The sequence below is a fragment of the Balaenoptera borealis genome (genome assembly GCF_965194805.1).
Source record: "Balaenoptera borealis genome assembly, chromosome: 9".
NCBI lineage: Eukaryota > Metazoa > Chordata > Mammalia > Artiodactyla > Balaenopteridae > Balaenoptera > Balaenoptera borealis.
The window spans coordinates 15,797,486-15,869,574 of record NC_138873.1 but is presented as its reverse complement, the minus strand read 5'-3'; the positions used below and the strand labels follow the sequence as shown (position 1 = coordinate 15,869,574).

The 72,089-nt window shown below is 42.6% G+C and overlaps 1 protein-coding gene across 1 annotated transcript; it reads left to right on the top strand.

The window, feature by feature from the left end:
* The first annotated feature begins 26,263 nt into the window (after positions 1–26,263).
* Positions 26,264–50,369, top strand: IYD (iodotyrosine deiodinase). The gene is made up of 5 exons (XM_082405567.1): positions 26,264–26,739; positions 38,549–38,740; positions 41,138–41,297; positions 46,403–46,559; positions 48,348–50,369. Exons 1-5 carry the CDS (start codon positions 26,562–26,564, stop codon positions 48,528–48,530), a joined length of 870 nt encoding a protein of 289 aa, XP_082261693.1. The 5' UTR covers positions 26,264–26,561; the 3' UTR covers positions 48,531–50,369.
* The last annotated feature ends 21,720 nt before the right edge of the window (positions 50,370–72,089 follow it).

Below are 72,089 nucleotides of genomic sequence, written 5' to 3'. Positions count from 1 at the left end.
GTTGCTTATACTGAATACAAATAATACTTTAAGAATACAAAGGTATAAACTTCTGTAATTTAAAAAAGAAAGTCTGTATCCAATCCTTTTTGAGGTATAGAAAGTTGTAATTTCTCTTATTTATCAAGTCACTTTTTTGGTAAATGTTTAAGACACTGTTTCTTTCTATGTGTTATATTTTGTATCCTTAACAGCATCAAGTCCATCTCTATATATATACTGAGAGTAAATAATTCAAACAGTAAGAGAAGATGTTGCACTGAATACAAAGTGTGTGCTTGTGTTATAGCTCGTGCACCTGGGAGCGTTCGCCTCCGCGTCCTCAGCCACTTGCACACACAGGGCTTCGTGACTGGTGACAGTGTTGGGGTTCAGTCCTGAACCTATGGCTGCAGAGGGCTCCTGGGTTAAGCAAACACCCTGAAGACTTCAAGTCCCCTGGCCAGCAACGTGACATTCAGTGCTTCCTATTTACAGGTCCCTTTCAAAAACTCCTTTTCAACCCAAGCCCTTGGGGTACATTCGTATCATTTAAAATATAAATGTAAATTAAAAAAAAAAAGTAGCTGACACAGAAGGCAATGGAACTTTCATTGCTCTTTTTTCACTTTGAACTGAGGGAATCAGCCAAAGTGACACAGGCCATTGACACACAGGCCCTTCTGCCAGGCTTACTGGTCACGTCTGCCATGGGGACACCCTCCTGTGTAGGAACCTCTCTGGACAGGACTGAGAAGGGGAAGAAATTTGCCTTTCCGTTTCTCCACAGGTTTCCCGCTTTCTGTCTCCTGAGGATGTTCGCTCTGCTTCCTCCGGCCTCAGGTCCATCGGGTGGGCAGGCAGGGACCTGTTAACTTGCTCCTGTTTCTCAGGCAATCTAGACTTTAGTGCTAATCCCTTATTTCATTAAACACCCATTAATTGGTGCAGCTGTGGGTCAGGCATCATGTCAGAGACACACAGATCAAAGACACACAGTTCTGGCCAGCTGGAAACTTCCAAGACCCCCAGGGAAGGTGGATAAATGGACAGACAATCTAATAACAGTAAGACATGAAGGCTGGTGCTGGTTATGTGTGTTACAGGACAAGCCTCGTAGATTTCGGTTCCGGTCAAGCCAGCTGAGAAGGAAAAAGCGAAAGAGCTGTGCACTCTGAGGGAGCAGCTTCCTCCAAGCTGTCCTTTGAACAAGAATCAAAGCTGGCAAATGAGACCTCCTGCTGAGGAGCTCTGGGACAAGTGGCAGCTCCTTCACTTGTCCCCCCTTTCCTGACCCTGCAGCAGCTGGGGGGACCAGAGATGATGGGTGATTCCTCTACCAAACCTCCTGGGCTTCTTCCTCCCTTCCTTCCTCCCTCCCTTCCTTCCTCCCTTCCTTCCTCCCTTCCTTCCTTCCTTTTTTTCTTTCTTTCCTTCCCTCTTTCTTTCTTCTTTCTTTCTTTCCTTCCTTCCTTCTTTCTTTCTTTCTTTCTTCTTTCTTTCTTTTTTTCTTTCTCTCTCTCTCTCCCTCCGTCCCTCTTTCTTTCCTTCCTTTCTTCCTTCCTTCCTTTCTTTCCTTCTTCCTTCCCTCCTTTCTTTCTTCCTCCTTTCTTTCTTTCTTCCTTCCTTCCTTTCTTTCTTTCTTTCTTTCTTTCTTTCTTTCTTTCTTTCTCTCTCTCTCTCTTTCTTTCTTTCCTTCTTTCCTTCCTGTATTTTTATTTACTAAATCTGGCAATACTATTTACAAACTATTATTTTATTTTATTTATTTATTTTTAATGTTTTTATTGAAGTATAATTGGTTTAGAATGCTGTGTTAGTTTCTGCTGTACAGAAAAGTGATTTGCTTATACATACACATATATTCTTTTCCATTATGTTTTATCCCAGGATATTGAATACAGTTCCCTGTGCTATACAGTAGGACCTTGTTTTTTATCCATTCTGTATACAATAGTTCGCATCTGCTAATCCCAAATTCCCAACCCAACCCTCCCCCCTGCCCTTGGCAACTGCAAGTCTGTTCTCTATGTCTGTGAGTCTGTTTCTGTTTCATAGAATAGTTCATTTGTGTCGTATTTTAGATTCCACATATAAACGATATCATATGCTATTTGTCTTTCTCTTTCTGACTTACTTCGCTTAGTATGATCATCTCTAGACCCATCCATGCTGTTGCAAATGGCATTATTTCATTCTCTTTTTATGGCTGAGTAATATTTTATCCATTCATCTGTCAATGGGCATTTAGGTTGTTTCCATGTCTTGGCGATTGTAAATAATGCTGCTATGAACATAGGGGTGCATGTATCTTTTCAAATTATAATTTTGTGTGGATATATGCCCAGGAGTGGGATTGCTGGGTCATATGGTAGCTCTATTTTTAGTTTTTTGAGGAACTTCCATATTGTTCTCCATAGTGACTGCACCAATTTACATTCCCACCATCAGTGTATCTCCCAGGTTTTTCTATTGCATTTGCCATCTCCTTGATCAAAGACCAGGAGATGTGGCAGCGGAGGCAGAAGACCAGCGCGGCCCCAGCACTGCCGCTGCGTCGAAGAGGAGGCCTGGCAGAGGTCCCACGCTGAGGCCTCAGAGGTCACCACCCTCTTCGTGTGACTGAATGAGGGGGCTTCTTTCTGTACTGTCTGGGTCGTCCCCAGGTTTATCAGGGTGCATTTCACACTGCAGATTTGACTCTGTTCTTAAAAATGTTTTCTTAATTGTATTTTAAAAATAAATTAATTTTTCTATTTATTTGTTTATTTTTGGCTGCATTGGGTCTTTGTTGCTGTGCGCAGGCTTTCTCTAGTTGTGGCCAGCAGGGGCTACTCTTTGCTGCAGTGCAAGGGCTTCTCATTGCAGTGGCTTCTCTTATTGCGGAGCATGGGCTCTAGGAGTGCGGGTTCCAGTAGCTGTGGCTCGCGGGCTCTAGAGCACAGACTCAGCAGTTGTGGTGCACGGGCTTAGTCACTCCGTGGCATGTGGGATCTTCCCGGACCAGGGCTCGAACCCGTGTTCCCTGCATTGGCAGGCGGATTCCTAACCACTGTGCCACCAGGGAAATCCCCTCTTAATTTCATTTTAAGAATTAGTAAAATAGTACCTATTTGTATTCCTCCCTCCCCCTGAGAGGAAACTATTGGTAAAAGAGTGTAAGTTCCTTCCCATCATCACTCCTGCTCTGTCTTCACCCTGTCTGTGATCCTGTTGAAGATGAAAATATCATTATTTGAAACAAATCCATTCCGCGTCTGGAGCTGCCTCTTCTCCATTTCAGGTCACTGACATTGCGGATCTCCCCAGGAGCTGCTCAGGACCTGCTGTATGTTTATCTTCCTTCAAGCCTTTCAGAAGGACCAGAAGATGCCTGGCTCTGAGGAAGAACCGAGAACGTGGAGGTGACTGACCCAGGGATCCAGGTGACCCGTGGATCTGCCCCAGGGCCTGGCACTGCTTCTCGACTTCTCTAAGCTGCAGTTTCCTCACCTGTGAAATGGGGGTGATGAAAGTGCCCACCTCACGGGGTTATTGACCTCACACACACAGCACTAAGCCCAGAGTCTGGCATGTGAAATCTCCTTAAATATAATGATACAAAGATAATGATTAATCAACTCATTGATCTCAAACACGGACAAAGCAGAAAGCGGAGACTAAGAAACGCTAGTATATTAGCCGATGTAATGCTTTCTATGATTGCCTCTAAGCCTAAACCCAGCCACCAGCACAGAACAGCAGAGCAGGTGGCCTCCCCAGGCTGCCGTCAGCCAGGTTCCCTCTCACAGTGGACCTGAGCTTTCGTAGGCTCTAGGGTTCTGCTGATGCTTTGTTATGTGCCGTCCTGAGGTCTTGGGTATAATCGTCCCTTTGCATCATCTCCAAACCTTGGCTGTCTCTGGCCAGGGCTGCATGGCGGAGAACCAGGCTGAATACAGTCAGCTCCACAATAGATCTCCAGCCAATGAATGACTAACAGTGAGAGTGGACCAGTCTCTTCCATACCTTGGCTTCCTTCAAATGGGTCTCCTTTTACCCAGCCATGGGGACCCTCTGAATGTAAATGGGGAGCAAGGCTGCTCGGTGATGTTCCTAACAGTGTGTAAGTTGTGTTCCCACGGGGAGCCATCTATATGGTACAATCACGACACTCAAAACAAAAGGATCAGAGACAGATCGGAGGAAAGCACGCTGGCTGGTGAAAGGCGCGGGACAAAATGAGGAAGAGAGGAGCAGACAGGCCGAGAGCCCCCCAGAGCCACACCGAACCCCCCAATCCGCCTGCTTCAGCTGCGGGCACAGCCTCTGCCCAGGCCCCGTGGCCTCACGATGGCGGATCCTCTGAGAGGACAAGCCAATGACGAGATGAAGGCCACGCTCAGACTTTCCCACTAGAACCTGCATGATGCTTTGTTTGTTGGCCTTTCTCTGAGATTGCAGAGACTGGAAACACCCTGCCTTGCCCAGCCTCTGTTTTAAGGACACCCTCACTGCTAAATTATTTCTTTTCACATTTTAAGTGTCCAGAGGATCAGAGCGCTGCAGCCCCCTTTAACACACCTAACTTACTGCACATCATAGCTTAGCCGCGTCCACCTTAAATGTGCTCAGAACACTTACATTAGCCTACAGTCGGGCAAAACCGTCTAACACAAAGCCTACTTCATAGTAAAGTGTTGATTACCTCATGTAATTTACTAAATACTCTATCAAAAGTGAAAAACAAAATGGTGTGTGGGTACAGGATGGATCTAAGCGGATTGGTTGTTGACCCTCGTGATGGCCTGGCTGACAGCTGTGGGTGTCACTGCCCAGCATCACGAGAGAGGATCACTAGCCGGGGAAGAGGCCCAAATGCAAAACTCAAAGGACGGTTTCTACTGAATGCGTATCACATTTGCACCGTCATAAATTTGAAAAATCCTAAGTGGAAACATTGTAAGTCAGGGACCGTCTATGTAATAACTTCAGCCTGTATTTTTGCTTGGAGTCCAAGAGGAAACAAAATAAAAATCTCTGTGGCTTCCCCTGGTTTGTCTCCACCTGCCATATGTGGAATTCAGATATTCAGATGACCGCGGAAGTTATTTTCCTGGAAGCTTGGATCAGGACTTTGAACTTACGGTAACTCAGGCATCCTGACCTGGTGAGTGGCCACTGGCAGCTGATGGGAAGTAGTTACTAAGTAGTTACTGGAGAAAAGCTGCAGTTGAACCAAAAGGCTTAGTTCAGCCCTGGTCTCGCCACTCATTGATGCCATGACCTCAGACAAGTCACTTCACATTTTAGTTTTTGTAGCTGTGGAATGAGGCTAAGAGTGCAGTCAACCCTCATTACTCACGGATTCCATATTTATGAGTTTGCCTACTTGCTAAAATTTATTTGTATCCCCCAAATCATTACTTGTGGCACTTTAGCAGTCACGTAATGGCAGTGAAAATTTTGAGCCCCTTGATGCACACATTCCTGACCTTGGTCAGGCAAGGCACTCTGCCTTGCTGTTCCTGCTCTCATGCTATGAAATATTTTCACGATATCTACTTAGTGCTAAATTTTTTGAATTTTGGGAGTGTTTTGGTGATTTTGCTGTTTAAGATGGCCCCGAGCCTGGTGCTGGGTGCTGTCTGGTGTTTCTGTGGGCAAGAAGGCTGCAATGCGCCTGATGGTGAAAATATGTATCTTAGATAAGCTTCATCTGGGCATAAGTTATGGTGATGATGGACATGAGTTCAATGTTAGCAAATCAACAACATACATTAAATAAGATGTCTTTAAGCAAAAGCAAACTTAAAACACGTTTATATAATGATTGGTAGATGAAAATGATATGACCAGAGGCTCACGGGAATCTGAGCCAGTATTTCCTTTAAGAACAATAGTTCAGTATCTGCTAATTTGGTGACTTGATGGAACACAGCTCCCACAAATAACAAGAATCGACTATACTTGTTCTGCCCAACTCAGAAGATTGGTGTAAAGGTCAAGTGAGATGTTAAAAGCAAAACTGCTTTCTCAACGACAAGCACTGAATGCTGAGAGGTGGTCACACTTGTTCAGCAGCTGACATTGTACCAAGAACTTGGACGTTCACCATCTCACAACCCTGTGACACAGGGTTTGCTGTGCTTGTTGCTGTTCATGCTCCAAATATAAGGAAATAGAGCCCAGAGAAGTGAGGGTCCTATCAGCAGTGACAAAGTGCGTTAAGTGCCGTAGTATTTATCCACTATGTACGAGGCTCTGTGGGAGCCCCAATAAAATGATGAACATGTGTGTCTCCACCTGCATGCCGTCTAATGCACTGGGGGCATTAGGCCCGTGAAGCAGGGAGCTTTCCATGTGTGTCTCCTGATTTCCCCTCTCTGAGCTCTGGCCAAGGTGAAAATATTTCGGATGAGTTGGGGAGGCTGGGAAGGTCAGGTGATCTTGCCCTCTGACTCATCTGGGAGCCTGGGAGAGACTGACTTGCAGGTCACCCCTATACCTGGCAGCAGGGGGAAGCCAAAGAGAGTTAGGTGTCGTCAGGGGGATGGTGGCTCCCAGAAATAATTTTACCAAGGTGGCCTGAGGTTCTGGTGGCCTAGGCAAGATCCACAAGTAGCTGAGAGTCACCTGTAGGTCCTGCCAGAGAAGGTTCTAAAGCTGGGGCAAGGGGACCAGTGTCAGGGCTGAGGAGTGGCCACAAACAGGGCCAAGCGGGAGTCTGGCCAGGTCCTGAGCGTCTGTTGTACTGTGATGTGGGATGAGGCCTGGTAGGACAGGGCCCCCTGTGAGAGACCTCATACCTGAAGACGCCCACGGCCGGATGCCCCCAGGGCAAAGGGAGAGAGGCAGGGGAGGGGACTCCCTAAGAGACCAGCATTTTTACCTAGGAGAGGCTGAACACTGTCCCAGAAGGCCTATGTCAGTGTCTCTCAAAAGTGAATATGCTGAAGGTGTCCTGGGGATCTTATGGAATGTGGATTCTGATTCTTTAGCCCTGGGTGGGACCTGCGATTGGATAAGCTCTCAGCTGAGGCCGGTGTCCCTGGGCTCAGACCACACTCAGACCAAACTCTGAGTAGCAAGGCTCTGTGCCAATGCACCAGATTATACTTGGACTGGGCTGGAGTTTCGGTGGTTGTTTTCTTCCTCCAAGTAAATAGTGCTGGAGATCAGGAGAGCAATAGTGATGGGCTAAATACAGAAAACAGTAACATTTCCGTCTGTGTGTCTAAGTTGCGGGAGTAGATTTTCAGACTGAAAGCCAGGGAGGTACAGACACAGCCCCTGCCTCTGGCTGCACCCACGTCACATACCTGAGGAGCCCGGCGCAGGTCTTCTGACTGCCAAGTTCATAGGCTTCTCATTCCCCTAAGGCTCCCAGGGGCAGCTTCCAAGGTCTGGAGGGATCCCCCCACTCCAGTCAGTCCAGAAAGACACGGCTCCAAGGGATGGACCCAGGAGAGAAGTTGGATGGGTTGGACATAACCAAGTCAGGATTTTATGGCTACGACGTGGTTCCTCTTGACAATGAAGACCTCAACTCAACAAGCATTTACCAAGTACCTTTCAGGGCAGGCAAAGTCATTTCAGTGCCATCGATGCCACTGGGGACACAAGGATAACAAGAGGTGGTCCTGCCTCGGGATTTCCTCTCTAGCTGGGAGGATAGGAGTACAGTCACACTTCCAAGTTCATATTATACTTCATCTTGTGTAACACTTTGGGATAGGAACTGTCATTGTTTAGGCAGCATCTACTAAAACCATGTAGGGTCAACAGTCTTAATAGGAGGTTCTATAGTGGGAAATGAAAAGTGCGTTTCAGCATTTCTTGGAGGATTTGTGGCAGCCTTGACTTGGTCCTGATTAGTCCCCTCGGCCCACTTAGTGGCTATTTACCTGAATTGCAGGATCAGTGCTTCTTGCGAACTGTATCTACAAATCTAAGGCCATCGTGAAAAGTTACTAAAGGTCTCAGAGAATTATCTCTTCGCTGTCGAATGGAAAATCTTTCCCACTTTGGAACCCTGGCAACTTATCACTAGTATTGTTCCCACAGCTGTTTCAGAATCTGTGGAAAATATTACTGTTTGGCTTCAGAGGTTTTAGTGAGTTGATTTCTCAAGTGGAGAGGAGAGTCTTTTAAAAATGTTTTTCAGTCATGTTTTGGTACATCAGAATAATGGTGGAGGGAGGGAGATTAAACCTAATAAAATATGAACTGTCAAAAGATAACTATTTCTGAAAGCACAAAATCTGAAATGGCACAAAAGTAACATGTATTGCTCCAATATGCATGAAAAAAGATGCATATAGACCCCAGTTTGAAACCTTTGTATATTACTATATATTGCCACAATCAAGATATGTTTCCTGAGCGCCTTTGGCTTCTGGTGCTAGGCACTGTAGAGTGAGTTAAAGAGATTGTCTTAACTCTGAAGGTTCAAGGTAGCAATGACATTATCAAAAGTTACCGCTATTCTGGGAGGGTGGCGGGTAGCAGGACAGAAAAAAATCAGTAGTTTGTTTTCACGGATAAGTAGAGACAACAAGAAGTCAAAGCCCGTTGGTGCCAAGAGCTGGGGAATGGGGGGGGGGGGCTGTAGCCTTCCCTGTCACAATCCTCATCAACCCACTTCCCCATTGTATGATGTAGACATCTGATGTTTTCAGTGCAAAAGCAGCATCAAGCCTTGTCTTCCAACTGGATTGCTTCCCCTAACTCTCTCCTGTATAAATTTTGGGGTCACCACCTCTCCTCTAAATATCCAGCCTAACATCACTTCTAGAAGTTATCCAAAGGTCTCTTAAATTCTAGTTCATTAATGTAATTTTGGTCTCTGAGACATATTGATGTTTATGGATGAGATATCTGGTTGGAGGACTGGAGAACTTCCTGATAGGTGGCTGCAGACAAGGTCCACATCAGCTGGGTGAGTGAACTAGCTCATTGCACTAGTGTGACTCCCAGGCTCGCCAGTCATTCAACCAAGCTGGTCATTCACTGTGTTTAACCTCCGGAGCTGCAAGACTCGATGTAACAGTTAGTTTCCTTTAGCTGAAGATCGCATGCAATTCAGATTTCTCATTCCCATGACCCTTAAGACTACAGGCTAAAGCACGGTCAAAAAGTATTCAAGATTTCAGATGTGGATGCATAATTCACACTTAAAACCAAAGCTTAAGAAAAGAAAGGAAGGAAATTATTGGAAAGGGTTTGGCTAACTGTAGCACCCATGAATGAATGCAATGGTGAATCCAACATTTAGTGAGAAGCCCCCGAACATGACCACTTAAGGGTAGCTAAGATGGGAAGCTTAAAGAAATGTGATATAGAAGGTTATAATACCACTGAGTAGAAAATATGTATCTCATTGATAGATGATAAAGATAAACGCTAACTTGTATGGGTTCACAGAGAGAAGAGCAGAGACCTGAGGATAAAGGAGGCAGGATAGCTCATTCATTCATTCATTCTGCATTTATTTATTGATTTGATTTGTTGAATTCCTTCCTAAATTTACTTATTCATTCAGTTCAGCATTTATTTGAGTGCCAGATTCATTCAGTTCAGCATTTATTTGAGTGCCAGATTTGACTGTGCTAGGCAAGAGTGATACTAAAGCCAGATGGTCTCAGGGTTTATGGACCTTACAGCCTAGAGGGGGGAGTAGGTACATGACTACTAAGTATCAAGGACAATGCCTGCCAGGAGGGGTACACTGTGCCATGAAATACTTTAAAAAGGGACAAATAGGCCCAGAAGTGCTGCCCAGGAAGTGGCACTTGCACTGAAAGGGATTAGTTACTAGAGAAGAGGTTAAGAGTCTTCCAGGTAAAGTAAACAGCATGTGCAAAGGCCCTGTGGAATGAGCGGTCCAGTTAGTAGAAAGGACAGTGGAAGGACCAGTGTGGCTGCAGTGCAAGGAGGGGGCAGGCGGTGCAGGCCTGGGCAGTGGGGTAGGAGCTGGAAGACGAGGGCTCCGAAGACCATATTGAGGACGGAATGGGTAATATGCTATGCTCCCCTGCTCCCTTTCAAGTGACTAGATCTCTCCTCATCCTTCAGGAGAGGAATGTGACAGGGCAGAAAGCAAACAATAACAGGCAATATCCTAAACAAGTGTTTTTAGAAAGTTAGCTTGAGCCGATTGTTGTTACAATAACAGCATCTTTTGCAACGTTGATTAGAATTTACTGCTTTACACACTTATATTGTACATGTTTTCTTACTCTCCTGAGTCAAAGGGGAAGTTCTTGTGTCTCAAGAATTCTATTGCATTTATAATTACCTGGAAAGCCTAGTCAGTGACAGGCAGGTAAGGCAGGTAACAGTTGGGCTAGTTCTCATGGGAACTCCCTTTGACACCTTAGGTTATTGAGTGTGCCTGTAGAACGTAAGCGTTGATGGCCCAGGAGGGAGTGGACAGATGTAAGAATAATTAAACTGACTTTCCTTAAAAAAAAAAAAAAGAAAATAACAGGCAAGTCTCTTTCTGGCTTTTGTTTCCCTAAAAATGTTTGAGGAAGTCAAGGGACTTTGAGCTCAGGAAAAATGCTTCGAGAAATCTGTGACAAAGCAAGTCTCCTTCCCTCAAACTAGAGAAGAATTCCTTGGGGCCGAGGAAGGAAGAGGGAGATGAGGGAAGGGGACAGGATGATGGGTGTTGAGGGTTCTGTCTAGAGGGATCTGATCTCCCTGCAGAGCCCAGAGGTGGAGACAGGGACGATCCAGGCAGGTAGGGCCTCGGACAGTCTCGCAGCGAGGCCAGGGAGCAGTAGAAATGGCCGCGGAGGCTGCAGATTATGTCGTCCCCTGCGAATAAGATGAGGGACCGCTCAGCGGCGACCTAGGTGGACCAACAGCTGGATCTGTGGTCCAGCATCTGTCCGGACCTCTCCCTGAATGCACTGTGGGAGGCCCCCGGCCACTAGACCCAGTTCCAGGGAAGGCAGAGTGGAGTGTGTGAAATCTGCAGATTAATTGGGAATCAGTTGCTGCAAATGCTACCGAAATAAAATAGAGGAAAGGAGGTGGGGGAGGGAGGAACTTTATATCTACATGCTTATAGAATTGTAGAATGCCTCTGGGACACTGGGCAGAACTGGTTGGCTATGGTTGTCTTTGGGGAGGGGACATTCTTCACTTGACCCTTTTTCCTTTTGAATTCTGTCACATGCATCTTTCACCTATTTTCAAAAATGTGATGAATGTGTAAAACTCTTCCTCCAGATAGAAACGACTTGGTATATTCTTGTAGGCTTTTCTACTTTGTTTAGCAGTTAAGAAAACTCACAAGCCAGTATTTTTATCAAGGGGCACCAACTTGCCTCATTCTGGGAATTGCAAGTATTGAATATATATTTCTTTAAGTACAATCTGCTTCTTTTCTATGTTTAATATCTTGTTTCTCTGTACTTATGTTGTTCTGGATGTTGTCTCAAATTCTTTCAGCGGAGCGTGTGCTACAAATTTTAATGAATAGGAAGATTAATTAAACTTTTTATTTAAAAAATTCAATAAGAAAGAGTTCCTGAATCATTCCAGATAAGTGAATACATTTATATTCCTGAGGATGCCAGGGAAGTTGGAGGATTTTATTGGCTTGCATATAATTCCTACTCCAGTTACAGTGGTGTTTTCTCATTCAATGTCAGAGTTTGCCTCAACTCAGAAAGTGGTAGAGAATTCTCATTTATATTTATTCTTTCTCATTTCTGAATCAAAACCCCTATATCTATGGTATATACAATATGTTTTATTTTTATTATCACTTAATTATACAGTTTTCAAATTTTCCAGTTAAAGTAGAATTCAAGAAAGGAAACACTGATGGAATGCCACTAAACATCTGTGGCATAAAGAGCAGAATTTTGTGACATTGACCTTTAAAGAGGGTTCTGGAACTTTGGAGCCACATTCTGAGAGGGATATTTTACTTGCTCTGGAATTAGCAACTGTGATGTTGGGATGGCCCAATAGACAGTTACTGACTGACTGATGGATGACGCCTTACGATGAGGTTAGTAAGAACGACTGCCCTTGAATGGGGTCTCAGATGATTAAAAAAAAAAAATACAGTGGACCTTTATCTCAGATGTAACCTCCAGAGTTAAAATTATTTGCAAGTGATCTGGAAAGCCTATGATATGTAGCAACTTTTAGATTGACTGAGGCTAGGAATCGAGGGTGCTTTTAAAGGAACTTTAAAGTTCCTTCTGGCATGTAGGAACAAACCTCTTAGTTACTGAGTGAGCTTAGCCAACTGCCAGCATCTCCATTTCTACTGAACTTAACTCTTCTCTCTTTACCACCTCATTTGCAACAGCTGTCTGGAAGGGTCCAAAGAGATTATGTTGTTCTTTTCCATTAAATGAACATACTTTGTCAAGAAAATCATAGTCTGCAGTGGAATTTGGAATTTGGAATTCCTTTAAATGTCCAGGGTTGACTGCTGTGGCTTTGAGTGAGACATGGATAAGGGGCCCTGTAAATTCCCTTCCAGAAAAAAAGAGATTATTGCATAGCTCCTTGCAGTAAATAGCATAAGAATGTATTTCAGCTTCCTACTCAGACACAAAAAATATACAAATATTTTCATCCATATTAAGAAGCTATACCCAAGTCTCCTGGCTGCATTTGGAACCCATAGGAAAAACAGGGTTGCTTCTTGTTTAGATCAATACAGTATTGTAGCATCTTAGTAAAACTGGGCACAGGATGGGGCCCTTTCACTTTTTGGTTTTTCTGACAATCATGTCCACTAACAAGCTCAACTGAATGAAATGACTTCAAGGACTGTTAAACAGCACATAGAATTTGTGTGTAATTATGTGGTAATTATTATGAGGGAATTTAGAGTCTAATTTGATGAAAATGTCTGAAGTATAAACAAAATAATATTATTCTTTGAACAAATCCAATTGACAATTTTTCCTTAAAATTAGGCATCTCCTTATGGAGGAAAGGTCAAAATATAAGAATAAAAATGTTAATGATTCTATCAATATAAAGTTCTATAGCTGTGGTTTTCTACCTGTTCTTGAGCTCCTGGGAGGGGCCTTGGAATTTGTGCAGGGAACTGAAAGAGGCTGAATCAGCTGTGCAAGATATTGGAGTTTCAAGTAAAATTTTTTAAAATAAATGGTTTCACTACTAAATTTTTTTCTCATTGATTTTTTTAATTTAGGTATAGTTGGTGTAAAATATTAAATAAGTTATAGGTGTGTGATACAGTGATTCACAATTTTTAAAAGTTATACTCCATTTATAGTTATTATAGTTATTTATGGTTATTATAAAATATTGGCTATATTCTCCATGTTGTAAAATATATCCTTGTAGCTTATTTTATACCTAGTAGTTTGTATCTTTTACTTCCCTACCCTATATGGCCCCTCCCTCCTTCCCTCTGCCCATTGGTAACCACTAGTTTGTTCTCTATATCTGTGAGTCCACTTTTTTTATATTCACTAGTGTGTTGTATTTTTTAGATTCCACATATAAGTGATTTTATACAGTATTTGTCTTTCTCTCTCTAACTTATTTCACTTAGCATAATGCCCTCCAAGTCCATCATGTTGCTGCAAATGGCAAAATTTTATTATTTTTTATGGCTAAGTAGTATTCCATTGTATAATATAACCACATCTTTTTTATCCATGCATCTGTTGATGGGCACTTAGGTTGCTTCTGGCAATTGTAAATAATGCTGCTATGAACACTGGGGTGCATGTATCTTTTCAAGTTAGTGTTTTTGTTTCTTTTGGATATACGCCCAGCAGTGGAATTGCTGGGTCATGTGGTAGTTCCATTTTAAGTTTTTTGAGAAACCTCCATATGTTTTAGACAGTGGCTGTACTGATTTACATTTCCACCAACAGTGCAAGAGGGTCCCCTTTTCTCCACATCTTCGCCAACATTTGTTTATGTGTTCTTTTTGATGATGGCCATTCTGACAGGGGTGAGGTGATATCTCATTGTGGTTTTGATTTGCATTTCCCTGATGATTAGGGATGTTGAGCATCTTTTCATGTGCCTGTTGGCCATCTCTATTTCCTCTTTGGGAAAATGCCTATTCAGTTCTTCTGCCCATTTTTTAATTGGGTTGTTTGTTTTTTTGATGTTGAGGTGTATGAGCTGTTTACATATGTTGGATATTAACCCCTTATTGGTCATATATTTGCAAATATTTTCTCCCCTTCAGTAGGTTGTCTTTTCATTTTGTTGGTTTCCTTTGCTGTGCAAAAGCTTTTAAGTTTAATTAGGTCCCATCTGTTTATTTTGGCTTTTATTTCTTTTGCTTTAGGAGACAGATCCAAAAAAATATTCCTATGATTCATGTCAAAGAGTGTTCTGCCTGTATTTTCCGTAGAAATTTTATGGTATCTGGTCTCACATTTAGGTCTTTAATCCATTTTGAGTTTATTTTTGCTATGTAATACTAAATATTTTAAAAGTCATAAATATTATACATTCATTTATTCCTTCAATAAATATTTTTTGATTGCCTATTATGGTAGGCCTTGTGGTAGATGACCACCGCACCCCCTACCCCCCGTTTTTAAGTACATTTAATCTTGACTCAGCCATTGGAGTAAAAGACAACACAAATAATAATGCTTCCTCATTATTTCACGACATGTTTTAAAAATGGAAACTACTGTTGGAACTATTTTACAGAGAGGAAACCGAAATAGAAAGAGGTAGTTAATATCTTACAGAACTGTCCTTGCTCTTCCATTTTAGGTTAAGATGCAAGTCTGGCTAAAAGAATAAGCAATGGGAATAATGGTGCGGGAGATGCTCTTATGTGCTCCTGGTACTTTCTCTTTTACCCTTTGGTAGGTGCTGGTGAGTGGTCAGGACTGACCGGAAGAGCCCGGGGAGCTTGAAGGAAGTGGGAAAGGGGAAGTGGTGCCATGTTTCTTTTCAGGGGGTTTGACAATAAATCTGCTGGAACTTATTCTGGTGTGTCTGCTGTCCTGGCAGTCTGATATTCCTAACCCATGTCGAACTCTGCACATTAAGTATTAAAAAAAATATTAAAGGCCCAAGGTTGTGGTGTGTTTTTGTTAGCACCTTCCTGACAGGGACTCAGGAGCCCTGGGGGCTGCCATCCTGTCATTCATGTCAGCAGAAGAAGTCCCACCCATAGAGGGGAAGTCCTATAATACCTTCCCTTTGCAAATATGTCTGCCAATTAGGAGCACTTTTTTTACATATTTCACTTGAGCTTCACAACCACCTGTGAGGCAGAAAGAAAATGGTTTGTGGTTCTCATTTGATAGATAAGAAAAAGAGGATTGGAGAGGTTTAAGTGACTTGTCCAAGGTCAAACACTCTGTAAGTGGTTGAGCAGGAATTTAACTCCAGGCTGGGTGGGGAGAACATTCAGGACATCTGGTTAATGTTTGAGATCTGCAGGTAACTAGTGGTGCAACCCTTGTGAGCCAGTTGTTAACGGGAAAGCGAGAGGCTGGGGTTACCCAGGGGATCCCTGAGGTTCTGTGACCCTGGCTGGTGGGAAGTGGGGCTATCCACCTTTCCCTCCCACTGACCTCCTTGAAGGCATTCTCCGATGTGGAAATGAGGAATACAGGATAATACTTTCCAGGGAGATTTCATTTCTTTCCTATAAGTACAGATAGGCTGAAAAATCGCTGGAGAATCAGCAAAATCTCTCAGTAGCTCCAAACCTCTTTAAGCAATTTGTGCTGCCTAAATGCAAAATTAAGCTCTGGCTTAGCCGTGAGCTGCTGGCAAGCTGCCTGTCTAATTACAGTAAGGCCGGAAGCTCTGTTATATCCTGTGGAACCACGATTATTGACTCAACCTGTAATTCTGTCTTAGGAAACTTGTCATTTTAGAGTATGAGCAGTGAGAGGGTGTCACAGAGTCCGAATTCTGGATGTTGCGGTTACTTTGGATTTTATGTTACTCTCTGAAGTCATCTCCACGTTTCCTTCAGTAACTTTCCTGCCAGTATTTTTGACCCTAAAAACACACCTTTCCCTGTCAGTAATGAGATTCAGCTTTCTGGACAGTGTCTTGAGTTCTATGGTAACTATGGTAACGCACACCCCCCGCACGCCCCTCCCCCCCCCCCCACCAAGGAGAAAGGAGGAAATCAGCTCACATCCTACCAGCTCCATCTCGAGTCCATGTGAGGACATGGATTTGTTTGGGTGAGGCAGCCATCACCATCCCCCCCAGGAGCCCCTGGTACACACTTCTGCTCAGCAATGCTCTCCCCCTCCCCTGGGGCCATCACGCTTTTAGCATCACTCTGTTATTCCTTGTTTTACCGCAGAGCAGTGGTAATTGATGTCGATGCTCTATTAAACAGATGGAGGGATGAGCCGGAAGCATCCTAGTTAAAAGACAGTTTGATTCTATCAGTCTTGTTGAAACACTTTACCCTCTGATTTAATTTTATTCCACTGGGATTGAGGGTTACGGCTTCTGTTGTTCTCATTCTGTTGTCATTCACAAGGATGCACTCTCTGGAAAAGAGACAAGCCTTCTCTCCTGCCCTTCTTCCCACCCAGATTAAGGGTGTGAGGTGAAAACAGAAATAGCATCCACTGAGAGCCCTCTCTTGTGAGTTCTTTTGTGCCAACAGGCAGATGGGGTGGGCAGCTAGCTTCTTTGGCAGGCGACAAAGGAGAAGGGAAGAAATCATTACTGCCAAGTGAACCTTGAAATGGTGAGGAAGCTTGGTCTGATGCTGTGAATGCAAACCTCTGAGCTTTCTGGAGTTTTCTCTGAAATTTGATCTGAGTGCTTAACCTCTTCCTTTCTGGTCAGACTCCTGAATGTGGAATGATGTAAATGATACAGCAAATAAAGTATCCAGACAAAAAAGAAGATAAAGATTGGAATTAGAACATATTTTTCTTAGAATAGTGTCTTTTAAGTGATATTCTAGGTTACTGTGTCTCAAACTGTGGATGTCTGAGGCCTTCAGGATGCCTTGTGTACATTGTGACCCTGGAGGGGTATATTCCTTTCTGAAAGGTACTGGTGGCTTAGCATTCAAGGAGATGCCTGGTGTACTAGTTTCCTATGGCTGTTGTAACAAAGTACCACAAACTAGGTGGCTTAAGACAACGGAAATTTCTGGTCTGCAGTGAAAAGGCAAAAAATCTGAAATCAAGATGGGAGCAGAGCTGTGCTTCCTCTGAAACATATAGGGGAGAGTCCCTCCTGTGTCTTCTAGTTTCTGGTGTTTGCTCCTTGGCTTGTAGACACATCACTCTAATCTCTGCCTGCATCATCACATGGCTGTCTCCCTGTGTATCTATGTTTCTAAGTCTCCCTCCCTTTTTTTTTTTTTTTAAGTATTTATTTATTTATTTATGGCTTGTTGGGTCTTCGTTTCTGTGCGAGGGCTTTCTCTAGTTGCAGCAAGCGAGGTCCACTCTTCATCGCGGTGCGCGGGCCTCTCACTATCGCGGCCTCTCGTTGCGGAGCACAGGCTCCAGACGCACAGCCTCAGTAGTTGTGGCTCACGGGCCCAGCTGCTCCGCGGCACGTGGGATCTTCCCAGACCAGGGCTCGAACCTGTGTCCCCTGCATTGGCAGGCAGATTCTCAACCACTGCGCCACCAGGGAAGCCCCTCCCCCCCTTTCATAAGGACATCAGCCACATTGGATTTGGAGGCAACCCTACTCCAGTATGACTTCATCTGAATTTACTTAATTACATCTGCAATGATCCTATTTCAAAATCTGGTCACATCCTGAGGCACTGGGGTTAGGACTTCAGCAAACCTCTTGGGGGGACACAATTTAACTCATACGAAGAGAGGATACAAGGTTTCCCCGACTTAAGTGTCCAGAGAACGTTTTGATTGAAGAGGATACTGTGGAATTCATCACCTGGGGAACATACTTGTGAAATGACGCCCTCAGCCCCGTGGAAGCCTCGCTCGTGGAGTTCTCCAGTTTACCTTGAGTATTGCCCTCAACACGGCTCTCGTGCCTTTCAGGCTCTGACACCATCGTTCCTCCATTTCAGTTTCCCGGAGACCATGGAAACTGCTGCCCAGGAGAGGAAGTGCTCCTGCGTTTTGAGGAGGCTGCAAAGGGGGCCTAGCCCTGCCCAGCCCAGGCATTGCTCGCAGCTGAAGCTGGGACCCTCTCTCAGTGCATGCCTGCCATCTAGTGGTCGGGTCTGCCTTCCCCCCACAAGCAGGGTTTTTATCAAGTAAAACAAGAGCCTTTTGCCTCTGCTGTGATTGAAGCTGCCTCAAAGTCCAAACCCTCAGAGGCGGCCACTCCCTTAGCTGCTCTCTACCTCTGGGACCAAACTAGCCATGCTCTGGTCTTTACATGGTCTATACAGTGCTGTATGTCAGTTATATCTCAATAAAACTGGAAGGAAACATATGCCTACTCTTGGGGTTTGAGTGTGATAATTAATCACCTCTCTCTCTGCTCTTGGAGTTCAGAGATAGACTCAGGAGTTAGATAAATGGGAACAAAAATATTAGTTTTATTATTGGTAAAATTCAATTGGAGAATGTGGCACCCATGTTTTGATGATCTAGAGAGTCTATTAACATGTTTCATTCTTAATATCTTGACCAGTGTTTCCAGAACAAGAATGCTCCAGAGTGAGCTCTCTTTTTCCTTCTTTTTTTTTTTAATGTTGATTTCTGATTTTAATGATATTGCCTCTGGTGTTTATTATTAGGAATATTGTTGATTCAGTTTAAGGTGGATTATTTAGACCATGTTAAAGAAATATTTTAGGACTTCTAAAGAAGTTCCTAAAAATCAGGTTGGGTATTAAATAATATCAGATAGCTTTTGGAAATCTTTGAAGACTGTTACATAATTTTGAAATTTGACCAATTTTTGTAATAGAATATATTTAGGCATCTTCATATTTAATTATTCTGCATCACTTGGATAAATCTTATTTGACTGTATTTAGTGAAGATATATTTAAAATATATTGATTAATTTAAATTGTTAATTCTTCCTGTAAAATTTACAAGTGGGATTTATAAGTCAGATTGATTTTATTTTATTTTATTTTTTGGTCTGCTATCTTTGTTGAGCTTTTTTAGTAGGATTGTTACTACTTTTGCTCAATAAATTGAGCAGATTTTCATGCTTATGTATACTCTGAGACTTTTTATTTAGCCTGGGTAATATTGTTCTTTGAGTGTTTGAAAAGGTCACCATCTGAGGTAGGATACATCTTTTTTTAAACATAGCAGTCTTTGACAGTGTTTTTCATTTTTATCACAGTCACTGATATTTTTAGTCAGTTTTAGAATCTTGCTTGTTTTTTCCCCAGAAATTGACCATTTTCTCAAGTTTAAAAATGTGTCCACACTGAACCATATAAAGCTTGAAGTAATTTTTTTTAGCATCTTTATTGGAGTATAATTGCTTTACAATGTTGTGTTAGTTTCTGCTGTATAACAAAGTGAATCAGCTATATGTATACATATATCCCCATATCCCCTCCCTCTTGCGTCTCCCTCCCACTCTCCCTATCCCACCTCTCTACATGGTCACAAAGCACAAAGCTTGAAGTAATTTAAAATGTCCCTTTGTAATTGTTTTAGATATGACCTTAGTTCTTATTTTGTTAAATTGTGTTTTTCTTATTCACATTTGCTAGTGTACGTTGTATTCTTTTTTCTCTAAAGAATCATTGCCACTATTTATTTAATAAATCAATTTATTTGTTTTATAGAGAAACATTTAAAAATGAAAATACAAGAATTTAAGAGTAATTGTAATGCTAACTAGGGGGAGAAAAATAACAAGTTTCAGAAAAATTAGCTACTTGTATTATACAATGTTTCATTAAAAATCAGCCCCCGGGACTTCCCTGGTGGCACAGCAGTTAAGAATCTGCCTGTCAATGAAGGGAACATGGGTTCGAGCCCTGGTCCAGGAAGATCCCACATGCTGCGGAGCAACTAAGCCCGTGCGCCACAACTACTGAGCCTGCGCTCTAGAGCCCGCGAGCCACAACTACTGAGCCCACTTGCCACAGCTACTGAAGCCCGTGCGCCTAGAGCCTGTGCTCTGCAGCAAGAGAAGCCACCGCAATGAGAAGCCCGCGCACTGCAACGAAGAGTAGCCCCCGCTCGCTGCAACTAGAGAAAGCCTGTGTGCAGCAACGAAGGTCCAACGCAGCCAAAAATAAATAAATAAATAAATAAAATAATAATAATTAAAAAAAAAAAGAATCAGCCCCATGCACTCTGCGCAACTTTAGAGTCAAGAGTTTTCAGTTCCTCAAACTGAACTGTACAGTTAATAGTGTTAAAAAGAACAGCATGGCACAACAATGTTCATAGCTGCCTATTCACAATAGCCGAAAGGTAGAAGCAACCCAAGTGTCCATCAACAGGTAAATGAATAAACAAAATGCAGTATATACGTATGATGGAATATTATTTAGCTTTAAAAAGGAAAGGAATTCTGACACAAGCTACAACATAGATGAACCTGAAGATATTGTGCTAAGTGAAATAAGCCAGACATAAAAGGACAGGTATTATATAATTCCACTTACATGAGGTACCTAGAGTAGTGAAATATGTAAAGACAGAAAATAGAATGGTGGTTGCCAGGGGCTCGGGGAGGAGGGAATAGGGAGTTAATGTTTAATGGGTACAGAGTTCCTGTCTGGGATGATGAAAAAAGTTCTGCAGATGGATGCCGCAACTAAAGAAAGCCCGCGCGCAACAACGAAGACCCAACGCAGCCAAAAATAAATAAATAAATTTATTTATTTATTTAAAAAAAATGTGAATGTCCTTAACGCCACTGAACTGTATGCTTCAAAATGGTTAAAATGGTAAATGTTACGTTATGTATATTTTACCACAATTTTTAAAAAGGAATATTATGCAGTTGGCTTTAGGCTTAGTTTAGATTAATTATTCATAAAACAAGAGTACTATAACTCTCTTAATCTATTAATGAGTAGAGAAACAGCCCACACTGAGGCTTAGCCTGCAGAATTAAAGAGATTTTAAATCATTATTTTGCAGAAAAGCTTTGAATATCTTTCTTTGCCTGCAGAAATATTCTTTTATGTTAATATTTCAAGAAATATTAAAATAGGGTGATTATCCTGGATTATTGGGTGGATCCAATGTAATCATTAGGAGAGATCCTGTCCTCTCTCCCCATGGTTCTCCCAGTGGAGAAAGGGGTAAAGGTGGAGGTCAGAGTAATGTGATGGGAGAAAGAGTTGACCAGCAACTGTTGATAGTTACAGTAATTAACATTACTATCTAATCAAAAAAATTTAAGGAAAATTAAAATACATAACCTTTGGACCTCTGGCCTTTCCAGAGTCCAAGGTTAGATCTAGACATACAAAAAAAAAAAAAAAGGTTCTTATCTTCCAACATTTGTATTGAGCAATCTCAGTGTCCCAGCTGGACAGGTGAGTCATTGACGAGCCTTCACCCCCAACTGGAAACTGATCACAGACGGATTGGTTGAGGGAATACCTTTGCTTTCAAGGAGAGAGAGAAATGAATGCAGTTTCTCCTGCTCTGCCCACTTTACAATCAGAAAGACTAAAAACCTGGAGACTCACTATGATTTGATTAATATTTCACAGTTAACTGGTGATTCTCACAGGAAACAGGCGAAAGTATCTTCACTTCCATTTTATCAGGTGTTATGGGTTGAACTGGGTCCCCAAAGAGGTATGTTCACGTCCACCTGGAACGTGCAAATGTGACTTTATTTGGAAATAAATAAATTTCGGGCCATTAGGGTGGGCCCGAATCTAAAATGATTGGTGTCCTTGTAAGAAGAGGAGAAACACACAGACAGAGACCCTCGGGAGAAGAGGAGGTGGAGACGCACAGAGGGAATGCCATGTGACTCCAGAGGCAGGGCTGGAGTGACGTTTCTACCGGCCGAGGAGCATTAGGGCTTGCTAGCCTCCACCAGGAGTGAAGAGAAAGGCCTAGAACAGATTCTTCCTTAGAGCCTTCAGCGGGAGCCCGGCCCTGCTGACACCTTGCTTTAGACTTCTGGCATCCAGTTTTGTTGTTTTAAGCCACCCAGTTTGTGGGACTTTGTTACAAGCAGCCCTAGAAAATGAACACACCAGGCATCCCCTTAAATGCCTTTCTTAAGAGCCACCTGGTTTTGTCAAAATTCTGCCTTGTAATTTATTCTTAGAGGAGAAATAAAATTGAGAAACCACCACTGGTTCAGATGATAATTTTTTTAAGGTGTGGAAAAGCAATAATGAATCTCTATAGGAAGCAAATACAGTATTGATAAATGCTAAATAATGTTGCACTGGAACATGGCCTTTTTCTATTAAAAATGTTTCTGACTAATATCACCACAGTGTTTTTGTCTTCTTGCCTAGAATGGATGCCATTTTGTTTGTGGCTAAGCTCATTCATAAAAAGGCATTGTTTTCCAAAGATAATATAAAACAGTGGTTGGAGAATCCCTGTAATTTTTCTTCTGTGGGCCCCAATCCATGACTGAGCAGTGCTGTTTGGATATTGCTTGGGTGAGGAAAAGAAACACTCGGGAAATCCCCCAGTCACTGAAGTCATATTTTGATAGGGGCAGAGACAGTCTCACTTGATGAGTCACATTCTGGAACAATCCCCAGCTTTGTGAGACCCGTATTTTCTTTTCAGCTTTTTTCCTGAGAGCTCTTTCTAGAAGAGTCTCTCCCTCCAGTCTCTCCACTTAAATGCTCATTGGGTTAAATAACACGAACCCCGTGAAATCCCAAACTCGTTTCCCCAGAGAAAGTAAAGAGTGAAACAAAATACAGATTGGAATATGCTTGGAGAAGGATGGATGTAATTTTTGATTCCCGCTCTATAACCCCCCATGCCTGGACCTTGTCACTTCCACCACCTCCAACCTTTATGCCACCATTTCCTCTTCCCAGTCCCACAGTTTTCCCCCCAGATGATCCCTCAGTTAGCTCTCATCTGAACGGCTGCAATGATTCTTCTTCTTCTTTTTTATAAATTGAAGTATAGTTGATTTACAATGTTGTATTAGTTTCAGGTGTACAGCAAAATGATTCATATATATCACATATACACACACATATATATATTTCTTTTTCAGATTCTTTTTCCATATAGGTTATTACAAAATATTGAGTACAGTTCCCTGTGCTATGCAGTAGGTCCTTGTTGGTTATCTATTTTATATGTAGTAGTGTGTATATGTTACTCCCAAATTTCTAACTTATCCCACACTATCTTTCCCCTTTGTTAACCATAAGTTGGTTTTCTATGTCTGTGAGTCTGTTTTTGTTTTATAAATAAGTTCATTTGTATCCTTTTTTTAGATTCCACATTTAAGTGATATCATATGCTATTTGTCTTTTTCTGTCTGACTTATTTCACTTAGTATGATAATCTCTAGGTCCATCCATGTTGCTGCAAGTGGCATTATTTCATTCTTTTTATGGCTGAGTAATATTCCGTTCTATATATATACCATATCTTCTTTGACTGGGCTTCCTGGTCACAGCCTTTATTGACACCTGGTTTTGTGACCAGATTAATCGTCCTTAATATAGTTTTTAAAACATCACCTCCATTCTTAAAACTTTGAATTTATATTTATTGGGAGTTTATTATGTGCAGCATTCTGTGCTTTATTGAGACACCACGTAGGAAAATGTTTCAATAAGCATTTGATGTTTACAATACTGTGCTCTTTTGGATGGGGAGAGGACTCGAGCGTAGAGAATCTAAATTTGGGGTAAAGTAGGGAATGTGAGGAGAGAGCCTTTCTTGAGGCCAGTGGTTCTCAGACTTCGGCAAGCGTCAGAGTCACCTGGAGGGTTTCTTGAAACACAGAGTGCTGGGCCCACCCCCAGAGTTTCTGATTCAGTGGGTCTGGGGTAGGGCCCGAGAATCTGTATTTCTAACAAATCACCCGGGGATGCTGATGGTGAGCATCCAGGACCACACTTTGAGGACCTTGTTCTAACTCATTCACTGTGCCTTAGCTATGGTGTATAAGCTGTTCATTTTCTTCAGGGCAGTGGAGTTTTTTTAATTAAAACATTTTTTTTTCGGTAAAATATACACAATATAAAATTTACCATCTTTGCTATTTTTAAGTGGGTTCAATAGTACTAAGTACGTTCCCACTGTTGTGCCACCATCACCACCATCCATCTCCAGAACTCTTTTCATCTTGCAAAACTAAAAGTCTGCACCCATTAGACAATAACTCTCCTTTTCCCCCTCTCCCAGCCACAGTCAACAACCGTTTTACTTTCTGTCTTTATGAATTTGACTACATTAGATACCTCATATATGTGGATTGTACAAGTTTTATCTTTTTGTGACTGGCTTTTTTCACTTAGCAAATGTCTTCAAAATTCATCTATGCTGCATCATGTGTCAGAATTTCCCTCTTTTTTTTTTTAAGGCTGAATAATATTCCAATGTCTCTATATACCATATTTTGTTTATTCATTCATCTGTCCATGGACACTTGGGTTGCTCCCCTCTCTTGGCTATGGTGAAAAATGGTGCTATGAACATAAGTGTGCGAATATCTCTTTGAGACCCTGCTTTCAATTCTTTTGTGTGTATACCCAGTAGTGGAATTGCTGGAGCGGTGGAGTTTCTTATAAAGTGCCTCGTCCTGTGGATTAAATGGGATAAAGTAGATAAGGAATCATCACAGTGCTTATACATAGTAACATAAACTTCTGCATCACACAGTCCTCTGGGCATTAGATCTATATAAAATAAATACCCTTTGACGGTGTTGATGTTATTAGTGAGTATGGATTGTGTATAGGTGAGGCCAATTAGGTTTAAAAATCTTTTGAAATTTTTCCTCCAACTTCACACTTGAACTGAGATAAGATTTTGCTGCAGACATAGGCACATCCTATTTCAAGCCTTTAGCTTGAATACTTGATATAACACTTGCTAAATGAGCACTTGAGAGAAATGCTTGATGAAGGTTGCTCGTGTGAATCATTAGAAACTGTGTTCCCTCACTCAATGCCCCAGGAAGTCTCTTTCCTGGAAAGTTCTCTTTCACCTCATTTGACTTCCCCTGCAAGTACACTTGTGGGATGTTATGAAAGCAAGAAGGACACGGGGACAGGGGTAATCAGATTCACCATCAGCAGTGCAAGTTAAAAGTCATATGTGTGTCTTGGGAAAATGTGTTTTCTAGACTAATGTTATTCACAATGTGGTCTGCAGACTGGCCAGTCCATCCACTCTTGTTAACCAGTCACAAAATGAGGCACGGAGCACACACTAGGACAGAAATTCAGGCAAAGCAACCATGTCACTGCACTACATACTGCCTAGGCCAGCTGACTTTTTAATTTGTATTTATTTATTTTTTTGGAAAGAGTTTGTCAAGGAAAGGAAGAATGCATTGATTAGATTTTGACACAAGCTGCTTGAGTAGCATTGTCCCAGGTCACACTGGGTTTGTCAAGACAGTAAAAGCTTTATGTCCTCTGTGGGGTCTTGTCCTGTCTCAGACAGAATGAGGGACCCAGAGTGCTCATCTATCATAGCACTCATTGCGCTGCATTGTAACGATCTTTTTAAAATATCACAAGGTATTTATTTAGTATCTATTTTTTAGTTATAAAAATAAATAGCCCCTGCTAAGCCATGAAAATGAAGTTCTGATACCTGTTAAAACATAGATGAACCTTGAAGACCTTCTGCTAAGTGAAACAAGCCACTCACAAAAAGACAAATACTCTATGATTGCACTTACGGGGGTTCCTAGAACAGTCAGAATCATAGCGACAGGAAGTTGGTTAGAGGTTACCAGGGCCTGTGGGAAGAGGGAGGGGGTAGTTATAGCGTAATGGTTAGAGGGTTTCTGTTTGGGATGATGAAGCAGTTTGGGAAGAGTGGTGATGGGTGTACAACATTGTGAATGTACTTAATGCCATTGAACTGGACCCTTAAAAAGGGTTAAGATGGTAAATTTTATATTGATATTATTATATTTTATCACAATAAAAAAGTAGAAAACAATAGTTCATGCTGGTTGAAAAAAATTCAAATAATGTAGATACATATAAGGCAAAATGTGAGTGAGAGGCCTGAGATAGGCAATCCTTCCCTGTCTCCAAAACCTCAGGATAAGGGAGATTTGGTAATCACTCAAAAGGGGCATGGAGACTGGTTGAGAAGGGGCCAACTCCAGGTGATTCTTAGCTTCGGGCCAGTTGAAGACACACTGCTCTCAGAGAAAATCTACAGGAGGAAGAGTAAACACTTTCCACCACTGCTGGTAAGATCTAGTGCATTAAAGTGTTTCCTCAAATCCTGGCAATTATTGTCTAAGAATATATTGATTGAGCACACAGTTTAAAAAAGTGCACACACCAGTGCATTCCCAGAGCCACAACACACCCGAGACACACGGCTGTGATCTTTTCTCCTTTGCAAAGTCCTCGGAGAGTCAGCGAGTTGACTCTGTTCCTTCCCCTGGCCCCCCTCTCCTTCCTTCACTCCGTCTCCCGGCATTCCCCACTCCTGTCCCTGTTTGTTTAAATACCGGCCTCGGCAGTATCGGCCCCATTCAGAATCAGCCTCACCACCATGTTTCTTCTGACTTCAGTCTTGGTAGGAGTTGTCTGCCTTTTGATGGTGTGGATCTTTAAAAGTGCTGATGGAGACACCCAGAGAAGGAAGGGGGAGCCTAGAGCCAGGGCCGAGGCTCGCCCCTGGGTGGATGAAGACTTGAAAGACAGCACTGAAGTCCACCAGGTGGAAGAAGGTAAAGACACTGGCCATGTTGCTTGGTTTTCAACTTCTGTATTTTTAGGATGAGGGCAAGTGGATGGTGGGGCTTATGGAGAGGAAGAAACATAGGCAGGTCAGTTTCATCATCAACCTCTGTCATGCAAACAAATCAGTGTGTGACAGAGACATCATTTCTCTCTGGTGGTCAGCTTGTCACCTGCTGGCACCAAGCTCCCTTTATTTGTGGGTCCTCAGTAAAAAGCTGTTGAGGGGGTGACATTTTCCCTGGCTCCAGTCCTCTGAGGCTGCTAAACTCTTTCTGAAGGGGCACATCACAGGCTGGGGTGGCTGCGGGTTAAGTGGTCAGGTTTTGATCAAGAACTTTGGAATAAAAAAGGGGCATCTACCTAGGGTCTCGCTACCCTTCATTGCACCAGCCCTGTGGGTCACAGATAAGAGTGGCTGCTGTCCTCCAATCTGAGTGTCCAATTCAGTAGACAAGGCAATAAACAGGCAAACGATAGAGAGTAAAACAGAGACGAACTGGGTGGAACTGATTGTAAGGTGTTTTGAGAAGGCTTGGGGGTTTGGTGGGGCAGCTAGAAAAAGGCTGAAGCAGGCCTGGGGGATTACTAGGATATGAATACAAAGGTTAGGAGGCGAAGAGGAACAGAAAGAGCCTGAGTCCGGAACCCCAGGGAAAGATGGAAGGACTGTACTGACCAGGGGAGGGGTGAAAATGAAGTGGGGTGCTGAGGGCGGGCCGGGGCATGGTTGACCTGAGAAAGAAGAGGTGATGAAGGAGGCAGGCAGGAAGGGAGACGTTCTGGAGGAGCTTTGAGTAATCTGTGTTTGAGGTTTGTCTGAGGTGGTTTTGTGGGATGGATTCGACTTGGAAGAGGCTCAGTGACTCTCAGCTGGGGTAGTAATGCCTCCACCCTCCCTCCCTCCCTCCAACAGAGGCCACCTGGACGTGTGTGTGTGTGTGTGTGTGTGTGTGTGTGTGTGTGTTCTGAGTTGTCCTAACCTCAGGATTGGGGGGTGGGGTATAGAGCTGGCACTCAGTGCTGGGAGCCAGCAGTGCTAAATGTACTGCCCAGGAGGATCCAAATCCAGGCAGCCTCCTAGCAGGGCAGCCTCTTACTCTCCCCCATCAACCCCGAATGCCAATTATGCCAGTTGAGAAGCACTTCCGTTGAATGAGCACGAGACCCACTGTGAAGCTGAGTAAGGATCTGTGCCAGTAATGATGGGCTGGGCGGTGGTGACAGTGCGATGCAGAGGAAGGGGTGAATTAGAGGGACGGTCAAGGAAGAGCAGTAGGGTCTAGTAATAAATCAGGTATCAGCAGAGGAAGAAGAGGGCACGATTTGGAGACTGGAAGAATCAGAATAACAACTGTCATAAATGGGTGAGGGAAGAGGATCCAGTCTAAAGGGGAAGCTGTTGAATGTAGTGCAGGACGTGTTAGATTTGAGAGGATAGTGACCCATTGAAGCAGAAAGGCAGGGAGGTTTCTAGGTGAGGGATCCAGGTCACAGACACTGATTGGAGAGTCACCAGCATAGGGGTGATGCTTGGAACTTGGAAAACTAATGAATTCACTGGGGGGTATTGCTAGAGAGAAGGCTGAGGTTAGAACTTGGCGGGGGGGTGGGGTGGGGGGGCACCTTCAGATAAGAGGAACTGCCAGGAGGAATGGACTCAGAAAAGAAGGTGTGGGAAAGGAGGGCCAGGGTAGTAATAACAAGCCCTCACATAGCACTTCCGGTATCCCATGTCACTTTTACATATGGTGCATCATTTAGTCTTCACAGTGAGGCAGGCACTATTATCATATCCGTATTACAGATAAGGAAACTGAGGCTCAAATCGGCTAAGTCACCTGCCCAAGCAATTAGTGATAGAGACAGGACCCAGGCAGGCTGCCTCCAGAGTCCAGGCCTACAGGCAATTTGTTAGGCTGCTTTTCCAAAAGAATGACCCAGAACAGAGGGGGCAGGAGATAGCCAGCAGGGTTAAACATTCCCTGAGAGATCAGAAGTAGTGTGTATCGAGGAAAGGCCACTGGATTTGAAAACCCAAGAGCTTGAGGGATACAGAGGGGTTGATAAGGCTGGTGGGGAACCAGGGACCTGGGGCTGGGCCTGAAGGTTGGGAACAGAGAGCAAAGCTGTATGGCCCCGTTCTGCTTCTCCACCTAATGATTCACTTTTAATCCTCTGCCTCTCCACTCTCTCTTCCTCACACAGAGAAAGGAACTGAACACATAGTGGCGGCTCGGCAGCCATGAGCAAATCTCCCCTGAGTGCAGAGTTCACAGTCTCTTGTTGGGATTTTTGTTGTTTACATAAGTGATACTTACTGAGGTCACACAGGCACACAGGTGGTAGGAAGGGATTAATGTTTAAACTCAGTCTCCTCTGCCACCCAAGTCCCTGCTCTTAACCATTGGGTGGGTGGACACAGTCTAAGAGAGGATGTATAATTGGAGGTATAATTGGAGAAGAGAAGGGATGCCATTACCAAGGAAACATGAGATGGTTTTGATAACAGCAAATAGATACCAGATTCAAACCATTTTGAAAATTAACAATCAGGGACAAAACAGTAAAATAAGTATTATGGGCCATTCTAGTGTGAGTTAAGGAATATATGGGTACTAATCTAGCCTCCGCCAGCTCTGATTCACAAAGAATTCCTATTCGACATTCATAGATCAAGGAATCAGCATGTGTGGGGGGATGGGGGTGGGGAAGGGTCGGGGGTACAGAGAAGACATGCGGATTAGAAGTCAGACACAGACTTCCTCTGGGGACCAGTCACACGTGGCATCCTGTTAACGCATTTCAGCTCCTTGTTTATCTGTAGCAGAGGTCTGAGGAGGAGAAATGACTGGTATTTAATCTCAAAGTGGAAACCTCAGATTGTTTCCCTAAAATGAATGGGGAATACTGAACAAAACATCTCCAGTCAGGCCCAGATTCATGAAAGCTCATGGAACTGGAAATAGGAGAAAAAGATATAGGAAACACATCTTATTAAGATGTGTCCATTTTAATGTTAGTGCGGATTTTCTTCACTCAGCTTCACTAGCCATCCAGAAGCTATTATTCTAACTGAAATTTTGATTGTCCCAGTGACCACTAAAAATGTCTTTGTTAAAATTTTTATCTGGTGTGGGCAACACCTGAGAATAAAAACGTTCCCTCGGACTTGGGAAAGGACAGATTTTCATGTACCCATAGGCAGCTGTTTCAAACCTGTTCATTGGATCAATGACAACACATCTCAGTAAAAGCTTAACAAGTCAACCAATTAGAGATGGATTCACTCTAGTACCAGCCCCTCTGAGGGCCAACCAATCAACAACAGTCTGAACCAAGTAACCCTGCTCCTGCAGATGATATCAACCCTCTTACATGCCTGGAAGTCCACCAATGCCTGAACTCCATGCTTCCCAACCAAGTGGTGTGCAAGAGCTAGCCTATGGGGCTAGCGAGAGCCAACTGATCAATGTTCAGGAAATTTGTGGGCCATTTGTTCAACTGCCAATAGCTTGAGATCGGGCCATGATGGGAGGGTTTACTCTATGGGAATTGGCAAGTGCTATAAACCAGGGCTCTTTTTTCCCTCTTCTCAGAGAGCTGGTTTACCAGCACACCGCTGACAAAAACACTATGTAGGGCAGCACTCATGACCAGCATAGTTTTCCTTTGCCCGAGGAAGCAAAAAATTCAGCTTCATCTTTGCATTTCATCATTCTTTGGCACACCTACGTGTGCATACTTCTGCATGGCTAATTTTAAAAGGCTGGTCTACCAGGGCTCCTGTAAGACATTATGGTTCTAGGACAAAGGACAGGTAACAGATTCAGATGAGAGAAGATTAGGGAAAGGAAAAGATGTGAATGGAGATGTTGTCCTTGGGATCAAGTCTGGGTGGGTTCTGCTGGGGAAAGTGAAGCTCAGCACAGAACACTGGGGACACCGGGGACACCACGAGAGGTAAAGGGGCTCAGAAAACAAGTTCTGTCAACTTCACCTGGGATAGCGTTGCTCTCTTCAAGGCCTTTCCATCTGGACATCTGCAGACTCCCCAGCCCCCAACCACCCCTGCTGCTGCTAGTGAGGTAGTGAGTCTATATTACAGTCAGGGAGTCGAATGGCTGAGAGGCCCACGTAGGAAGCAGAGCGATGGCGGAGACGGTGGGAAGGAGTTCTCTGAGCCGGTGTTGAGCCTTGAAGCTGCTCACATTGCCACCTTCAGAATCTGTCTACTGTGAGAGCCGTGTCACCCTGAGCCTTATTAATACTGGTGCTCAAGCCTCCCCCGAAATTGCAGGGAGGGAACAAGGATGACATGACACAAATTGGCCTTGTAGTTTCATAGCTGGAAAACATTTGGCCCATTTGCAAAGATTCTGTAGAAGTAGAACCGCAAAAACACAAAAGCAATTCACGTAGAGACGCAGCCAGAAAAATGCCTCTAAGTTAAACATTAAAGGATAGAAGTGGCCTAGAATTACTTGGTCATTAAACCTAATTATGGAGCAATTTAGGATTCCTTGGCATTCAAGCAATGATAAAAGGTGTGTTGGTCTTGGTGTCAATAGCAAACCCCATGTGTGGCAGCACAGGACTTATATTAAAAGCAGACCACAGTAGCGTGCGTTTATTTTAGAATATGTGGGCTCCACAGCTTGAATGAATCCCCCAGAGTGGCTTAGCTGGTCTGGGGTGGAGGCGGGACAGCTGCGGAACAGAGGCTGTTCTCTTTCCTCTGGTGAGGGTTTATGCCTCGGGGGCAGTCAGGAGTTCAAGAGGAAGGAGAGAGCTGTGCCTTTTTTTATCGGTTCACTGCCTTGAGATCTCTTGGAGCTTCTTTCCCAGCGGGCTCAGCCTGTCCCCTTTCCCAAGGCCAAGTGTAGACTTTCTGGGAGAGGCTCCAGGAAGAGCAGCGCCCCTGTGCTCTGCTTGGATGGCCCTTCTGGACAATCCAACCCAGTGGTGGTTGGGACCATTTGTCTGCTGTGCTCAGAGATAAGGCTGTGCTGATAAAGCTCAGGCAGCAGCTCCTTCATTCCGCTAGCTAGGAGCGCCTACCCTGGACTCTAGCTGCTGCAGAAACTGCCAAGTCATGCCCATCGGCTGCCTTTAGTTTACACAAATGCTGAAGTTAGAGAGACCTTGCATGCGTTGGCTCATTTTCCACTTACTGACTGCGGAGGTTGCCGGACTTCGTGACAAATGGTGTGGGAGTACCACTGGTGTTGAAGTCTTTGCTGACACATTTGCTAAGGTTCAGGGTTGACACTGATGCCATCTGGGTTCGGTTCAGGGTGGATTGCTAGAAAGCTGATAGGTGTTAGTTGCCACTCTCCCGTCACACTTACTTCCTCAAGCCAGCAGGGACGTGCTGTGTGGCACGGGGAGCTCTGCTCAACGTTACCTGGCAACCTGGATGGGAAGAGAATTTGAAGTGGGGGTGGATACACGTGTGTATGGCTGAGTCACTTTGCTGTGCACCTGGAACTAGCACAACATTGTTAATTGGCTGTACTCCAATATAAAATAAAAAGTTTAAAAAAAATGTATACAGTGTGGGTCCCCACTGCCCCGGCTCGTAAAGCATAAAAAAAGAAGTTTCTCAGTACTAGCTGTGAGCTAACCGTGGTCCCTGTTGGTGCTGTAGTTGGGTTCTCAGTCTCTCTGAAGTCCCCTTTTCACGAGCGTTCCCTCTGGCCTTCTGTTCCCTGGCTTCATACACCCAGGAGTGAAGTGTGGGGGTGCTGCTGGGGGAGAAGGTCACTCTTCTACCTGAATTCCATCAGGAAAGTCGCAGACCCTCAGGGCCAGGCCCTGGCTCTTCTTACTCTCTTCCCTCTGTTCCTATTGTCATTCTCATCTTTATCTGAGGTCTCCCAAAGTGACATCTCGTCTTCTGGACATTTACTGCTGTCCTCCCTTATCCTCAGGGAATACGTTCCAAGACCCCAAGTGTATGCCTGAAACCCTAAGTTTTTTCCTGTACATATGTACCTATGATAAACTTTAATTTAAATCAGACACAGTAAGAGAATATCCAAATTGCCAGCATCACTACTCATGTGCTTTGGGGTCATTATTAAGTAAAATCAGGGTTACTTGAACACAAGCAGTATCCTGACAGTCGACAACCGAGAGGCTACTAAGTGACTAATTGGGTTGGATACATGGACAAAGGGTTGATTCACGTGGGTGGGGGGATGGAGCAGGACAGGCATGAGATTTCATCATCTTACTCAGAATGGTGCACAATTTTAAACTTATGAATTGTTTTTTTCTTGAATTTCCCATTTCATATATTCAGAACACAGCTGGCCATGGGACACCGAAACCTCAGAAAGCAAAACCTCTGATAAGGGAGGATTATGGATTACTGTATTGGGGGAAAAACCACTGATTAAGGAGTTAAGAAACCTAGGCTATAGTTCTGGCTCCATGAAGGATTGCTGCGTGGTCAGGAGAAGTTAATTGTGCCCATTCATTGCTATTTCTACTTTTGTCCCACCTTCCCCAGATGGGTCATCTCTCATCCTCTTATCTCACTTAGGAAAGTGTCAGGTGTCTTTTCTTTTTTTTTTTTCAGATGTTCTTATATCAATATAACAGTTGTAGTCAGTTGATCTACCCTTGTGGGTGTTTTTGGTAATTCGTTTCTATGGCCTTCTCATTAAAAAAAAAAAACAACCCCACAAAAAAACCCTTAATTGTGAAATGTAATATGCTTACTAGAAAAGCGTATAAAAGATAGATGAATGGCTTAACAAATAATTTTAAAGCAAAAATCCATATAGTAATCACTTAGATCAAGAAATATAAATTTCCAGTACTCCATAAACCCCTATATGTTCCTTCCCAGTAACAACCTCTTCCATACCCTATAGAAGTAACTATTATTTTGAATTTTATGGGAATTACTTCTTTTCTGGTCATTCTTTTTATTTTTTTAAACTGTATTTTTAATTTTTTTTAAAAAATTCTTTTTTAATTATTATTTATTTATTTTTGGCTGTGTCGGGTCTTCGTTTCTGTGCAAGGGCTTTCTCCAGTTGTGGCAAGTGGGGGCCACTCTTCATCGCGGTGCGCGGGACTCTCACTATCGTGGCCTCTCTTGTTGCGGAGCACAGGCTCCAGACGCGCAGGCTCAGTAATTGTGGCTCACAGGCCTAGTTGCTCCGCGGCATGTGGGATCTTCCCAGACCAGGGCTCGAACCCGTGTCCCCTACATTGGCAGGCAGACTCTCAACCACTGCACCACCAGGGAAGCCCTTATGCTGGTAATTCTTTTGGAAAATTACATATAAAATTTTTTTGAGGTCTAGGATACTGTTACTTATTCCAGGGACTACACATTTGCACCTACCAGAAGAGCAACATTCTAACACTCTGGGGCAACTTTAATCTGAGGTCAAGGCTTGCGGTTCCCTGGATCACTCACAGGATATTACCTTAGGCTCTAAGGCACCAGGGCTGGATTATTTACATTTTACTCTTACTATTGAAACATAAATCTTCAGGCCCTGGATGGCCCTGGGGGTTTGACTTTGGTCATCATCCTTTTATCTCAGCTCAGCCTCAAGGCGGTTTCTAGGTAATTGGAAAATATTCTCTGGACATTTGAGTGCTGGTCTACCTCTGTGGGTACTAACCTTCACCCAGATTTTGACTGTGATGTTCTACAGTCACAGATTAGTTCTTCAGTACTTAGAAGAAAATGTTCTAAATGTATTTTACTAAGGATTTTAGCTTTCTTTACTTTGGAGGTTTGGTGTAAATTATGTAAATAACCATTGCTGGAAGTGAAAATCCTTTAGTAAATGTCACAAGAATCAGAATCATAACCAAAACATCAGTTAATCTATGGCATCAAAGTGGATTTGTAGCTACTCAAAGAAGGAAGTAACAACTAATTATTTTCTATCACACAATTGAAGGCATAGGATATACATTATATCAGGCAAATATTCATTGGCTTTTGGGTGGTTGTGAATGATGAAGATATATGATAGCATTATATTCAGTTTTCTAAAGACACTGTTTAGGTAGTACAATAATAATTCAGGTAAGGCATATACATGCACACAAATAAACCTTAATGGTTTAAAACAATCTAAATTTGTTACTTTAGTGAAAGTAAGTGCTGGGCATTTTCAGCAATTTTGTCATCGTGAGCTCTGATTACCTGTTCTTATCTGAGTAGGAGTTGCCTCCTACTGGTGATATGGCTTCTCTGCACCTGTCCCCATCAGGCTGAAAAATATCAGCAGATTTAGGAAAGTCTTCAGCCTTTGTGTAAAAGAACCATCTACTCATTAGATTCCACTGATATTTTCAGTGGCTATTTCTTGGGCAGCCTTCTTGGTGAAACCTTATTTATGTGATTAAAATTCCCTGAAAAGTCCAACTCACATCAACTCATTCTGGTTTGATGTACCGAGGTCCACTTTCTGTAGTAGCCTCTTTTTGGTATCTTTTGCCTCCTAGGGTCTAGGAGTTGATGAAGTCCAACAACAACCAGAAATCCAAGACTAACTCAAGATAAGCAAGGAGTATATATATATATATATGTATATATATATTCTCCATTCAAAGCATTCCTATTTTTAACACTTTTTAACTTTTTGAATACAGCATCTTAGAATTTCTTTCAGTTGAAATCTTTGTAGTCCACATTTAAATCTTTGTAGTTCAGATCAAAAGTATTGTCTACTCATGGGTTTGAAAGGAATGAAGAAACGCACGTATTCAGAGGTAGAGCTTCAGTTTCACCTATTGAATCCTCCATTGCATCTTCATCTTCTGTAAGATCTTGAGCTACAGATAATCGGTTTCTACAACTCTCTGAACAGGAAGGAAATGCGGGAAAGCAGAAGTGGCAGAAGCAGGCAGGTGTAAAGATAAATTTGCTGTAGGTAAATTGAACAGATTTTTTTCTTATGGTTAATATTTTTGTATCTTGTTTAAGAAATCCTTCTTCTCTACAGGGTCATGAATATAGTCTCCTATATTCTTTTCTAAGAGCTTCAAAAGTTAGTCTTTCATAATTAGAACTGTGGTGAGAACAGGCAATATTCATTAATTTTCAATATCTGATGGAAGAGTTTCAATGTTTCACCACTATGTAGTTGGTTCTGGGTTGTTTTGGTGTTTTCCCCCATAGTTAGACTTTATCAGGTTAAGAAAGTTCCTTTCTACCCCAATTTACTAAGAGATGAATGCCAAATTTTATCAGACACCTTTTCTGCATTACAGTGATTATTAGCTTGTGAATGTAACAAACAACATTGTTTTCTAAAGTTAGGTTAACCTTGCATTCCTGGGGTAATCCCAACTTGGCCAAAGTGTATTGTTTTTTTATATATTGTCGAATTCTGTTTACTAATATTTTGGTTAGGACTTTTTGCATCTATATTTATGAGAAAGTTGAGCCTGTAGCTTTTCTTTCTTTTAATGTCCTAGTCAGGCTTGGTAGCAAGTGTGCGCTAGTCTTATAGAATGAGCTGGTGGGGAATGTTTCCTCTATTTCTATTCTTGGGAAGAGTTGGAGAAAACTTAGCAATAATTGTTCTGTGAGTGTGTGGTAGAACTCCCTCATGAAGCCATCTGGGCCTCTTCCTAAGGGAATCTTTTTTTTCCTCTGGCTGATTTTAAGATTTTATATTTGATTATAAAAGGTGTGGGCTTCTTTTCTGTTATACTGCTTGGGATTTACTGGGCCTCTTGAATCTGTAGATCTGGCATTTTTCATCAGGTTTTCATATCACATATTCTCTTTCAAATATGGTCTCTGCCACATCCTCTTTCCCATCTCCTGCTGTCACTATCATCACGTATATTAGAACATTCTCGCTCTGTTTTATTTTTTCTTGATCTTTCTTTTATGTTTTCTATCTTTTGGTCTTTCCTTGCTCTGTTCTAGATATTTTCTTCTGAGTTGTCTTCAGTTCATTAATTCTTTCTTTAGGTATGTCTAACCTGCTATTAAACCCACCCACCAAGTTCTTAATGCTATTATTTTATTTTTCAGTTCTAAAAGTTCTATTTTAAAATATTTTCTATGTCACTTTTCATCTTTTCCTGTACCCTACAGATTTATATACATTTGTCTTTTTTTTTTCTCCCTCTAAACCTAGTAATCATAGTTGTTTTATCTTTTGAGTCTGATAATTCTAATATTTGGAGAATTTGGTGTCTGACTCTATTTTTAAAAGCCTATTCTGCTGTTTCTTGCTCAAGATATTTTTTTTTGTATGTCTGGTTGTCTTTTGTGGGTTGCTGATAATTGTACTTAAAATTATTTATATGTTGGCATTTGCTTCTGCTGGGTAATGGGGGTATTTTCAGGCAGGACCACACTATTCCAAATTCAAGTTTGAGGCAGGACCCATCAAAATGTTATAACCTCTTGGGGGCTGATTTATATTTATGGCCGTGCCATGTGGCATGCGTGATCTTAGTTCCCTGACCAGAGATGGAACCCATGCCCCCTGCAATGGAAGTGCAGTCTTAACCACTGGACCACCAGGAAAGTCCCTGATTTATTTATGATTCTTAGTTTTTCTAAGGATGTAGTCTTGGGGTCCCAGCTTTTTAGACTTCCCATCGTATATGGGCCTGGGCTTTGATTTCTGTCCCTCTTGATCCCTGAAAATATAAAAATAAAAATTCAAATATATTGGGATTGGCAGATGTTATCAGGGCAAATGCAGCTTCTGTGCTTATTTACCTCTGCAGGATCATATTTTCCCTTCACTTTTGGCCTGGGAATTTCTTACTATGCTGTCAGTAACTCAATGATTTTAACAGGGCTTTATAAAAAATTATTTACTTCAAGATCTTAGTGGTTTTCAGGGGACTTCCCTGGTGGTCCAGTGGTTAAGACTCCATGTTTCCACTGCAGGGGGCACGAGTTCAGGGAACTAAGATCTGGCCAAAAAAAAAAAAAAAAGATCTTAGTGGTTTTCAGCCAATGGAGATTGTTTCAAATAAGTTAGTTCACCATTAACAGAAATTTGCATTTTTCATCTTTATGTATGTAAAAGTTTTCTTTTTCTTGATTTATAACCAGTCTGGGCTTTGAAGGACAGTCAAGATCAGAGTTTAAGGATTGTGTAGACCTATTTTTCTCATTTTTTCTTGATGTTTTTGAGCTCATAACCTTACAGATATCTTGAGAAGTTTATTTCCTTCTCCCCAGTGACCACCTTATGACTATAAGGGAGTAAAAATAATTTTCTCTGGCTGAGACACCACTCCCCCATAATAAAAACAGATTAACAAGAGAAAAACAAACAGAAATTTAATAACATGTATATCTCTTGTGTACATGGGAGAGACCCAGGAAAACTGAGTAACTCCTCCAAATAGCCTTAGCCACCACCTTAAATACCATCTTCAGATAAAGACAAAAGAAAGGTGTTGGGGACTGGGGAGAGCCAGTTATGGGAGGTTATCAGGAAAAGCAGACTAAACAAGGGTAAGATTGTTACAGAGATTTAAGTCCACACCTTCTCTGTTGACACGAGTTTCTTGTGATTTAGAATCATCCTTCTCTTCCTGGTACAGAGGGGGAAACACTTCCAAATAGAGATTTCCTTTATAAATGCAAATGTCTCTTACAAAAGGGTGACTTCTACTCGGGTCTTCAGAACTTCTCCTGTGTCTGCGTTTCCTAAAAATATTCAACTCAAAATAATTCTTATGCTAAAGAGACATATTTGGGGGGAGGGGCATATTGCACTCCCCTTCATGACCAAGAGAGATCCTCTAATTTGCTATCTTCCTTGTTCTTACTGGCAGACGCTGACGAATGGCAAGTGTCAGAGGAAGAGGTGGAACACATCCCATTCTCCCACACCCGGTATCCTGAGAAGGAAATGCTTAAGAGATCCCAGGAATTTTATGAACTTCTCAATAAGAGACGGTCTGTTAGATTCATAAGTAATGAGCAAGTCCCAGTGGAAGTGATTGATAATGTCATCAAAGCAGCAGGTCTGTAAGTGCACAGTGGGTCTTTGAGAACATCCGCTACAAATGACAATAGTGAAGCAATGTTGAAGTTCAAACACAGTGAATAAAGCCTGGAGTGATAGGTTTACCTGTAAAGTCTTACCCAGGTGTTGACTGACTGCCAGGCACAAGATGATTTCCACTTTCTACAAACTTTTAACTATTACAAACTTCTCGGGAGCAGATGTGACAACAGTTCAAAACTTCTGAAATTATTCAACATTATAAAATTTATGAAGAATGAAAATTTCTGAACACATTATTATACATCGGAAAAGAAACATCCTTACTTTCACCTCCCCTTAAAACACACACACACACACACACACACACACACACACACTCACTTACTCACATTTATACATTTCTCTTTTGGGAACTGAATTTCTTATATTACACACCATGATGCTCTAGTACTGTATTCTAATGAACTAGCAAAATTTATTCATGTGAATTCGCAAAGTAAATCAAAGCAAGGCAAACATTTTTCCCCCTCTTTTGCTTTTTATTTATTTATTTATTTGTCTGCTTCGGGTCTTAGTTGCAGCTTGCGGGATCTTCGTTGCGGTGTGCAGGATATTTTGCTGCCGCGAGCGGGCTCAGTTGTGACACCGGGGCTCAGTAGTTGCAGCACGCAGGTTTAGTTGCCCCACAGCATATGGGATCTTAGTTCCCTGACCAGGGATCAAACCTGCGTCCCCTGCATTGGAAGGCGGATTCTTAACCACTGGACCACCAGGGATGTCCCCCAAATGCATTTTCAATGTAAATTAATATCTATTCCCAGAGGAATAGATGAGAATTATAGAAAAAGGGGGAGGAGATATGAGAAAGCCCCCTATTTGAGAGTCTCCTCTGATTGGATTCTTATTCCTATATAAATCACATTTAAGTTCATTTGCAGAAATTATTGCATGACTATTATAAACCCATTGCCCAAATTAAAAGGAAGGAAGAATAAAACAGTTCATTTCAGTTAAGAACACAAATGCACTAGATTGGTGAGTCCTTTATCTAACTAATAGCAGTTACTAAATTTCTTCTGCGTATAGATCTGTATCTAAATATGTGGGTGTGTGCATATGACATTCAGAGAAGTTTGGCATAATTGAAAACATTAGGGGGCAATTTATTTCTTATGTTTGGTGATGCCAATATTTAGTGAACAGACAATGTGTACAAAGTGAACTGGAATCCCTCTGTTCAGAAATTTGGGCTTTATGTTTAGATTTGACTTACATTTCACAGTTCAATCATGCCCTCTCTACCATGGGGACTGGTGGATGGCAAACTCCTCAAGGCTGGCCTGAGACCCCTCCTGTAGAGTTTGTGCCATTGAACTACTCACTAGGAAGAAAGGAATACTTGCTTCTGAAATATACCACCAGTGGGTCACCATGGTCTACTTCTAGAAACAGCCATTTCTAGGACAGAGGGGTGACACCCAGATCAGAAGCTGGGCCAGCCCATGGCTGGAATCTTTTTTATTTTTTTAATATTTATTTATTTATTTATTTTGGCTGTGCCAGGTCTTAGTTGTGGCCTGTGGGATCTTTAGTTGTGGCATGCGAACTCTTAGTTGCAGAATGCATGTCGGATCTAGTTCCCCGACTAGGGATCAAACCCAGGCCCCGTGCATTGGGAGCATGGAGTCTTACCCACGGGACCACCAGGGAAGTGCTTCTGGCTGGAATCTTAAAGGGAACTTAAGCTCCTTGGGTCCCGCGATGCACTATGAAGCTTTGTCTGGGATATTGGGACAGATCCAAGTGTGGGCTGAGGTTTCCCAAAACCTGTGAGAGCTGGAAGACACTGTGCTATGTGTCTGAGTGCCCAGGGCCAAGAGTTCTCGTGTGTTCACAACAGGGCCACAAACCCCACAGTGCCACACTCAGAACTTTGATGTAGGCACTAAACAATTTATAGTTCAATTGCCTATTGGAGAGGGCTTTTGAAACCATTTTACCATTTAAATTTTGCCATTTCCAATAAACTTCATGACTTGATCATTTTTCAAGAATATCGAAACAAACAGCATTTTGGAGGATTTTGGCTATCAGAGCTTCCCATCTGTGTTCCCTTATTGGTCACAGAGTAGTTCCTAAGGATGTTTTCTCTCACATGATTAGAGAAGCAGTGATAAATTCCCAAAGCCTAGGAACTACTGGCCTTGATCTCAGTTAGTTGGTTTGGAGACCCTGACAGAGATGCTGAACAAAACGGGCCTGGCAGCAACATCCCAGAGGCTACCGCTAGGCATTTTGTGTGTCAGGTGATCTAACTTCATTTTGAGCAAATGTGAGTTATATTTATTCTTAATTAACAGTCTCAGATTTTTCTTGCAGCTTCAATTTCTGATTTTAATTTAATGGGTGATAGGAACAGCCCCAAGTGGGGCCCACACAGAGCCCTGGACCTTTGTGGTTGTGAAGGACCCGGACGTGAAGCATAAGATTCGGGAGATCATTGAGGAGGAAGAGGAAATAAACTACTTGAAGAGGATGGGACCTCAATGGGTTTCAGACCTGAAGAAACTGAGGTACAAAAGTGGGTAGAATTAAGCATCTTTGGTTTGGCTTCCTAAAATGAAATAACTATGACTTTAGTTTCCTGGTTTTGTTTTAGGTGTTAAAAAGTTTCATTTTACCTGTGGAAGAAATAATGGAAATTAAGTCAGGCCTCACCGCTGAATTGCCTTGAGCACACGTATTGCGCAGGGGTGAGGGATGCCAGCTGGAATCACATCTGGGTTCACATCGTAGCTCTGGTTTTCCAGTTGCAAGACCTTAGGCGTTTGCTTACTCTCTCTAAGTGCGCTAGTCTGGTTTCTCCAGAGAAACAGAATCAATGGAGAGAGAGAGAGACAGACAGAGACAGAGAGAGATAGAGAGAAACAGAGAGAGAAAGAGATTTATTGTAAGTAATGGGCTCAAGTGATTATGGAGGCTGAGAAGTCCCAAGACCCAGCAGACCCAGCAGAGTCGATGGACTAGCTCCAGTCTGAGACCAAAGGCCTAGGAACCAGGAAAACCAATGTGTAAGTTGCAGTCCAAGTCTGAGTCCAAAGGCAGGAGAAAACTGATGTCCCAGCTCAAAGACAGTCAGGCAGAAGGAGAAAATTCTCCCTTATTCCACCTGTTTTGTTCTATTCAGGGCTTCAGCGGTTTAGATGAGGCCCACCTACGTTGAGGAGGGGAATTTGTTTTACTCAGTCTGCCAATTCACATGTTAATCTCATCCAGAAACATCCTCACAGACACACCCAGAATAATGTTTAACCAGCTATCTGGGTGCCTTGTGGCCCAGTCAAGTTGACACATAAAATCAAACATCACACTTCTGTTTTCTCACCCAAAACGATAATGTTAAAAACTTGGTATCAGGATTAGATAAGATAGAGGCTAAGAGTAGGGCCTTAGAAGCTAGAGTGCTTGGGTTCAAATATGAGGTCTACCACTTATTAACCTATCTGTGCCTCAGTTTCCTCATCCGTAAAATGGGAATAAGTCTAGTATCGACTTCATTATGAAAATTAGATGAATTTGTAAGCACTTAGAACAGTGCTGGCACATAGTAAGGGCCATATGAATCTGGTAAATAAATAGGCTATGACCCAAATAATTATTAGTAAATACTTCTGAGGATCTTGAGTGAAGTAAATTACATTTTCCTATAAATAGTCTTGTACATGATCTCACTCAGCAGGCTTTCATTTTAGTACATGTTTAGTAAAAGTACAAATTTAGTACAGGTATAATATTCATTAGGCATTAGTAACTTTGCAGGCTTCCTTATCTCCAGGGAAGAAGCAGATTGGAATTCAGTGTAAGTGGATTTACCGTGAGGCTTCAGCGTATTCGGGTAGACATGTGCGAGGTTTCATTTTTTTCCTGGAAACTACAACTAACTATGCTTGTTAATCCCACTTTTCCCATTGAGGACCAGTCACCCTACACAATATCTAGGATGGATTCCATAATTTCTCAGTCATTTTTGTAGTTAAAACAGTCACTTCCAAGTTTTTCCGACTCAGCCTTGTCATTTTAAAACGCTGGTCACAGGGTCCTCTTTACAAATACTGCCCTCCCCACAGAAGCATCTCCTTTCCCTTCTAACCCCTTCTCAGGCTGAGTATGAGGAGGGATGGGGCACAGGTATTTGTCCTGACCTCTCAGAAGGCCCTGAGGGGAAGCCAGCTCGAGTTCTTGGCACGTAGAATGTAGAGGTACTCATGCCTCTGGCTCTCAGCTCTGGGCCTTTAGCGGCCAGTTCCAGCACCAGCCATCCAGTACCCACTGTGACACAAGCCTGAGAAAAGGCAGTGGGATCTCCGTCTTGTGGGGGTAAAGTGGGACTTCTGCTTCGGTAGACAGGGCTGGGTGGTGAGAAGGATGGCCTCTAAGTCCTACTCCTGTCTCATTTATTTGCCCCAGAGGACAGTTTTTCTCCTGAGATATTTAAACCCTATTGAAATTGATGTCTATTGGCGTTGTAACTTATGGCTGTGTTCTGGAATAAGTGCAGGATATTAATAATGAATATATAAATCTCATTGCATATTCATGAGAAAAAACGGATGGGTAAAGTCGAGTCTCTTTTCTTAGAGATATGCTGTGCTGTGTGTGTGCAGCACCTGCAAAACGCTGCCCGCCCCGTCACCCCCCAAAGAAGGCAGCATCAGTTGCTCTCTTGTCTCTACGCTCAGAGCACCTAATACACACCTTCCGTGCATTTAAAACAGCCATTACCACATAGTTATTTAATTATTGGCCTACTTTTCTTCTCATTTTATAGGCCATATTTTAGAAACCTTTGTGGTACACCAAGATACTCTGGAGAATCCAATTAACATTATAGACTTTCTCTGCAGACAATATGCGTGCATGCACACACACACAGACAGATATATATATATACACACACATATATAGTCTCTAGGGTCCAGGGACCTCCAGTTTAAAAAAGTCTTATACTGTAGCACCTAGCACAGTGCTGATGCATGGTAGGTAATTAAATAACTGTTTGTTAAATTGCATCACAAATGAACATATGTCCTGACAGCCAGTTTGAGTCAACTCTGAAACTCATAGCTGTCGTTAAAGGCTTGATATACAATCTGGTCCAACCTACCCGTCAAGGCTTCTTCTCCTGCTGCTGGCGTGAGACCCTTCACCCCAGGTGGAAGGTGCTAATTGTCCTTTCTTTTTTTTTTTTTTTAATTTTTATTTATTTATTTATTTATTTATTTATTTATTTATGGCTGTCTTGGGTCTTCGTTTCTGTGCGAGGCTGTCTTGGGTCTTCATTTCCGTGCGAGGGCTTTCTCTAGTTGTGGCAAGCGGGGGCCACTCTTCATCGCGGTGCGCGGGCCTCTCACTATTGCGGCCTCTCTTGTTGCGGAGCACAGGCTCCAGACGCGCAGGCTCAGTAATTGTGGCTCACGGGCCTAGTTGCTCCGCGGCATGTGGGATCTTCCCAGACCAGGGCTCGAACCTGTGTCCCCTGCATTGGCAGGCAGATTCTCAACCACTGCGCCACCAGGGAAGCCCTAATTGTCCTTTCTTAACAGGCCTCGGCACGTTGCTATCTTTTTATTAGCTGTAATATGATGTCATGATACATTCTTGTAAAACTGAACAAACCCAAAATACTAGCTACCAATGTATGCCTAGGCAAAATAAGTACAAAGATTAGTAAATATTACTAACCTGCCTCTGACCTAGTAAATTACTTATTCTTCACCTCATATTTAAAAATTGTTTTGAATTATTCACTGTAAAATAATACGTAGTAATAATAATAATATTAGCTAACACATACATGGTACTAGGTACTATTCTAAGCACTTGATCTATTTGGGCTGATTTTACTGTCACAATAACCATTTGAGGTGAGTGTACAATAGTACATTTTACATTTGAGGACACTGAGCTGTGAGAAGGTGAGTGGGTTGCCCAACACGGCAAAGCTAGATGACTCCAGAATTTTTTGTAAACTATTAACATTCTCCTGCTTTGTAAAGAGAAAAAGAATTGATACTGGTCAAATGTGAATAAGCTGGTTGAAGTATGGTAAAGTAGCTTTGAGAATGTAATGTATAGAAATTAGCAGTATACAAGGAACTGTAGAAAATACACACGTGGGTTTAATGTGTTTTAAAACAAGGAAGTGGGGCTTCCCTGGTGGCACAGTGGTTGAGAATCTGCCTGCTAACGCAGGGGACACGGGTTCGAGCCCTGGTCTGGGAAGATCCCACATGCTGCGGAGCAGCTAGGCCCGTGAGCCACAAATACTGAGCCTGTGCGTCTGGAGCCTGTGCTCCGCAACAAGAGAGACCACGATAGTAAGAGACCATGATAGTGAGAGGCCCGCGCACCGCGATGAGGAGTGGCCCCCGCTTGCCGCAACTAGAGGAAGCCCTCGCACAGAAACGAAGGCCCAACACAGCCATAAATGAATAAATAAATAAATAAATAAAAATTTTAAAAAAACAAACAAGGAAGCATAACTAGGCTAAGAATGAAATGAGTGGTGACTATCTCTTGCTTATTGATGACATAATTTACCCTAAGGAAAAATTCCAATATATAGCATTGTATGAGTATCTTTCCTTTGAATATCTGAGCTAGGGTGTAGCGTTTGCCAAAATGTATGGGCAGGGTAATGAAATAGAGAAAGATATGCTCTTATCTGGAAAATAAAAATGGAAACTCAACATTTATACCTCCTGTGAGTTACCTCCCACTCCCACAAAAGTTTCCTTCCTTTTCTCCATAACTTGGCTAAGAACGTTACCATCTGCCCACCTGGAATTTCGGTTCAAACTCACCGTCACCTTTTTCTTCTCCCTTGTGCGCTCCTGTGCCAGATCTGTCAGCTCCTGCCTCTACAACTCCCCAAGCTCTCCTGGGCCATTGCCATTGTCTCCTATCTGGTCCCGTTTGAGCTGGTCCTTTGCCCACACCAATCCGCCTCTTTGTGAAACAGATCCGATCGTGTGATGCTTTTGCTCAGAAGCTTGTGATAACTTTCCATCACCCACTGAACAAAGTCCAGGACCCTGCAAAATCTGTATGAAAACTGCCAGCCTCCCAACCCGTGCCCCACCACGCACACCATCCTCCAGCCCACCAGGCTTCTGAAATTCCCTGTCCGGCCAAGCATTCTCCTTCCGACTCTGCCTTTTGCTCATCTTTTCCCTGGGCTGCCCTTCCCAATGCCCCTTGTCTAGCTGGTCTTCAGTGCCCTGCCTCAAGAGAAACTTTGGAAATATTCTGACAATCTCATTCAAAACTAACATTCTATTTTGGGACTCCTAAGGCCCTTGTCTTATATTTCTTTAATAACACTTACCAGGTTTTAGTTTGCTAAATTTGGCTTACTGCCCTCTGGGTTATAGGATCTATCTTCGTATCTTTCAGCATTTCACGTGTCTTGCTATATCAGGCCCTTATTAATACCTGTTTACTGACTTTGGATAGAAAAAGGTAAACATGACGTGAACAAAAATCCCACTCTTTTTCAATTTAAACATGAAAGGCAAGTAAATGTTTCTATTTTTAATGCATATAAGGTGGTAAACAGGGAACAAAAAAACCATCAAGAGAAAATATTCTTCTGAATATCTTTTTTTTTCCCCTTTAGGACCAACTGGATTAAGGAGTACTTGGACACAGCCCCTGTTTTGATTCTCATTTTCAAACAAGTACACGGTTTTGCTGCAAATGGCAAGAAAAAGACCCACTACTACAATGAGATCAGTGTTTCCATCGCTTGTGGCATCCTCCTAGCTGCCCTGCAGGTATGTCACCCTCCCACTGGGCCCAAGAGACAGACTTAATACTTGGGGGCCAACTGTGGTTTCATTGCAAATTTCAGCTGAGTTTCTAGTTCAGGGACAGGAATTCCTCAGTAAGGGAATTCTGATGTAAAAACTGCCTCTGGAAACCTGGATTGGTGCTTCAAACAAGCTGGCATCCTTCCTGGAAATTTACTTCTAACATTATTTAAGGGTCAAAAAACGGTCGCTGTGTTTGCCTTCATCTGTAACGACATGAAGCTTTCAAGGGCTTTAGTAAACACCCATGAAGAGCTTCAGAGCCTGAAAGCTCCAGGGCACGGCTTCTCAGCTGCGTTGTCTGAGCCAGTGGGATGATTCAATAGCTATAAGGGGAACTCTATCATAGAGCTCCTGTCCTCAGAAGTTGAGTTTACATCATATTGCATTAGAAAGATGTCCACGTGCTTAAACAATTCCATAGTAGCTACAGCCATGCTAAGTGTGAAACAGAGCAGGATTGAGGTCTGCCTTTCACATGGTTCAAGTCATTCACTCAGCAGATATTTTCTGAACTCCTTCTATGTGGCAGATCCCAGGAGTCACCAGGAATAGTCACCTCGTGAACTGTACGTTCTGGTGGGGACTGCGGTCCTGGGAGAGGGTGGAGAGTGACAGTAAACACGTGAAATAAATAAAACAAACAGGATTATAAGAGCGAATGAGCCTACTTTCAAGGGACAGTAGATTCCAAAACACTATGTGCTTCTTCGTTATCTCGAAGAAAAATGTGTTTGCTGAAAACTTGCAAAAGAGTCATTGTGACATAAAAGGGGAATGTGTGTTTAGATGACTTGAAAAACAGTTCCAAAGGAGCTGGCATCCTATTTACCTCCCGACTCTGTAACAGATAAAGGAATTGCTGTGCAACGTCAGACCGCAGGGCACCGCCCCCGTCCTAGATAGGGTCCCTGACGAGGCAGTTTAGGCTTGGCGTGGGTTCCCTTCACCTGTGGTTTCTGTGCATTCCAATCAGCAACTTCTCCCACTTTACTGTGGAGTTTGCTGCCCTCTAGCTTTCTGTAAGGCATAAGTCTGAGTGTAGGTCTTGATTTGTGAAGGAGGAAGGAATCTTCTGGAAGCCCTTGTCTGGGCAGATTGCACAGAGACTGGAGGTGTGCTCGACCCCCAAAGGCAGTTCCAGAACCTCCTTCTGGTCCAGGCTTAGCAATGAGCATCTGACGGGAAAAGCAGGGGGGCATAGAGAGGGCCAACTGGGAAAGCGTCTTGAAGTTACACGTGATTTTTATTGGATATTTATTATTCGAGGGGTCTGGGAAGAGGTTGGTGGAGCATTTCCTCTACCTCTTACATACCCCTTGGCCACTAGGTCCTCCATCACTGGACATAGGTATTTTCAGCTGGGGATGGCGCTCTGCTGCCACGGTTGGTTATATAACCACAGGAACTGCCCTTTGTTTTTCCATTCCTTTGGTGTAGTTGGATTCCCCACATTTCTTTCCATGAAATAACCATTCCCATTTCTTAAGCATCAGTGAAAAGTGACTGGTGTTTTCTTCTCTGAGAAGCTTCCCACTGTTTGGTTAAGAGAAAGTGGGGTCTGGGGAGGTCCAGGAGGGCAGGTACGATTCAATACACCATGGCCCAAGCTGGTCGTCTCTTTGCCGCCCAACTTCAGGGAAATGATGGGACAAGCAAATCCTGTAGGGAGTAGAACATGCCCAGGCTAGAAGCAGAGCTGGGGTTTTGCGTGCTGACTTGAAAATGATTTCTTTTCCTCTCCTGTTACAGAACGCGGGACTGGTGACTGTCACGACCACTCCTCTCAACTGTGGCCCCCGTCTGAGGGTGCTCCTGAACCGCCCCGCAAATGAAAAGCTGCTGGTACTGCTCCCTGTGGGGTACCCCAGCAAAGAGGCCACGGTGCCTGACCTCGCACGGAAGCCTCTGGATCAGATCATGGTGACTGTGTAGGCAGGGCACAGGCAGGGACCTGCTGGGAGGTGATGCCCCCCACTCCTTTCTCCTGTTCCTTTTGGGAGCACAGGCTGCTCTCTCCCTGGGCGCTCCGTCTCCCTGGCACTCCACTCCGCGGGGTTGACCTCTCTGTGCGCGAAGAAACCTTTGCACTTTCTGCAGCACTTTGAGTCTGAGGAGCCCTGATTCCGATAGTGTCATTAGCTGAACCATACAGAGTAAGAGATGAATAGGTATGTTCTCTTCCATTTCTTACCCACTTTGGAAATGCATTAAATTTTTGCTAAGAACATGCCCTTGGTTTTTAAAGTTTTGTAATTGTTCCAGAAAAATCATGGGTGATTTTTTTCTTTCACTCTTTAAAAACTCAAAGAGGAAAGAGTCATCAGAAAATTTAATATAGTCCCAAGAATTCAGCTATGTGATGATTTTTAAATTTAAATTTAGACTGATCAAACGGTTTTCTGCCCTCTGCTTTCTGGTGGCTTTTAGGCAAGGATGTACTTTTGAGATGCACTCTTCCTGAGCTTTATGGATATTCTGCCAGTTTTTAATGAGTAACCTTCAAAATAATTAAAACATCACAAGCACAGAACAGAACAGCGCGTGCTTGTGTAGACGGGCAACCATCTGGACCTATACATGGTTAGTCGCATTGTCCAGAGTGCATGTTGCAGCTGCCTCGCACCAGCTCGTTGAAGCTGACGGTTAAATATTCAGGAATTTTGTAAGCCAGTTATTAAACCATTTGCAGCTTGAAATTGCCCACGGTGGGAGTATTTACACCATGGCAACCGGCAGGCACACAAATCAGGGCTTGCTTTCTTTTTCTTAAAGGGAACTGTTTTCCAGACACTAGGGAGTTCTGTGTTCCCCTTCTTTTCTACTCTCCCCCACGAAACACACTTATCCTCTTCCTCCAGATGGCAGTCACACTGTATGCAGCCGATGGGGTCACTGGGTGCCGGGCGGGGACTGCCAGCTCTAGCCCTTCACCTGTCACCCTCTGTCTTCCCTTCCAGGGCGCTGCTCACACAGGTACACTCGGAACTCAGATAATTGCTCATCAAAAGCAACTCTACTCACCTCTCTATCTCCTTCCACTGTCTTTTTTCTCTTCCATTTTTTTTTTTTTAAACTCAGATCCCTCCAGAAAAACTCTCCTGCCTCTTTTCACTTCATTCATGTGTCACACGGTACATTGATAAGATCATCAATAGTATCATTGATAAGAGTCAGAGCTGGTGACAAATCTGTATCAGAGAAAAGGAAGAATTTTTTTCCCTTTAAAATATAATTAGAGGGAATTCCCTGGTGGTTCAGTGGTTGGGACTCGCCCTTTTCACTGCTGAGGGCCTGGGTTCAATCCCTAGTCGGGGAACTAAGATCCTACAAGCCACGCGGTGTGACCAAAAAAAAGAAAAAAAAAAGAAATAAGACTCTTACAAATATGTGCATATAATTAGATATTACAAGAACCTGTGCTGTCGGCCTCTGAAGCACCCAGAGTCTCTTTTAGAATCTCCAAAATCTTCCATCGAAAATCTTTTTCTCTCTAGACGTGCTTTTCCCCAAGTCTACACATTTTACTAAATACAAACGTTCTTATATTTTGTTTCTATTCTTTAAAAAAAAATTATTAGTATTGTGATAGTTATTTGTCCTGAACTCTTATCGTAAACGAGCATTGTTTTAACAACATTGTGGGTTTGTTAGATATATGTGAACTGCGCTGGGAACCTAATCACTGTACTTCAAGTTGTTTTTAACAGGAAAAAGATACTCTGAGTTCCAACAGCAGAACAATAAACACTTTGGCATCACGGTGCAAAGAAACTGAAGTTATATTTATGAACTTCTCTTTTATTTCGAATGTTTTGAAGCTGTTTGAGCCCATGGAGCTCTTTGCTAGTTTTAGGGCAACCTGCTGAGGAGCCGCGGGTACGGGAGAACCTTGCCCCCCAGGTGTGGGTTGGAGGAGGAATCCGGCCACTGGTGGGGGTCTGAGTGCAGTTGTTCAAGTGCAGAACCACTTGAGAGGAAAGTGGAAGTCCTATCACATGGGTTAGGGCCCTTGAGCAAGGGTTGATCTGGTCACCTTCTAATCATGCCACTCAGAAACACAGCCCTGATTTCTCATGGATGCTGAACACATTTACAAAGGTACAGATTTGGGGGGTGCTCCAGCCAGCTTTCTCTTTGGGGGATGGAATTATTAGTAATTCTTTATCTGGACAGCACAGCATAGATGGGCCTGGATTCAAATTTCCCTTCTGCCGCTCCCCAGCTGGGTGGCTGTGGAGAACTGAATCTGTCTCAGCCTCATTTTCTTCATCTGTAAAATGAGGATAAATGCAGTGCTTATTACCTCAGGGCTTCTGTGGAGATTGAGTGTGATGATTCACATGTAGTTCCCGGCATAGGGTAGGTGACACATGGTGTTAATTTTGGGCTCTTGATATTATTATTAGTGTTATTATCACTATCACTAATACTATGTGCTATGCACATTAGACCACAAAAATTAAAAAATAAAATGACACCCTTTAAGAGTCTTGTCCTTAATGCACAAAATCATCTTAAAATGTAAAAGAAAGGTGTTCTGTCATCTCAGCTTGAGCCTGAGCTGTTCTGAGGATTTAGGTTGACTTGGTTGTTTCTGGTGGGTTCTGGGAGCCTCTGGATGGGACCTCAGAGTCTATTTAATAATAAGGTCTATAAACAGAGATCTATTTAATAGTAAGGAAAAGAGTCCTTGGAAAACTTATTTTCAGGGAAGGGAGACTGGAGACATATAGTAAGATCCTATGATGACAATCAGCATCAGAAAAAAGGGGCAAATCTAAATGTGGTTTAGAGTCTGCCCCTCAGATACCAAGTCCTAGACTCTCACTAAAGTTCCGGGGGAGAGGGAGATGGAGCAAACAAAATAACTGCTCCCTGAAGATCTCTCAGTGATGGGGGTACAGCCCAGCCCTTTGATGCACTTATGCATAGGGTTGCATTCAAAGAAACATCAGATGGTTCTTGTTTATCCAATAATCATAGATCAGCAATTAATATCTTTACTGCCTTCTTTTGAGAACACAGCAAAGGAAGATTCCAAAACTGAAAACCCTCTTTCCCATCTGTCTTTCTCTCTAAATATATATCTAACCGACATATGACAGCTGCTCCCAAGGTATATATTGTCCCCATTTGTAAATCATCTCAACATTTTGTCACAAACTCGCCCTATGAAGGCTCTCTTATATCCCTTGCTCCTTTCAGTCCTCTGTATCTATTTTTTTTCTTCTCACTTTTCACCATTATAAAGCCAGCTGGCCTTTCTGGCTTTCTGTTCTTGCCACTCCCCCTCCTCCATACATTATTCTGATCCTGGTAATAAAAGCCTAATAATGACAGGTGAGGAGAGACCTTTCTTAGCAGGTTGGGGAGAGGGGAAGAGACAGCGTAGCTTCGTATGTCAGTATCACCATCAAGGTCACGTCCAAGAGACAGTGGTGGCAGTGGGTATAATGGTTGAGCACATGAGCTTAGGAGTCACCCAGCCTGGGTTTATATCCCTGCTCTGTCAGGGATCTAAGGAGAAAACTCTTATTTCCTTGGTGATCTTGAACTAGCTGTTTAATTAAGGCTATTATCTGACGTGTAAAATGGGGTTAATCATCCTTACCTTGTGGGGTTTGGCCCAGTGCCTGGTACACAGCACTTTTAAATGATAGGTGTCATATTGTGGTGGTCATGGTTGATACCACTGTCATTGTCAGGCAGCCCTGCTTTGGGTTCCAGGTGGGCACAGGTAAGAAGAATGGGCAAGAGTCCCCCTCCCCTCAGGGGAGAAGCCTGGCTGGGGTCTGGGCGGCAGCTGTAGGCCAGGTGGAGGTGGCCCAGAGAGGGTCAGCCACACCAGGTCAGAGAGCTTCTCAGCAGACACCACTGGGAACTTGAAATACTTTTTTTTCCTCTGTTATAGTTAATGTTATCAATTCGATATGCAGTTGGGTAGTTACTGTTTGCATGCGTTTTTAACATTTTTATTTAAAAATTACAATGGGGGAAGAGAAAATTGGAGGTGCTCACCCCAGCGATTACATACCTTGGCCCAGGAGTGACTTCCTCACGCTCACAACCCACTGGCCAGAACTAAGTCACATGGCCTCATCAGAAGGTCAGGAAATGTTACCCTCCTGTGTCTGGAAAAAGAGGGGACTGTGATAGGAGTAAGCATTAAAAGTCTCTTCCCCCCCAAACAAGTAACTTGGAACTTAGGAAATAAACCTGGATACAACAAAAAATGTGCGGAAAGGAAGGAAGGCTGAAGAAATAGATGAAATTAGAATTAGGATGATGAAAGGCATAAAGATCCTCTTCTGAAAGGTAAACATTAAGATTGGTTGATATTTGTCTGATACAGCTTTTAAATATAGCAACCATTTGGGCCAAGAAAATCAATATAAATATATAGAGAAGGAAACTAAAATGCCCTTCTTCCTAAACATTCCTGCCTCTGCCTACAAAGTGGAAACTTCTATCTCAGAAGTACTGAAGGAAAGTCCCTATTTCCACGTTATTTGCTTATCTCTATGAAGGAAGAGGGACTTCTCTGGTTGGCAAAATTGGAGGAAAAAGGCTTATTGTTCAAGTTCAAACCCAGCAAAATATACTCCATTTTAAGCCAAATGTACAAATTACAAGTGATTATTCACCTTAGAAAGATGATTAACAATGAATTTCTCTAAATATTGGAGTTTTAAAGAGTATTTGAACTGATATGATACTAAAAAAATTTTTTGTAAACATTTTTAGGAGTATCTATAACCTAAGGAAGATATAGTTATCAACGAATATTTCTCTTTAGAGGCACGAGGACTATAACTTATTTTGTCAGATATCAGCAGAGTACTCCCTTGGAATTTGGCGAAACGGGAACAATTGGAATGTTTCAATCCACACATATCTATAAATAATGAAAAATCTAAAACAAATGTTGCTCCAGCTCTGCTGTGGTGGCCTCACTTTCACACACACAAAAGACCAGACATTCAAAAAAGGGGGAACTTCTCTACCTTTTAGAGAGAAGCGAATAAAGAGAACAGGAGGTGGGGATGGTAAGGAGACCCCCTGTGCTGCAGTGGGCTGAATGGACCAATGCATCTGAGGTTGGGACCAGATCAGCATCCCCTTTGGGTGGCCTCAGCTGACATCCAGCGTGTACAGGCTCCAGGAAGAACGGTACCTGGAGCAGAGATCCTGTGAGTTAAGTACAGTAGTTCTAATGAACTGTGAGATGCTATAATCTCATTTTGGGAATTCCTGAAAAGTCACGAGGAAGGGGAATGGTTTGTGTTATTCTCGTGACTTCAGAATCATGGTTCAGAGCCAAGTGTTCAGGATTAAATTCAACAGCATTAAAATGTCCTTAGAGCAACATGGAAATACGTCAGCAATGCCTGCAGAGGGCCAAGTAGACATAGAAGCTAATAAAGTAATAGAGGAAGTTAGCTAACCTGGGTGGAGGTGGAGTTGCCAACTTCCTTCTACTCTAATAATGACAAATAAGGAATAATAACTGAGCGGTAACTGGAATGAAGCTTCTAAAATCAAATGCCTCTGAAGGGGTCCCCTGTTGTCACAGCAACTACAGAAAGGGCCCGGGGCTCACTTTCCTTCTGATTTTGGCTCCTCAGTGCCCTCGGCTTATCTGAGATTCCATCATGTTGCGGTCACGAGTAACTTTGACTCCCTTGAGGTCGAAAATCTGTTCCTTTGTTGAATAAGTGACTTCCCAAGTCTGAGAATGTTTAGAATCGAATAGGGAGGTGATGAAATAAATCAAACCCATAATATTGATACACTCATGTCAAGAATAATCTTGCATATGTTTCTTACTTAAGTAATTTAAATGTGTTTTTTTAAAACGTATGATGCCAATTTAAAATGTGAAATTGATTTAGACTTCTAATTTTATGTTGAAAGGTGTAAGAAAATTTGACTTAGCTCATTAACAGTATTAAAATAGAGTCACTGTATTTATAAATTTAATTTATTAGGTTTAGAAGAGCAGTTTGAGTATATGAGAACATTTTGGCTTAATTGGCGGTAGACTTGCCAGGTCAGTTATATGAAGTGCTAAAACAGAAAATCAACTATGATTAGGTCCATACAAGTCTAAAATGTTTAAGAGATTTTAATAAATGATGCTTGTCAAGGAGGCTGATGGTTTAAGAGAGTTTGGTTATTCAATTTGAGTTAATCAAGCATTAATCAAAGTCCCCCTTCCCCGAAGTGATTAGTTTTATTTTATTTAAATGTACTAGACTTATAAATATAATAATACAACATGTGTATCAGGTTAGAATGCTTTTGGCAGAAAGTAAGAAACAAAAAACCCCAACCATAGTGGCTTAAATAAACAGGGGGGTATTTTTCCCTCATAATGATAAGTTTGGAAGCAGGTCCAGGGTTCATGAAATCAGTGCCAAAATCTCAGTGGTTCTCCTGGCCTTTCTTTATGACCACAGGACACTGATATAGCTTCCCTCATCACAACCAAGCACAGTAATTGAAATAATAGGCACACAATAAATATTGGGAAAAGATTGAATTTGTGCAAAAAATATATCTACATTATAAAAAAACTTATATGCAAGATCTGACTGGGACTTGGAAATCTATGTTTTTAACAAGTGTTCCAAGTGGTTCTGCTGGTAAACATGAACAGCAGTCTCTAACAAACTCCTCTGTCCCAGGGCTCTAAGTACCTGCCCTCTGCCAGTGCCTCTCAGGTCTCTACCTGCAGCTTTGACCTCTTCCCTAAACTCCAAACACTTACACTCAACTGCTTCCTCTGCACCTCCACTTGGATGTCTATTAAGCATCTATTAAGATGTCTACTAGGCATCTCATCTTTGATGTCTATTAAGCATCTTAGATGCTTCCATGCTCAAAGTAATTATTCTGAATCTTTCTCACCCCTTGCTAGGATCCTCAATTCATTCTCCTTTAGATGCAGCCCCAAATCTAGAAAGCATCCTAAATTTCTGTCGTTCTCCTATCGCCCGCATCCAAAGTCATCAGCAAGTCTTACCCACTCTACCTCTGCGTCGCCTGCAGGCAGTGAGCACGGAGAACCCGTGTGAACACGAATGTCACTCTGCCTGCTGCCGAGAATAGTAAAATCTCTTGGTCTGACCCAGATGCCTCGGGTCTTCGACCAGCACCCACAAAACCGGCAGGCTACCTTGTTAGCATGCAAGAAGGGTACCCGCTCAGACCCTTCAAGGTTCTTGACACTTTTCACTAAATGTTCTCTCGACCTCAAATGCTCCAGGCATCATCGCGGCTGGCTCCTCCATGCCAGTCACATTTTCAGCTCAACTCTTACCTCTCGGAGCAGCTTTCTTTGACCATCCAATCCAAATACCCCCACATTGGTCATTCTTTATTCTCTTCATAACACTTGTCATTATCTAATAAGTTTTAAAAATTAAGGCAACATTTAAAATATATGCACATGATCTAAAGAATATTATAAGAAATAACTATGTAACCACAACTTTGGGTTAAGATACAGAATATCATCAACACAGTTGATACCCACTACTTCCCCCTCCCCAACTCCATCCTCTTCTCTCCTTCCACAGAAGAAAGCACTAACCTCCCTGTGTAATGAATTTGATGTTATTCATTCCCATGCATTAAAAAATGCTTTGTCACTCAATAATATGTAATATTATTTTGCATATTTTAACTTCGCATAGATGGTATTGCACATTACATATTTTTCTGTGGCATGCTTTTTTAAGCCAACGGTATGTCTGTGAGACAGTCAACCTTGATATGTGCAACTCTGGTTCATTTCTTTCCACTACTCTGCACCATCTGTAGGAATAAGTCCCACATTATTCATTCTCTTGCAAATTGACATTTAAATTCTTTCATGTTCATTCTTTCTCCTTGTGTAAATGTCTTAAGAATTTCTCAAGGGTATATACCTAGGCAGAGAATTGCTGGGTCAAAGGGCATTCATATTTCAACTAGGTATTTCAACTAAATTGTTCTCCTAAGGTTCCCCTGCCCCGGATTTTTAAAACTCATTTATTGATCATCTCCCACGGCCAGACTTAAATTTTAAGACGTCTTATCTCTCATGCTCACCTCTATGTCCACAGTGCCCAGAACAGTGGCTGTAACATGAATATTTGTTGACTAGCTGAAGATATGGTGACCCAGAGGGGTGCAGTAACTTGTCCAGGGTTACAAAATGTCTTAAGGACAAAGCTGGGATTTGAGCTCAGGCTGCTACTCCCTAACGCCGAAGAGGAAGCAGTTATTGGAAGCACAGTCCCTCGAGCTATGGGTCCAAAGTTCTGTACCCAGGAAGAAAGTCTGGAGTGAATTCACACTGTCAGCCAGTGGGATCTCCACGTGCCTGAGCTGGGGCAAGCTGGACACATGTGCCCAGTGGAGGTAGGAGGTGTGATTCCTGAAGATTCTTCAGAAGGCTAGCATCTGCCCCAAGAGCTGCTGGGGGCGACGGGGGCTGTGGTGACAGGGGGGACAGGGTGGGGGGGAACAGGACACTCCATTGGCAGAGAGAATGCTGACCCAGCAGAAGCCCCCTGTGTAAGCCCTGGGATGACACCAGCCTTTCAAAGGTCAAGAAGGAGCGCCCAGACACCTTCCCTCCAGCTCCCCATGCGTCCTCGTGAGGCAGACCTCGTGAGGCAGAGATGGGTTTTGCGCTGAGCCTCAGAGCCCTGGAGGATGGCTCAGACTCAGACTCAGCTTTGAAAACTGTTAGCTTGAGGTCTTGAAGTTTGTGTTTATTCTGGCCTTTCTTTCTAGTCAATTTGCATTTGGTTTTCATCTCACTCTGCCTTGGATTCAGTCTGGAATGGATATATCACTTAGCAAGCAAGCAGACAGCAGGGCCACCGAAGGAATAGAAAATGAAACCCCTAAAGTGGGGTTGAAGACGGACAGTTGGAGAAAGGGAGCGGGAAGCACGGGATGGGGGAGAGAGGGGCTGGGGATGTGAGTCACAGGGGCAGTAAGAGTGTCTTCTAGTCCCCGAGGACCAGTTCTGCCAGACTCAGATGCCTGGAGAGAGAGAGAGACAGAGAGAGAGAGAGTGCTTTTCTGAGCCTTTGTTCAGAGTATATGAAAGAGAGCTAGCCCAAGAATCCAGCATTAGGGTGTCCCACCATTGCTGCTTAGCCAAATTGGACCATTTTCTGGGCCCTCAATCCCCCATGGTTGCCCTCCCCGCTCAGACTCAGACAACCTTTCCATTTCCTTCTCCCAGCTTTATCCTCCCATCCTTTAAGGTCCAACTTTCTGTCACTTTGCTGAAGAAGTCCCCCCAGATTCTCCAATCAGACTCCCACATGCAAAGACCAAGGCTGGGCTCATCCCTCTCCTTCGAGCATCCATGGTGTCCCTTCCTATGGCACTCGCCATCCTCCTCCTCAGGTCAAGCGCTCCACTAGACTCTTAGCTCTCAGAGAGCAGGAACCAAGCCTAGTTCAGCTTGGTGTCCCCTGGGCACCTGGCACATGGCCTGGCCCATGGTAGTTGCTTGGTAATTATTGTCTGATAGGATTCACATTGCAGGGAAGCCCTGCAATTTGATGCTATCATTGGATCATTGGGAGACTTCACCAAAACATTTTCTGCACTCTTGGAATAAAAAGAAGAGCCTGGGTCTTAACAGACTGAAGAATAAAAACCATATGATCATCTCAGTAGATGCAGAAAAAACTTTCAACAAAATTCAACACCCATTTATGATAAAAACTCTCCAGAAAGTGGGCATAGAGGGAAACTACCCCAACATAATAAAGGCCATATACGACAAACCCACAGCAAACATCATTCTCAATGGTGAAAAACTGGAAGCATTTCCTCTAAGATCAGGAACAAGGCAAGGATGTCCACTCTCACCATTATTATTCAACATAGTTTTGGAATCCCTAGCCACAGCTATCAGAGAAGAAAAAGAAATAAAAGGAATGTGAATTGGAAAAGAAGAAGTAAAACTGTCACTGTTTGCAGATGACATGACACCATACATACAAAATCCTAAAGATGCCACCAGAAAACTACTAGAGCTAATCAATGAATTTAGTCACATTGCAGGATACAAAATTAATGTAGAGAAATCTCTTGCATTCCTATACACCAACAACAAAAGATCAGAAAGAGAAATTAAGGAAACAATCCCATTCACCACTGCAACAAAAAGAATATAATACCTAGGAATAAAACCTACCTAAGGTGGTAAAAGACCTGTACTCAGAAAACTATAAGACACTGACGAAACAAATCAAAGATGACACAAACAGATGGAGAGATATACCATGTTCTTGGATTGGAAGAATCAATATTGTGAAAATGACTATACTACCCAAAGCAATCTATAGATTCAATGCAATCCCTATCAAATTACCAATGGCATTTTTTACAGAACTAGAGCAACAAATCTTAAAACTTGTATGGAGACACAGAAGACCCCGAATAGCCAAAGCAATCTTCAGGGGAAAAAAATGGAGCTGGAGGAATCAGACTCCCTGACTTCAGACTATACTACAAAGCTACAGTAATCAGGACAATATGGTACTGGCACAAAAACAGAAATACAGATCAATATGGTACTGACACAAAAACAGAGATACAGGATAGAAAAGCCAGAGATAAACCCAAGCACCTATGGTCAACTAATCTATGACAAAGGAGGCAAGGATACACAATGGAGAAAAGACAGTCTCTTCAATAAGTGGTGCTGGGAAAACTGGACAGGTACATGTAAAAGAATGAAATTAGAACACTCCCTAACACCATACACAGAAATAAACTCAAAATGGATTAAAGACCTAAGTGTAAGACCAGACACTATCAAACTCTTAGAGGAAAGCATAGGAAGAACACTCTTTGACATAAATCACAACAAGATATTTTGACCCACTTCCTAGAGAAATGGAAATAAAAACAAAAATAAACAAATGGGACCTAATGAAACTTAGAAGCTTTTGTACAGCAAAGGAAACCGTAAACAAGACAAAAAGACAACCCTCAGAATGGGAGAAAATATTTGCAAACAAATCAATGGACAAAGGATTAATCTCCAAAATATATAAACAGTTCTTCAGCTCAATATTAAAAAAACAAACAACCCAATCCAAAAATTGGCAGAAGACTTAAATAGACATCTCTCCAAAGAAGACATACAGATGGTCAACAGGCACATGAAAAGCTGCTCAACATCACTAATTATTAGAGAAATGCAAATCAAAACTACAATGAGGTATCACCTCACACCGGTTAGAATTGGGCGTCATCAGAAAATCTACAAACAACAAATGCTGGAGAGGGTGTGGAGAAAAGGGAACCCTCTTGCACTGTTGGTGTGAATGTAAATTGATACAGCCAGTATGGAGAGCAGTATGGAGGTTCCTTAAAAAACTAAAAATAGAATTACCATATGACCCAGCAATCCCATTCCTGGGCATATATCCAGAGAAAAGCATAATGCAAAAAGACACATGCACCCCAATGTTCATTGCAGCACTGTTTACAATAGCCAGGTCATGGAAGCAACCTAAATGCCCATCAACAGATGAATGGATAAAGAACTTGTGGTACATATATACAATGGAATATTACTCAGCCATAGAAAGGAATGAAATTGGGCCATTTGTAGAGACATGGATGGACCTAGAGACTGTCATACAGAGTGAAGTGAGTCAGAAAGAGAAAAACACATATCATATATTAACGCATACATAAGGAATCTAGAAAAATGGTACGGATGAACCGGTTTGCAAGGCAGAAATAGAGACACAGATGTAGAGAACAAATGTATGGACACCAAGGGGGGAAAGCGGCAGGGGTGGGGGCGGTGGTGTGATGAATTGGGAGATGGGGATTGACATGTATAACTGATGTGTATATAATAGATAACTAATAAGAACTTGCTGTATAAAAAAAATAAAAAGAATAAAATTCAAATAAATAAATAAATAAAAGTTGTATCTATATTCTAAAGTTAATGGAAGGGGAAGGGGGAAGGGGGAGAAATAGTTTAATTTAGCCAAAATGTTTTACTTTAAAAGAATTGGTTGATTTAAGTCCTATCACCAGTTTCTAAGCACTAGCTTTCAAATTAACCAGTTGTTTGAATGAAATGGTGAATTTTCTCTCTTTCCCTCAAGCCAGGCTCATATGGCTACCACCTAAAATCAATGATTAAAAAATGTTTAATAGTACTTGCCCATACTTAAATTACTATCATGAATTAAAAGTTTAAAAAGAAAAAAAAATAAAGTGCTTGCAACTTCAATAGTGTTTAAGAGTATCACTGTGTTAGAGCATATAAACTTCTAGATGAATATTAAAACAGTGGAAGACAAAAGAGGATATATTAAAATAAATTTTTATTTTTTTCTGTAGAAAATTTGGAACACGTATAAAGAGTAGGAAAAGAAATCTCCCCTTGATCTTATAACTTAGAAATAATCTTTGTGAACCATTTGCTTTATTTCTTCTTAGTTGCCAACATGTGCAGTAAATTTGCAGCACTAAGAATTTGTATGAGTTCATTTCCTAATGGCCTAGCTCTTCAAACAGAAGCTTTTTATTGAGGGTCCTGCGAGGAGTCCACAGAGCCAAGGGGATTCTAGGTATTCCCTCTCTCCTCTAGTGCTGGAAGGTGAATTGCTCTCCTAGAAGAAACTATGAACATTATGGTAACCATTCTGAAGTGGTTTTTTAATCATGTTTTTACTGATGCATGTTAACTTTGTTGTGATAAAATATGAAATCTGTGACCCGCCTCCTTTAGCCACGTCAAAAGGAACTGTGGCATCAGTGGTTTCACATGTATCAAAATGTCCACACATCTATGGATTTGTTTTTTGAAATATTATTTTGGTCATTTGAAAAATGTAAGCAAGTGTTGAGAACATAAAAACGCACATGAATCCAGCACTTTGTATTAGTGAGCATTTACGTTTTGTAATTTTGCATCCTTTTTATGAATACAAGAAAAAAAGCATTAGAAATGCATGTGTAAGACCTCACTAGACCCTCCTTGGTCCCAGCTCATTTGCTCCTTTCTCCGAGGCAATTATTCCCTCGTGAGTCACTTTTGAAGGGAAGGTATTAATCACCAGCAGAAATCTGTGGATGCCAATAAGGAAATGGATGCTCTCAGTGGCAGGTTACAATACCATTTCATCTCTTTTCTACCTGAAAGTCATGACTTCATAAAGCGCATGGTGACTGGCTTTCTGGCTCCAGATTAGACCTGACTTTACACATGTATATATGTATGCATGTATACACTCAAGAGCATTGAAAACATATGTTTCTATAAAAATTTGGACATGAATGTTCATAGCAGCATTATTCATAGTAAAGCCCAAAGTAGAAACAACCCAAGTGCCCCTTAACTACTGAATGTATAATAAATGATGTGTTACATAGTCATACAATGGACTGTCTATCATTCAGCCATAAAAGGAATTAAGGACTGTAACGCTACAAGATGAATGAACTTTGAACGTGCTAAGCGCAAGAAGCCAAACATCAAAGACCACATACTGTATGTTACCATTTATATAAAATGTATAGAAAAGACAAATCCGTAGAGCTAAAAAGTAGATTATTGGTTGCCAGAGGCTGGCGTGGGAAGAGGGACAGGGAGTGAGGGAAGTATGGGGTATGGGGTTTCTCTGGGGAGTAGTGAAAATCTTCTAAAATTAGCTTGAGGTGATGGTTGCCCAACTCTGTGAATGACCAAATGCTTTAAAATGGTCAATTTTACATTATGTGAATTATATCTCAACCACAACAGCAACAACAAAAACAATAAATAAACCGATAAATGTTATCAACTATTGGAATATTCTAGTTTCAAGAGTAGATTATGTTTTAAAAATTTGACACATTTCAATTTTACCAATGTTTCCAAAGGATTCAGAGGCTTTTGCCCCAGCCTCGCTTCCTTCTCATCTCAGCTAGTTTACCATTCTGTACATTCATATGTTTTTATAGATCTGTATGAAATGCGTAATCATTCCACAGCAACTTGTAAAATGAACTCTGGAAGTTTTCTATTTTTTTCTTCCCTGAGTTTCTTCTGACTCTTTCACCGCGGTTGGCACAGAACCTCCCAGTTGAGAGTGTAAATGGATGATCCGAGAACTTTGCAGAGCTGGGGAAATCTGAGGGCTGGGGACAACTTTAGGCGGGTACTGATGACCTCCATAACACAGGTCAGGGAGCAGGAGACTCCAGGTAAAGAGAGAGCCAGAGCTGGTGTGGCGAGGCTTCACATTTAGAGCAAAAATTAGCAAAAATCATCACCATTTCAGAGCAAGAGATTCAGCAGGTCCATGTTGTTGCTTTGTGAAGAACATCAGACTTTGGTTATTCAAAGGATGGCTATTAACAGTATGGAGGTTCCTTAAAAAACTACAAATAGAACTACCATACGATCCAGCAATCCCACTACTGGGCATATACCCTGAGAAAACCATAGTTCAAAAAGAGTCATGTACCAAAATGTTCATTGCAGCTCTATTTACAATAGCCAGGACATGGAAGCAACCTAAATGTCCATCGACAGATGAATGGATAAAGAAGATGTGGCACATATATACAATGGAATATTACTCAGCCATAAAAAGAAATGAAATGGAGGTATTTGTAATGAGGTGGATGGAGTTAGAGTCTGTCATACAGAGTGAAGTAAGTCAGAAAGAGAAAAACAAATACAGTATGCTAACACATATATACGGAATCTAAGGGAAAAAAAAGCCATGAAGAACCTAGTGGCAAGACGGGAATAAAGACACAGACCTACTAGAGAATGGACTTGAGGATATGGGGAGGGGGTGGGGTGAGATGTGACAGGGTGAGAGAGTGTCATGGACATATATACACTACCAAATGTAAAATAGATAGCTAGTGGGAAGCAGCCGCATAGCACAGGGAGATCACCTCAGTGCTTTGTGACCGCTTGGAGGGGTGGGATGGGGAGGGCGGGAGGGAGGGAGATGCAAGAGGGAAGAGATATGGGAACATATTGTATATGTATAACTGATTAACTTCGTTATAAAGCAGAAGTTAACACACCATTGTAAGGCAATTATACTTCAATAAAGATGTTTAAAAAAATAAAATAAAATAAAATAAATTATAAAAAAAAAAAAAAAAGGATGGCTATTGAGTTTGGGGATCCTTCTGTATCTGTATTAGTTGCTACTAGTACTATCACTACTTTTTTTTTTTTTTAAGATATCCTCATTTTATTTTATTTTTATTTTTGGCTGTGCTGGGTCTTCGTTTCTGTGCGAGGGCTTTCTCTAGTTGCGGCAAGCGGGGGCCACTCTTCATCGCGGTGTGTGGGCCTCTCAGTGTCGCGGCCTCTCCCGTTGCGGAGCACAGGCTCCAGACGCGCAGGCTCAGTAGTTGTGGCTCACGGGCCTAGTTGCTCCGCGGCATGTGGGATCTTCCCGGACCAGGGCTCGAACCCGTGTCCCCTGCATTGGCAGGCAGATTCTCAACCACTGCGCCACCAGGGAAGCCCTATCACTACTTCTTAGTACCTTATAAACAGAAGGAAAGAGAAGTCTGTAGCTCCTCTACTCAGCAGTTAAACTGGAGGGCAGGGACCGTCTACAGAGCTGGTTGGCGTCTTTGGTGTCCAGACACAATACACACTTTGACATTCGAGTGAATGCTTTTAAATGATGAAATCAGGAATTTGTGTGAAGTTCATGAGCTTTCACTCCATAATTGGCTTACGTAATTTGGAAATAGCTACATGTGGATGCCATAGAAATACTCTTTCAACCCCCTTTCTTTGTAGTTGATGGGAAGTTCAAAGCACCTTTCTGAACTGAATCTATTGACATTTCCAGCTCAAGGCAGTTATTGTGAATCCACTAGATGGCACACTCATGCTGGATCAAGACCTGCTGATAGGTGAGGACAGTGAATCTCGCCAGATAACTTCATCAGATACTTAAAGAGCTATAGTTTACTTCTCCCACCCCCTCCCCCCAGAATTTTCCTGTGTGTTAGTAATTTATGTCTTCCAGATCATGTAAATACAGATGTGCTAGAGCTAGTCATCCAAAGCAACTGTTCAGTGTCCAAGACGGGGCCGTAAAAATGGTCACTCTCCTTTGTTTTCATTCCAAGTATTTTGACTATTCCTTTGCCACATATTCCTTTATTTTTCATACAGTTACATCAGTGGCCTGAGTCTCTTCTCTTCTGTATACACACTGATGGAGAGGAAAACTACTATCTTTAATGTACTGAAAATTTTCTTCTATAGTTTATCAATTCCCTAACCCTCTTAAAATTGCCATTCATTTTATTTTGCATGTGTTAAGGGGCTCAGCTTTTGGAAAGGTGTTAAAGAAATGTCCTAAGACACAAAGCAAATGTTCGCTCTCTTTACTCAGCTTTATTTGTCTTTGTCTTTTGAAAAAAAAGAGAGAAAGAGAAAGAGAGAGGGGTGGGAAACATTTTATTCACAGCCAGAATCTGGAGCAGCAAGACCAGGCATGTTAGTGAGCCTGTCCTGTGGTCACTGAGATACTCCATCTCCCAGTCTACGCCCCACCCCAACCAGCACCCCCTCTAGAGCCAGACACAATCAGGCCTCCAGAGGAAAACTTTGGTAGGACATCATTTGGAGCAAGTTCAGAGCCAATAAAGGGAACTAATGGAAGAGACTTAGAGGCAAGAAGAGAGAAATGAGATTTATTTAGCCTGAGGTCACAGTGCCACAAATGTGGCCAGAAAGAGGCTACCTGGGTGGCAGTGGGAAGCCAGGACAGCCTGGGGGCTGGGAGGTCGACCTCTTGGCTGGGGCCCTGTTGCTGTCCCAAGAAGTGTTTGAGTTTGGGATCTCATGGAATCTGAAGGAGGCACCCCCAGAGGTGGTGGCGGCCCCTGGAGCGGGTGGTATGAAGGGACAGCAGACCCAACCCCAGAGGATGGAAGATGAGTGGGATAAAGTGAACACACTGACCGTGCTTTCCTCGATTTTCTTCTGGTGCTCACTCTCCACAAGGAGAAGACAAAAAATAAGAGTCTAAATCACAAAAAATGGGTGTGATCTAGTTTTTTATAGAAAAGGATTGAGAAACAGTTCTTGATTATGCCAACAACACTTTACAAACTATTTATAAGTCTGTTATTGAAGTCTCCAGAGATGACCTTTAATTCTAGAAGTATATGGTTAAAGAATTGTTTTTTTATTGGTTCAGTCCTTGGGATAAAAAAGAACCTTGTGGTCCTTTGACATTTATGAAGAGGTAGAGTTCTTTTAAGTTTTGAATACACAGAATCAATTTTTATATAGTATTGCATTTTTAATAACCCCTTATTTACTTTTATTTTTAAACCTTACCTTCCTGTTTTTTTTGATCCAGGTGTCATGTAATAGGTTGTGACATTATGCGTTTGTACCTTAGCACCATGTTCTGGGGCTTTGGTGCTCTTATTATTTAAAAAATGGTATGTCCTATGAGAAAACACAAATATGGAAGAACGTAGACATGGACTCAGTGTTGTAAAAATTACATTCAGTTCTGGGATGGCAAAGATTTACATAGGATTTGTGTTTGGCATTTGTCACAACAAGAAATGCTGGCTGCAGTAACAAAAACCTGAATGCTCAGTGGTTTAACACAGTAAAGGTTCATTTCTCATTCTCATCACAGCTCAACGTGGGTCTCCCAGGAGACGGGGAGGGAGGCCTGCTCCATACCGTCATTCGGGGATCCAGGCTTTTACAAGTTGGTGGCTCTGCCATCTTCTAGTGCCTTGGTCTCCTCTACCAGCGCTTTGCATTCTATCAGCAGCTGAGAGAAGAGAAGAAGGATGGATAAATCCTGCTCCATTGAACTGTCTTAGTCTGGAGGTCATATACATCATTTCTGCTTACACTCCATCAATGAGAACTAGTTTCAGGAATCCTGCCAGAAAGAAGAGGACTTGGATATTGGTGTCAAAGAGTTCAATATTTACCACATGTGCAGACCAGCAATATAGAGTTTGATAAGATACAAAACTATTGTTAAAACTATTTGTTTCAGGGTAAGAAATGTCATGTTCCACTCCTCCCCTAGACCCAGGCCACTCATACCAGACCCAGTCAGGCATAAGCAAAATCTAGCCTTGGGAAATAGCTTCCTGTTTCAGTATTTGTCTAGATTGAGAACAAGGGATTTTTGACCAAGGGAATTTTTCTATAAAACAGCATACATAATTTTTTTAAGTTGGTTTAATCTAGTTCTTAAGAAAGCAGGCTCTAAGTCCTTTGTTACTGTGGCCAGCCCACAAGAAGGACCCCAGTGATTCCTGCCTCCTGATATTCACATCCTTGCGCAGTCTCCTCCCACATTGAATGGGGCTGACTTGGGTAACCAACAGATACTGTGAAAAGGACAGAGTGTGACATCCGAGGCCCACTGCAGCTTCTACCTTGCTATCTCCTGGGGGAAGCCAGCTGCCATGTTGTAAGGACATTCAAGAAGCCCTGGTGGGGATAGCTTCCAGGCATGGAGCTGGGTGCCTGTGGTGATGGGTGAAAAGAAATTCTTCGTGAAGAAGAAAGATCTTAAGCAACATTATGGATTCAGAAGCTCATGAAAAGAGGCCACCAATCCTAACATCTTCAAAGCAAGAGCTATCACATCGTATCACAAATGTTGGTGAAATGAAGCATTAAAAAAGAAGCCCCATGGAGAGATCCACCTAAGGAGGAAATGAATTCTCCTGCCAACCACCAGCACCAACTTGCGTGCCATTGTTTGAGCCATTTTGAATCAAATCCTCCAACTCCAGTTGGGCCTGCAGGTGACCATAGCCCTGGCTGACCTCTTGACCATAATCTCCTGAAAGACCCCCCCCCAGACAGAACCACGCAGCTAAGCCATTCCCCAATTCATAATCCACAGCAACTGAGTGAGATAATAAATGGTTATTGTCACTTTAAACCACTAAATTTTGGAGTAATTTGTTCTGTAGCAATAGGTGACTAATACAGTAAATCTATGAAATCTGTTCTCCCGGTGTGGAGTGGTGGCTAACGGTACGGAAAAGGCAGAAAACAGGACTCCCTGAGCCCACCCCATCACTTAGAAATGTATTTGATTTCAGTAAATTCCCTCTCTGCTTTTTTAATGTTCATAAAAATACTGCCACTTCAACCAGGTTGAGTTCATTAACACATAAATAACCTTAACTAGATTGATTTTCTTTTTGAGAAGAAGAGATCATTTAGTCAAGTAGAATATCAATCATTTAAATCTTCACAAGAATCTTATACTGGAGATTATTGCCATGTTTACAGATGAAAAAATATACTCTTGGAGAGTTTAAGCAGCTTGATCATGTTCTAAATGGCAGAGTCCAGTATTTGGGATCAGGTTGGTACAATTCCAGAAGCTGGATATCTCAATCATGCTGGCTGTTATGCCTACCTGAAGTCAACCGCACTTCTCTATTAAGAGTGGAGGCCCCAAGGGAGGGGCAGGGGCAGTGTTGGAGCATGGTAAAGGCTGGGCAGTGAGGGCTTGGGTTTTGGCCTGAAGTCACTTGAGTGCAGTTCAACAACTGTGTACTCAGCACTAACTTGGCACCTTGTCCACGTGGGTCCTACTGGCCTGTAGATTCTTGATGGCCATAATCTAATCTGACTGGTGTCCTCATAAGGAGAGACATTTTGAATACACAAAGAGATGCCAGGGACACATGTGCACAGAGGGAAGACCATGTAAGGACACGACCAGAAGGTGGCCATCTACAAAGCAAGAAGAGAGGCCTCAAAAGGAACCAAACTTGTTGACCCTTTGATCTTGGACTTCCAGCCTCCAGAACTATGAGGAAATAAATATCTGCTGTTGAAACCACTCAGTCTGTGGTATTTGTTATGTCAGCCTTAGCACACTAAAACTCTCCCTTCCTCTGCCATCCCCTCCCCTTCCATCCCGTCCCCCCATGCTTTCTTGTGTCTTGCCCTCCACTTCAGCTGCTGTTCAGCCACTGCCCACATCTGCTCAGCTCACCTGTATTGATGCCCTGTGGTCTGCAGTGCTTTTTATGTCCATGTGATGGCCTGAGCTGTCTGTGACCTCTGGAAACACTTGGAGTGTGTTTGCTCCCTGCTAGAGCTACATGGGCTCTAGACTACTGTTTTCCCTAATTTCCCTGTAATGGACTGAATGTTTGTGTCCCCCCAAAATTCATATGTTGAAATCCTACCCTGCAATGTGATGGTGTTAGGAGGTGGGGCCTTTGGGAGGTAATTAGGTTTAAATGAGGTCATGAGGGTGGAGCCCTCATGAATGGGATTAGTGCCTTAGCTTGCTTCCCCTCTCTGCTCTCCACCATGTGAGGATACTGTGAGAAGTTGGCCATCTGCAACACAGAAGAGGACCTCACCAGAACCTGACCATGCTGGTTCCCTGATCTTGGACTTGTAGCCTCCAGACTGTGAGAAATAAATTCTCGATCTTTAGAAGCCACCCAGTTTATAGTATTTTGTTATAGCAGCTGGGACTAAGACACTCCCTAACTTGGATGCAGCCTGAATCAGTCTTCAGAGGCAGCCAAGTAGTCTGTGCTCAAGCAGTACAACATGGTCCGCTAGATGCAATGTGTAGAAGAATCCCCTGGGGGATGGGTGTGCTGTTTAAAATGCAGATCCCCTAGCTCCCCTGGCCACTCTGAGCTGTAGGCTTGGGGTGAGGCTGGTGATTCTGAGGCAGAAGGACACCTCCGGCCCTTAGAAGAGCTCCGTAGCAGGGAAATGCCCTCCCCTTCACATGCCCCACCTTTCAAGGGTCCGTTCTTTCCAGAGCTCTCATATGTTCCAAGTCCCTTGCACATTTTTTCTATAATCACTGCTTCCTTCTCTCCAGATCAGGTAACGTTCTGGTCCACAGTGTAGTCCACACGCCCCTTTCTTATTTACAGTGGTCTGTTTCCCTGCAGGGCCCAAGCAAATCAGGGGAGATGATTCAGACGTCACCCCAGAATGCCCAGCTCTACTCAGTGGCCTCTCAAAGACTGAGCCCTGACCCAGCTGGGAGTACCAGGCTAGGCCCTGGAGCCCAGGAGGAGGGAGGCTCCAGCCCTGCCCCAGGGGACTGAGTTGCTGGTAGGAAGTCAGGCACAGAAGCAGGTCATTCCAAAATGCTATGGGAAGAGCTGAAAAAAATATGAACTGGGTCCCATGGGAGCACAGATGAAGGATTTTTTTTTGTCAAACATGCCCAACGTTCAGAGAAGTTTCCTAAAGGGATACCATCTGACATGGCTGTGAAGAGCTAATCTAGTCTAGGTCAGGAATTGGCAAACTTCATCCCGTGAGCCAAATCCAGGCAGCTCCTGGTTTTTATACAACCCATAGTTGAGAATAGTTTTCGCATTTTTAAATGATTGGGGAAAAAATCAAGAGAAGATGAATATTTCACAACATATGAAAATGATATGAAATTTCAATTTTCCATGTCTCTAAATCAAGTTTTGCTAGAACCCAGCATGCTTATTTATGTCCGTGGCTGCTTGCATGTTGTGTTGCTGCCACAGAGACTGTATGGCCGGCAAATCCTCAAATATTTACTCTCTGGCCCTTGAGGGAGACTGCGTGCTGACCTTCAGCTCAGGTAGAAAGAACACTGAGGGCAGAGGCTCGAGGTGAGAAAACCCACAGTGTGTACGGAGAGCTACCCACTGTGGGCAGTGTTATCAGAGCTCAGAGGTGAGGCAGAGAGAGGAGGGGGATGAGGCCGGGGCCATGTCATATGGGTGGTCAAAGGCCTCGCTTGGACATGAGAGGTGTGTCCTGCATGGGATGAGAGATGTTCTGTAAACAGGGAGACTCAGCAATGCGAACCAAGCACTAAGGTCCAGGTGGGGAGGGGTGGGAAGTCAGCCACTGAACAGACTGAGGGGCTGGAGCCTAAACGTGGAAGAACAGTACAGAAAACAGGGGGAAGGAGCCAAGAAGGATGGAGGAAACCCCAGTCATTAGGCAATTTTGCAGAAGAGGAGCGACCGCAGTAATGCCGGTATTACTATCAAGCCATCACTGCCTCTTCAGACACTTTGTTTATATGAATAAAGCTCTTATCTTCTTTATATATTTTCCAAGTCTGTAATGAGTCTCTCTAGTGGGAAATCACCCTTTTGCATATTCTCAGATCAGGGACTTGAAGATAGGATAATGTACCGAAAGGCACCTTATAATCAGTAGGGAACCGCATAAATGTCAGCTGCTATTGATCTGCTGAGCCCAAATTAGGGCCAGGTCATGGTGGGACAGTTTAGAGGGTTAAATATTGTCTTTTGTCCGATATTTCTCACCATTGGCAGTTTATCTTAGAGGTGCTTATTCTCCATTCATTTTGTGTCGCTCTTTGAGTGACTTTCAGAAGGTAGTTGTGCCCACGAGTTAGCAGTTTGGCAAACAGGTTAATCACCTCTTGCCGTTTGTCTCTGTTGAGGAAGAACCAGCATCACCGTCATCCATGAGATGAACTGTCTCGATAATTATACTCAATATTTGGGGTGGGGAAGCCTAAAGATCCAGGACTAGTCCAGTTTCTCTTTGGCAATTCATCATTCAGATGGTCTTCCAGTAAAAGGTGAAGGACAGGGGCTGTGGGAGGAGGGCAAGGAAGGGTGGAGCACTTCAGAAAATCTTTTTAACCTCGAGTGTACCCGAGGAGCATTGAGTCTTGGGCATTAAAACAAGTGAAATGATTAGGAAGCCATGTGAGATGCTTTCTCAGCACTATTTCGCCTTCATTTACCTTTTTGGGGGGGAATGAAGTCAGAATTATTTTTAAATAAGAAAGATGATAAACTCTAACCCATTAAAAGGCACAAATTAAATATTCATAAGCACAATCCCACATCCTTAACGGGCACTCTTCCACAAGGAGGTGAGATGTCTCTCTCTTCTTCAGGGGAGGGACATCAATCTCCCTTGGAGCTGCCCACTGGTGGCCGTCTCCTGTCCCACCTCCATACCCCATGCTGCAAGTCAACTGTCCTTTGAGCCTCTGCACTGCCTACCATGTTCTTTTTTTTTCTTTTTACCTTTTGGGTTTCCTTTTTAAACCATTGCCACAAATGAAAATGAACTTAAGTTGGCTGAACTGGTCATTTTCCCCCAAAGAGCAAATTCTCAGCATTTATTTCTGGGAAGAAGGCAGGCAGCAGAAATCAGGCTTGGGACAGCAAACATAAACTGAAGGGTGTGTTTTGAATTGAGGAGGGAATATGATATCCCCACTGGCCAGGAAAACCAGTGACATCAGGCCCACTCCCATGACCCTTCCTGCTGCAATTAAAAGAGGTGAAAGATGGTTTCTAAAAGCTCAGTATACTGTGGAAGAGGGTTTCAGTCACCAAAGCAGATGCCAAGAATTCATGTAAATTAACAAATGATTAGACAGAGAACAAAAGTACTAAAGGACTATTTAGAACCTCTTTCTTCTTATAAGGACCTGAAAGCAG

Bases quoted from the DNA above. Each gene is read 5' to 3' on its own strand.
- IYD (XM_082405567.1), top strand. From the start codon at position 26,562: ATGTTTCTTCTGACTTCAGTCTTGGTAGGAGTTGTCTGCCTTTTGATG. The intron at 41,298-46,402 runs GTACAAAAGTGG...TTTCCCCTTTAG, and splicing joins TCAGACCTGAAGAAACTGAG to GACCAACTGGATTAAGGAGT. The intron at 46,560-48,347 runs GTATGTCACCCT...CTCCTGTTACAG, and splicing joins TCCTCCTAGCTGCCCTGCAG to AACGCGGGACTGGTGACTGT.